At 41.1% G+C, this 72,089-nt stretch overlaps 1 pseudogene across 1 annotated transcript; it reads right to left on the bottom strand.

Annotated features, from left to right (window-relative positions):
- Positions 1–21,307: 21,307 nt before the first annotated feature.
- LOC122545447 (Ig heavy chain C region-like) lies at positions 21,308–40,133 on the bottom strand (annotated as a pseudogene). The gene is made up of 6 exons (XR_015759453.1): positions 39,772–40,133; positions 38,586–38,676; positions 27,824–28,129; positions 24,441–24,752; positions 22,191–22,499; positions 21,308–21,733 (listed from the first exon to the last, which is right to left on the bottom strand). The product of XR_015759453.1 is annotated as an Ig heavy chain C region-like (transcript).
- Positions 40,134–72,089: the final 31,956 nt, after the last annotated feature.

Below are 72,089 nucleotides of genomic sequence, written 5' to 3'. Positions count from 1 at the left end.
AAATAACTTCATTTATCTTAATGATGAATTGCAGGCATGGTAAGTGCGACAATCCAAACTGCGCTGGAAATGAAACCTATCGTCCGTCAGGAACAACTGAAGAAATTAAAGAGTCAGTTTGATCCAAAGTGCAATTTAATTCCTGATTAATATTGTATTTGGAATAAAGGTTATTGCTGGAGAACCAACAATTCCTGTGAAGTTATGTAGATATTTCCTTCTGCATACATCCGAGAACAATGTCAAATACGCTATTCCAGGCCATAGTTAGCACATGACGGAAACTGCTGGGCTCTGCCTCCCAAGTGTGTATTTATTCTAGAAGTTAGATTGTGGTGGTTTTTGCAGTAATAGTGTTGTGAATTGTGGTGGAGCCCTGCTGCTTGGACTGAGAGCTGGACCCAGCGCTGCTGTGAATGATGGTACCACTAATGTTGGCATGCTGCTGATGTGGACTGTTGCTGGGTTACTATCCCAAGAAGGAAACTGCCAAATCTAAAGAGCAGATGGATCAATTGGAGCAATAGCAGAGTGGCAAACCTTTCTGTGGCACTATTAATGTTTGCAATTGCTGAGCCAATACCCATTGATGAGGAAAAGTCAATCCTGTATGTAGAACCAGAATCCAAAGCTCTTAAGTGGAGAAATTGGACAGTTAGTTGCCCTTCTCTAATTGCCTTAAGCTCTTTATTTGAGACTTTTCTAGACTGTGCAACACGTGTAAAGTATTGAAGAAATGGGTTTGTCACATCCTTCATTTCCATGTTCCAGCCTAACTGTCAGTGGCTTGTAATCCTGACACTCCTATTCAAGTTTCTAAAAATGTTTTTAATCTGAACGTTAATGTTTGCTTCAATTGACTTAATGGCACTTGATGACCATTTGCAGCTCTGAAAACATCAACTGCTGAAAGTTCAAGGGAGCTGGTGTTTCTACTTCTCCAGAAACTAAGAAGGTCATTGAAAAGTAAGCTGAACACAATGTGTGACTGTCTACTAACAGCTAGCAGATCTGGCTGCATTTGTGGAGTGAAAGCAGAGTTAATGTTTTTCGTTGAATGACGCATGTTCACAACTTCAGATCTCTCTGAAGAAGGGTCACTTGACTCCAGATGAACTCTGCTTTCTCTCCACAGATGCTGCAAAATATGTTGAGTTTCTCCAGCAACTTCTGCATTTCTTTCAGATTGTCAACTTCCACAGTTTGTTATTTTACATTAAATAAATTATTGACTGGCATGTAATCCTTGCTCTATCGTTAGTCTTGTAAAAAAACATTTTAGGTGAAGCTTGCAGTGAATGCTGCAGACCTGATGCTGGGAATGAAACCTGGAGGTTTTGGCGTATGCTAAGGATGGTATATTGCCAGCAGTGACCAATGAAGAGATTCTTCATTGATGAAGGGCTTTTACCCGAAACGGCGATTTTCCTGCTCCTCAGATGCTGCCTGACCTGCTGTGCTTTTCCAGCACCATTCTAATCTAAAATGAAGAGATTCTTGCCAGGGTTACTCATCAGTTGACAGCGCAGTTTAGTTTCAAGAGTTGCTACTCCAGTAAGAGGGAGGACAGATCAACACATTTCTGAGCCCTACTGTTCATAATGATCATTGCTGAGGCTGCAAAGGTGGGCACAATCAGGGAAATGAGGGAGGCAGGCTTGAGATATCATGGAGAGTCAAGATGTCAAAGAGAACTCGTCTATGTCAGCATGGCTTAGCAATGAGGAGGTGCCAGAGTCCCGACCTGCCATTTTCTAAATCCTACCACCTCCCAGTTAAAAGCCAGTGAATAATTGAGCATGCATTAACACAAAGTCGTTCAATAATCATTTCCAGCCCTTCAATGTTCAGGCCTTCAGTTCTTCACTTCAAAGCACTGGACTGTGCAATGAGGCTAAACATATTGAAAACACATTGACTACCTAACTCTCTGCTTCCCAATACTATTACATCGGCCACCTCCCCTCACCCCATCTCTTCAAAAAGAACTGACCATGGTTCAAGTTGAAAAAAAAGGCAACATATATTGCAGTCATAGCTTTTGAAAGTGGCCTTTTTTAACAGAATGTAATGTGAACAGGAGTTTCTGGAAAGCAGGAATTTCTGTAAGATTCCTCTTGACAACATCTCCCAGTGCTATTGCAAACACCACCATTCCAGACTACAGCCCCTCCCAATATTTGCATTACTCCTGGTGAGTAGAGTGATTCCTCTTTTTTTTAAACAAAATGTTGTATCAGCTCAACAGAGCCTTTTGATCTTCAGGGTTTATTACCAAATGTTTGCAAGTTGTTTATAGGTGTAAGCCTTTTGCTTAATTTGTGCTTCATTTTGACAGACCAGATTGTCAGGAGGATGGGAATCAAAGTTTGCCAGACGTGAGGGCAACCATGAGGAAGCAAGTTTGTTTTGATCTGATTTTGATGTGGTTTAATTATGCTTCATTTGTGAAAAGGGAATGTTGGAGAACCACTGATTCCTTTAAAATGTTTTGTGCAATGCGATAAATGCCAGTTCAGACAACAGCAGCTACATTAAAGAGGCTGCTAGACTGCCTCCCAAGGAATTTAATATTAGTGACAGAGTTGTCTTAAACAGTAGTACCACCACCCTAAATGCTGAGAAGGGAAATTACTTGCTGATCAATATTGAGGTTCTGTTTCTGGCCATTGGAGCTATAGTGAAGATACTGAAGAATTGGGTTCCGCTCCTTCACCCCACCTCATCGCTTCTCTTTGTTTCTCTTTCCTGCTCATCCTCACTCCCCCACCCACCATTCCACATTCCCTCCAAAATCATTGCCATGGCCTCCAGACTTTGGTGACATTAATGAAATATGGCTATGGATTGGGACCAGCTCCTGGTCTCCTCGCCTTGTCTATCTCCCATACAATGTCGCCATTGAATGCTTCGCACTTTTTATAATTTAAGTTGACCAGAGGCCATGTGTATCCACGGAGTGAGGCACATTCCCGAGTAATAGTTATTTGTTTGAATCAAACTTAGAAAGTGCTTTCATGGTGAATTCAATACAGGCAGCATCACATCCACACCGTTTCACTGATGTCATCAATTAATCGAAGCCTAAATACTGAGGTCATTACACTGCTCTGGGTCAGAGACCTGTAATTACTTCTGGGTTTATTATGATCAGATCTTGCAGTAAACTCCGAATGGATGAAGGAGCAGAAAAGGAAAAGGAATAAAATTGTCTTTTCAACAAACAGCCAATACTGACTAATATGACATGAACCTTCAGTGAATTTGAGAAATGAGAAATTACTATATTCGGATTCTGAATCAAACAAATTGTGACTGTAAGGGTTAAATTAGCAATAGTATGTGAAGAGCTTGAGTTTCTTTTTCTAAGATCAGGAAGTTAAACTTAAATCCTTGCATTTGGATGTTTTTCCTCTGTCCTCATGCAGAAAGTCTTTATTTGACCTCTTTACTACCCAACCACCAGCTCCTGCCCTCACAGCCAAAACTCTCGATGATGATAAGAAGTGCCAAATATTAACTTGGTGATCATGCACATATTTAAAATGATCTAACTGGTACTTTATGATGAGTTGCAGCTGTGAAAATGTTGACACCTCATACTGTGAATTAGGTGGAAACCTAAGTTTGTCAGAAACAAAAGGAAACAGATTGGCAAGTAAGTCTGGTATAATGTCAGATTTAAATCTGCAATGTTAGGGATCCAATATTGTGAAAGGGAAGTGCTGGCAGTTGTTGTAAGATTATGTCAGGGTTGACTCACGAAGGCATCCAATGGCAGTGTGGTGAACACTAACAGAGATGAGAACAATCACAGAAAACAACTGCTTGATTGGTTCAGAAATGTTTGGCTTATTTTGAGAGACCAATCTTGAATCAGCATAAAACATCCAAAGTATTTCAATGGTCTGTTGAATTTTGCTTGATTTTTAATATGAAGGTCTTGCATAACCCAGAAATGGCTATAAACAATGGTGACATACTAAATAAATGATTCTCTCTTCTTTTCACCCTGTACTGTCTCTTCCACACCCCAACTCCAGCATTCCCTCAGTGTGGTGTACTGTAGACATCCTGTGGAAGTTAGAAGAACCACTACCAACATGACCATGATGGTTCATGATGCATCTTGAAAACAAATAAAGTCCCAGCAACATTTTCCAGATCATAGGACAGCATTGCCAATACACTCCAGGGGGATGGGTGGTGAACGCAGCAATAACTAATAACATTAGCAAGATTACAAGACTGGGATTCAAGGTATACTGCTTTGTCATTACTCCCCCCCCCCACCCCCATTAACTTCACCATTACAAGGCTAAAATCGGGAGCATTGGAATCTTCACTGCTCACCTGGTGATTGGTTTAATTGCAACAATAGTCAGGAAGCTCAATATCATCAAAGAGAGAGCGGTTTGATTGACTGGCAAAAGAACTAACGTACCTAACTGCCACTCCCTTAACCATCACTGCGCTACAATGTTGGGCTACCTTGCACTTACACTCCACGGAATGGACTACAGCAACTCATTAGACTTACACTGAAAGGATATTTCCTGTCTATAATCTCTATTTCTGAAGAGAACAACGATCAGCTAAAGATCTGTTAGACCTGATTCTCACTTTGCATGGATATCTCTGTTCTTTTATTATCACTGTGGCAAAATAATGTGATTTATTAAAATTGCACAGTCATTGACTAACTTAAGAAAACTAGTCTATCAGGCTTGGAAGATTGAATCTCAAGTCTGCGATTTTTTTTTTGTTAAATTGCTTTGGACTTAATTCTGGATAAGTTTACTGATGTTAAATGACTGAATTTTTGCTCTTTGATGAATTGCTGTTCTGGAAACATTGTCAGTGCAAACAGTGAGGGAAATCGGAATGCAGGTTCTTCAAGATCAAGTGAAGTAATTGCAAATTAATTTTAGTTGCAGGCATGACTAAGTTAGTCATTATATCAGAATATGACAAACCATTAGGAAATAACTGGTGAGCTGGTAGTTTGTGCAATGTTATACAACGATCAATGGTAACAGATCGGACGCAATGTTTTGATCAGCTCTCACAGAGGAAGTTGCCTATGTTCACTCCCAAGTCCTTTTACTATGTGATACTGCAAAACCTCTCCTTATGAAAATTGTAGATTCCTTTTGAAGACCTCAGTTGAATCTGCCTCCTCCACTATACCATTAGGCAGAACATTCCAGTTTCCGAACTATGCTGTTTTTTAAAAAGTATTCCTTGTCACCATTGATTTATTTTGCTGATCATTTTAAATCAGCGTCCTTTTCTTCTCAAGCCTTTTTTAAATAGAATCCGCACAGTATGGAAACAGGCCACTTGGCCCAATAAATCCACACCAATCCTCCACAGAGGAGAACACAAATGCATTCTCCTACCCTTTACTCTACTCTATGCAAATCCCTCATGATTTTGAACACGTGGAAAATGTCTTATTTATCTTCAGTTCTCCAAAAAGAGCAGCCCGAGCTTCTTCAAATTATCCAAATAGTTGTCCAGTTACTCAACTCTGGTACCAATTTTGTGTACCTTTTGTGCACCTTCTCAAATCCCTTCCTGAAGCGTGCTGCATAAATACTAGACATGAGGGAAAAGCAGGACTGTTTATAACCATTTGTCATAATTTCCTTATTTTGCATGCCACGGTCCTATTTATAATGTTCAGAATCCTAATGATATCTTCAATCTGCACTGCCAACTTCATAATTTGTGTGCATACACACAATATGTATAAAATGCATTAAATATTAGACTGGGATCATTTAAGGAAGCATTGATACTTATATCGAAAGAATTTAGCTTGTGTATAAAATGAACAAGGAACAATCCAGAAAAGTTCTGAGTTGGAGGAGGGCTGAATTCAATGGGCCAAGAGGGCATTTGAGCACAAATCTGGGAAATGTTCAGCTTCAGCTGTACAGTACAGCTTAACATTTCCACAAGCAGGAAATGATGGCAAAAACAATACTCTCATTCCCTGCATGATGTTGCAAAGAATATGGATTATTGTTAACCCCAGTGAGAACCATACTAAATATAGACAGTTCAGAGGGGAAATAAAGATTAAGGGAGACTGACAGCTAACTTTAAAACAGAATCTAAAAGTCATCATTAGTCACAAACAGTGAAAGGGTGGCAAAAGAATGAGTGGGGCCAATTATCATGAATCCCCTGTTTAAAATTCACAGATGCAGGGGCCTGGCAGAGGTATTATGAAGAGGAAGTTCATGCCCAGTTCATGGTGAAAAAAAGTAGTTGAGACTTGGATGAGATGAAGTTTGACAGAATTTTAGAAAGGCTAAAATAAATCAAAATTGCAGATGCTGGAAATCTGAAACAAAAATGAAACTGCTGGAGAATCTCAACAGGTTTGGCAGCATCTGTGGCGGGAAAGCAGAGTTAATGTTTTTGAGTCCTGTGACACTTGAGCATCTCCAGCTATTTCTGCTTCAATTAGAAAGGCTGATTGTCATTGAGTGTTGGTAACTGACAACAACTGAATTGGAGACATCTGAGGATACAGAGAAGAGGGGCATTGAAGCTGCAGCGGTAATATCCACAACAACCTAATCCTGTTCAAATAGAGGCATGGAATCAGAGACTGGAGAATCACAACATTTAAAATATTTTTGTTCAAAATTGTCTGGATAAATCCAGCAACCAGATTCATCTTAGTGGTGGGAAAGCTTCTAATGAACTGTAATCTCAGCCTGAAGCAACAATACTGGGAAATCATATGGACTAACTTTATATGTTGACTAGAAAATCTAATGTGTAACCTGTTTACCTAAATCATCTGATGACGGCTTATAATTCTGAATCTTCAGTTTTCTTGGGTATTGAAGCCGGTTTAGAAACGTAGAAAATAGGAGCAGGAGGAGGCCATGCAAACTTTCGAGCTTGCTCTGCCATTCATCACGATCATGGCTGATTGTCCAACTCAATAGCCTAATCATGCTTTCTCCCCATAACATTCGATCCCATTTGCCCCAAGTGCTATATCAAGCTGCCTCTTTATTTGTAGTTGAAAGTGCTTGCTTGAAGTGTCTTAATTTGTCCTTACGTTCAATTGAGGCTGAGAAACAAACATGGAATCCAAACTCTGTCCAAATTCTGAGGAAGTTGACAATATAAGTTCACGAGAAAAGAAAGTGACAGTCAAAAAGTAAGTTTGATCCAATGTACGACCATGTGGAGCAGTATGCCATTCAGCACCTTAAGCATGCGCTGCTGTTCAAAATGATAATGGCTGATTATCCAACTCAGTACTCTGTTCCATCATTCTTTGATCCCATTAGTCAGAAAAAAAATCTATTATGTTTTGGACTCAATCAATTTCTATGATAGTGAATTCCAAAGAGTCACCACTGTCAGGGTGAAGAAAAGTTTCCTCATCTCAGTCCAAACTGCCCGAGCCAGTCTCCTTAGACCGTGAGCCCTGGTTCGGGACTCCCCAGCCGTGGAGAACATCCTTCCTGGTTATCTAACTCTGGGCATAAACACTGACTTGTGCTGCATCTTATGATCTTCGCCTGGGTCATGTATGGGGAGGGTTGTTCTCTGTATTGCCACATTTTGACAGTGCAAGTTAACCTCTTGCTGATGGCAGGCTGGAAGCAAGGTAGCCATTTGTTGCTAAAAAAGAGATAGGACTGAGGGCTCACTGTCCATAATCAAAAGGGAAGAATGACCTACTGAGGAGAGATATTAGAGAACTTTTTGTAGCTTTAACGGTGGACACTGATAGAAAGTACTGACTCCCGTAGAACACACAGGGAATCAGCAAAGGTGACCCAAAGTGCTGATTCTTAATTACACATATTGCACTTTCCAAATGACAACAGCCCATTGGTTGAGAGGTTTTCCTTTTTTTTTAAATTAAAATGTTCAGCGATGTATGACACACCTCTGGAGTAGGTGGGACAGGAATCCAAGTCTACGAAATCTAATTTAGGAACTTAAGCCTACTGACCAAGGGTAGGGAGACTATCATTCTATTATCAGAGGTCTGTTTTGTATCTCATACAGAATTGAGGCAATTGCCCTTAATTGCTTCATTAATTCCTGGGGATGTAAATAATAAGCCACATGTCAGAGCATTATGTGTTGCTCAGGTGCCACTGAGTATAGTGCTGCTCTTTGAGTCGGAGGGTTCAAGATCTACCTTCGGAGTTAGAATACACTAATTGATACTGCCACAGCAGTGCAGTCCTAAGATAATCCTGCACATCAGATGTATATGAGGCATTAAACCAAAGCAACTCTGCCCTCTAAAGGGATCCTTATTATTTTGAATTAAAGTGAGATTATATCTGATGTCCCGGCCAATATTTATCGCTCAATCCTGATGAGCAGACGATCTGGTCATCATCTCCTTCCTGCTTTTCTCCCGGTACACAAATTAGATATTATATTTCTGACATGCGACTACATGATCAAAAGTACTTCGGTTGTTGTATAGAACATCTCTGATTGAAAATTGACTTTGTCAGAACCTGCATGTATTATTACTCAACTTGGCCGTTCATTTTTCACTCTCTTGACTCTCTGCTGTAAGAAAGCACTCCTTTCCAACTTCCACCAAAGGAGAATGAGACAAAGCTCAGTGCTGTAATATTTCACTTCATACTAACATCTGGATCAAACTGAAATACCATTCAATGCAAATATAAAACGAACTGAACCAGTTTTAAAGGATTAAAACAAATTATATTTTTCACCAAACGAGTGTATTGAAATATTTCTATAGTTCTCATTGTGTCAAGTACAAGCAAACAGTGGAGTCTGTTGCAATCTATTTTATCTTGTCTAAAGAATAGGCTGAGGAAAAGCATTGCAGGCTCTTTAAATTCGAAAATGACGAAAGGAGTACAGTGTGGAACAGTGACTAACAGCTGGAAAATTATTCTTCAGATTAGAATAGATGTGTAGTGGAATATACTAAAATGATAGAATGAGAGAAGCTAAAGTGGGATATTGTCAGCTGAATGTTTTATAAACTTGTTACTATCAAGTCAGTCAGGATCTTATTGATTGGTGGAGCAGGCTCGAATGGCCAAGTGACCTATTCTCATTTATTGTTCATACCAAGAAAAAATTTTGTTAGTTACTCAAGCGGAGGTATTAAACACATTTTAAACTGTTACATGGGCACATGCTGATATTTCCGTCTATGATTCCCTGGGTTTGATAGTATGTAGTTGACAGTGGTCCCAGGGGTTCTGCACTTGTTTCAGAGATCTGGAAAGAGCTGCTTAGGATACTCTGAGGTGGCATTAAGATGTTATATAAATGCGCAACTTTTCTACTCTGCTATCAAACCTGTGCATCATTTGACTTCAATCTGCTTTTCTTTGTTGCATTATTGTATGGAGTTTATTCTCTTAAGTCAATAGCCTGGTCTTTGCCCAAAGTTTAATAGGTTTTTACTCACATTGGTGAGTTTCTGTATCCCATGAGGTAGATTCATTGCAGTCAGTAATGGGAAATATAGCAGATCAAATATAATGTTGTTAATCTTTTAACATGGATAACTATGTGCTGTTCTATGAACCTCAAGATTTAAAAGCCTTTTCAGTGGAGCCACTGCTGGTTTACCCAACGCACTATACTGGTGAACTCACTGATACTGAAACCTCTATACTCTGATACAATGATGAAATAGAAACTGACTGGAACTGCAACTTATCGAGAAAACTAGGGATCAGCGAGAGGTTGAGGCCGAAGCTCAGAATACAGAGGCACTGCAAACCCAAACACCCATTGACACAGTTTCTCAAGATGAATTATGATGTGGTTCTGCAGTATTCGGTTCTGATCTCTGTGGTTTATGGAAAAAATGATGTCTGCTAGAAGACAACTACAAAGCTCTCTTGCGATAATGTGACACAGAATCAAGTGAAATTTGGAATTCTCCTTATGGGGCTTCTTTCATCCTTTCAAGTGGCAGGTGAATTTGGTGATCAGGTATCAGTTACTATCGAATTGGATGAAATCTTGATAGTGGTTCCTTTATTTACATTTCCCTATCGCTGAGGTTTGCCCCATTTCTTTATTAAAGGGCCAATGAGTGTGAAATCACTTTAGTGCTGTCCATAGGAGAGCCGTGCTCCTGCCACTGTGCAACTTGATATTGATATCTGCCTTTAAAAACAATCTGAATCTATGGTCAAATACTGGTGTCGGAACTAACCGGGATTCATAATAGAATGACTAATTCTTCAACTGCTGCAAACCAATATGGGCTAGATTTTCAAACTGTCATTATCACAAAGGTGCTTTTGGTGCCACATTCAGTATTCAGAATGAAAATTAGGTTTTCTGTTAGTGCAGAATTTCTCTCTATTACTTTAAATAATAGTGTGCTGTGTGTGTGTGCATGTGGTTTGTTTCTATTTATTTATGTTTCTTCAACGGCATTGAAATTGTTGTTGTATAGGATCAAAGGCAAAGTAATGTCTCCACAAGGACATCGTTGCTGGTTTAACTCTGAGACCAGTGCAGAACTTTACCAGTTCATTGTAGGCCTGATACATTATAGTTAAGTTTCACCTCTGCCAGCTGGTACAACATGGAAATTTGAGTATTGATGAAAATAAAGTTATTTTATTTAAGTCTTTAATATTGTACTTAGCAGGACACTCTCAAGAATTCCAATGGAAAGGGAGAAAGCATTTAATCTGTCTGGGTAATGAGTGCTGATTGGTAAAGGTATGGAGAGTGGACCAGGTGATGGTTGGCAGTTAACTGCCAATGCTTGTTGTGATTCGACTAAATTGGTGATGGCCATTCTCTGCCTCATTTGGCATGACAATACCTTGACCACTCAGGCAACCTGCCAATTGAAAACATAACAAAGTTCAGTTGTCAACTGTCCATCACCAGCTGACCAGTCCATTTTTACATTGGGAACATCTCGATCAATCATTGTGCACTTTCCAACGCATCAGAACTCTTTTCTTGTTCAGTATAAAATGTTGTTTCCCTTTATGTCAAAATATTTCTGTATTTGCAAACAATCGTTTGAATTTGGGAACCTTTTGTAAATGGAGTATCCAACATCCAGTTGATATGATTAAAATGGAATCTAGTTTTCGAATTTGAAATGATTTAACCCCCTGACAAGCCCACTTTGTTCATGAAGATCCTCTTTGAATATTGTATCAGTCTGGCTGTTGAAAGACAGCTTTGGAAAGTTGTTTACTTTGGTCAATTTCTATTTAATGAATTGCTGAAACGGTGCAAAATGCATTCTATTGCATTTACAAAACTAAGATATCTTGTGAAATCAGGAGATGTGCACAGTGCAAATAAAAATCCCATTTACTGCTGGCCTGGACAAGACTGGTAAACTTAAAATTGTGCTTATAGAGAAAGGACTGAGATCTTAACTGGCTCATTATCATCTAATGTATTGAGTTTAAACTTATGTCTATCTCTAAATTCTTCAAGGCCTTGATCCACGCTGACTCTTGTACCCCTTATATACACCCTCTGTTCTTTGGTTCTCTGATTACTTTATATCTTTTTGTCCATGAGTATGGCCAAGCCCCCTTAAATAGCTGTACTTTACTGATAAACTTCCTCAGATGCTCTCTGGTACTCATTCTCTCTTTGAAAGCTTGCTTAAAAGCCGCTTTCATGTTTTTGGTACTGGTCCGAACTCTTCTGATACATGCCAATAAACTTCTCCTGTTTGGCATTTGGTGCATCCTTTTATAGTTTGGAAGGTCGGACTCGAATAAATATAGGGTTAAAGACAGGATTCTTGGCAGTGTGGAGGAACAGAGGGATCTGGGTGTGCACAACATAGATCCCTCAAAGTTACCACCCAAATGGATAGGGTTGTTAAGAAAGCATTTGGTGTTTTGGCTTTCATTAACAGGGGGATCGAGTTTGAGAGCCGCGAGGTTTTGCGACAGCTCTACAAGTCCCTGGTGACACCACACTTGGAATATTGTGTCCAGTTCTGGTCGCCCTACTGTAAGAAAGATGTAGAGGCTTTGGAGAGCATTTAAAGAAGGTTTACCAGGATGCTGCCTGGACTGGAGGGCTTGCCTTATGAAGAAAGGTTGAATAAGCTCAGACGTTTCTCTCTGGAGAGAAGGAGGAAAAGAGGAGACCTGATTGAGGTATACAAGATAATGAGAGAAATAGATAAAGTCAATAGCTAGACACTTTTCCCCAGGGCAGGATTGACTGGTACAAGGGGTCATATTTTTAAGATATTAGTAGAAAGGTATAGAGGAGACGTCAGACGTTGGTTCTTTACATGGAGAGTTGTGAATGCATGGAATGCATTGCCAGTGGTGGTGGTGGAAGCAGAGTCATTAGGGACTTATAAGCGACTGCTGGACATGCACATGCTTAGCAGTGAGTTGAGGGGTGTGTAGGTTGTTATTATATTTTACATTAGGATTAAACCTCGGCACACCATCGTGCGCCAAAGGGCCTGTTCTGTGCTGTACTTTTCTATGTTCTATGTTAAAGCATCTCATAAATGTGAGTATTTAATGTCCACTTTGGCAGATTTAATTGATTCTAATTGGAATGTATCTGCCAAAGCTTTAGCAAAACTGAATCAGCAAACAGCTTCAAACTGTGGACACATCCATCATCTAACATTGCTGCTCCACATTAACTTTTCAAATGCACTACTCCATCCCAAATAGCGGACCACCCGTTCCCATGCATAGAAATTTGTTTCTGATGGATGGAAGTGGTTGTTTCGGTACTTCTGCCATTTTTATTGAACTCATCTCAAGTTACACTTTAGAATTTAACACTCAGGACAAGACTGTTTGTGTTAAGCTTTATCAATTTTGACCAGTCTGCCAGCTCGTCATGTTCTTGAATATTGGAATGGGACTGGGTTCTATCAGCCCTCTAGGGACAGGCTGCAAGGTCATTAGGTGGATAACAATATGGGAAGGAAGGAGTTTCAGTGGCTGTCATATTTCAACCTCCGTAGTATTTTATTGATCCCAAATTAGAGAAAGGATGGCCACTCAGGTGGACAATGTAGAGTCTGTTCCCGCCAATGCTGGCAGTTTGTTAGCAGTAGGTGGGTCCTCCATTGTGTGGGAGACCTCCTCCTGCATCCTAGAGACACGCCTGCAGGATGTCCCTCCGAATGAAGTACCTTATGGCTCATATCAGGGTATCCCATCTGCATACTGGAACAGTCTCCTGTCCATGGTGGCGATCATTACGGGAACTGGAAATCAGAGTAAGTGAGTGAAAAAAGCCGTGAGGGCTAGAGTGTTCACAACATTCCCAGGACCAGGTTAGCAGGTCCTACTGAGACCATTAATAAGTCATTAGGATCCCCCAATTGGTGCATGGACACTGGGTTACTCCTACTCCTAGTAAGAGTACTATGATTACTGCTGTTTCAGTGCTATCAAGCAAATAGTGATTGTGGCCATGTGATAAAATCATTTACATTCAGTGCTGAATACTTGAGACTTTTTTTGTGAGAAACTTGATAATTCTTCTCGTTGTTCTTAATAGACGTTTTGTTTCATACAATGGTGATTTTCTACATAGGATTACAGAGGAAAAACAGACCATTTGGCACAATCAGTTCATGCCAGCGCTTATGTTCCACTTAAGGTGTTTCACATCTTTTCTCATCTAAATCGCCCATTGTAATTCTCTATTCCCATCCCTTCCAAGTGCTCGCCTAGTTTCCTTGAAATACATCTAACTTATTGATTTCTACTATTCCGTCTGGTCACATATTCCCCGTTCTCATCATTCTTTCAGTGAAGAGGTTTCTTCTGAGTTCCCTTTTGGATTTCTTGAGGTACCATCTTGTATTGACAGCCTCTAGTTATGTTCTACCCCGTAGTGAAATGTTTTCTCTGTACCTTCTCTTTTCAAAACCTTTCATAATTTTAGAACTGTCAGCCTTCTTTACAAGCGAGAAGTGAACAGCGCAACAATTCTTCCTTGAGATACACAGCCAGAAACTTGTGTAGCATTCTTATAAATCTTCTCTTCACTCTCTCTCATACATTCTGTAATATGTCAACTCGAACTGCAGGCAATACTCTTAATTATAGTCAACCAAATTTCTAAAGTGACCCTACTTTCAAATCTATCCCTTCAGAGATAAAGCTTAGGGCCTTGTTTGCATTTTTATGGCCTTTGGAACCTGTAGTGAAATTGTTAGTGACTGATGTAATTGTCTGAAATCCCTTTGTTTGTCTCCCTCACTTAGACGTGCATCTTTGAATAAATGACCTGAAAATTATTCCGACCAAGATGTAACACCTTACGTTTATCTGTGTGGATCTTCATTTGCTAATTATTTGAACAATCCGTAAATTAATTAATGATCTCTTGCAACTTCTTGTAGTCCTCAGAATTGGCTACATTTCAACATTCCTTTCCAATTTGGTGTCATTGAATTGCTACTTTTTTTTCTCGTAATTAGATACAATATTAATTTGCAGTTTTACTTTATTTTGTTTTGAATTTTTAGAGAGGTGCAGTAATCCACACGGTAACTATAACAGCTAAATGTCGAATGACAGATAGATGAAAATTATTACACACACAGGACTAATTAATAGACTCTATTAACTTCAAGGTCAAAACAGGGAATTATTTTTTACACGAATGATATGGTGAGATTATCCGTAGTGCAATCACTTTTTGTCCATTTCTTTTTGTTGCAGTTTATTCCCCAGGTCTTTCTGTGCTACTGGTATGAAATTGAAAAGGCACCCATCCTCCATTTTAAACTAAATGATAATAAAAAAAACAGCGTTTATATAAAATGTAACATGATTTATGAAACCATCCCTCTAGGCTTATACATATTCACAGCCATGTAGAGTTATATAGGGAGAGGCTGAATGATCTGGGGCTGATTTCCCTGGAGCGTTGGAGGCTGAGGGGTGACTTTATAAAGGTTTATAAAATCATCAGAGGCATTGATACAGTGAATAGACAAGGTCTTTTTCCCTGGGATGGGTGGAGTCTCATTTAACCTCGTGAGTATAGGTTTAGAGTGAGAGGGGAAAAAGTTGAAAGTACCTAAGGAGTAACTTTTTCATGCAGGGGATGGTATGTATGGAATGAACTGCCACAGGAAGCAGTGGAGGCTGGTGCAATTTCAACATTTAAAAGGCATCTGAGTGTGCAGACGAATAGGAGGGCTTCGAGGGATATGGGCCAAGTACTGGCAAATGAGATTAAATTGGTTTAGGATATTTGGTCAGCATGGGCAAGTGAGACTGAAAGATCTCTTTCCAAGTTGTACATCTCTATGACGCTATGATCTACCCCTTTGCTCTTAATGTCCTAGTCGAATCTCTTTGGATTATCTTTAACATTATCTCCCAAGGTTATCTCATTTTCCTTTCTTGCCCTCCTCATTTCCCTCTTTACAATGTCCCTGCACCTCTTGTACTCTTCGGGATTCACTTGATCTCATTTCTCTATATCTAATATACGATTCATTCTTAATCTGATCCAGAGCCTCAATATCTTTATTCCTCCAGTGTTCCCTCCTCTTACCAGCCTTATCTTCACAGTAACAGGAACATCACGCCGCCGAACTCTCGTTATCTCACTTCTGACAGCCTCACTCTTGCCGGCCGTCCCATGAGCTGCAAACTGTCTACTCCAATCAACCCTTGAAAGTTTTTGTCTCATACTATCAAAATTTGCCTTCGTCCAATTAAGAACTTTAACTTATATATAATGCCAATCCTTTCCATAAATATTTTACAACTAATCGAATTATGACCCCGGCCCCAAAAAGCTCCCCTTCTAATAATTCAGTCACTTGCCCTGCCTTTATCACAAGAGTAGGTCAGGTTTGCTCCTTCTGTGATAGTTACATCTGCATATTAATGAAGAAAATTGACGTTAGCACTTACCAAACTCCTCACCATCCAAGCTCTTAAGACCATGGCTGTCCCACTTTATATTTGGAAGGTTAAAATTTGCTATTATTCCAATCCTATTATTCTCACGTATAAATAAGATCTTTCGACATATTTTCTACACAATTTCACTCTGACTACTGGGGGGATTATTACAATCGCATCAAAATAATCATGCTTTTCTTATTTCTGAGTTCCATCCACATAGCTTCACTAGACCATCCCTCAGAAATACCTTGTGTTAGAACAGTAGTAATGTCTCACCACAAGAAAAATTGACTCCAATCTCCTTCTAGCTCTTCCTACTTCTGCCGTACCTTTGATGATGGGAGGGACTTTGAACATAAATTATACAATTTACTGGTGTTGGTTAGTAGCTGAAAATAAAGATACTATGGGTGACTTGGGTGATGGGAAATAAAAGGTTACATTGTATGGAAGGAAAATTCTGGATAGAAACAAGAATTTTAAAAAACGAACTCCATTCAGTGTTTGGAGTCCTTGTTGGTTCAACCTGTGCTTTGGTCTGTAATACAAAATTACAGAAAAATATTAATAGCAATTTTAAATAAAATGTTAGGATATTGGAAGAACAGCTAAGAGCTTCAAAGCTTGACAGACGGCTTGTGGGAAAGGAAATGGAAAGCAGCAGGGTTTCCAGAACTTCTCATCTCTGCCTTCCCTGATCGAAATCAATCTGTGATTTATAATTGTTGAGGATTGTTATTCATTAATATCGGTGTGTCAGATAGATCTCAGTCTCAGGGAGGTGTGACGTGCTTCTTTGTTTTGCGATGAACTCAGGGGAACATACAATAGTAAGGGGGTAAACCCAAAGGGGTGCAGGAGCAGAGGATCCCCCGTGTGTATGTGCACAAATCAGGGAATGTACCATGACACGTGGACAGAAGAGCAAATAAACCCTACTTCATCACCCTACGCTGTAGAGAACAAACACAAAGCAATTATGTTAAACTGAAATAAAAAGTCTCTTGTCTCACCTGGAATGTTGCATCTAGTTTCAGGTGCCATGTTTTTGAAAAAAATGCAAAGTTATGAGATTGGGTGCGTGACTGATTCACAACACTATTCCCGGGATGATACACCTCACCAACTCTGAGAAATTGAGAATGTTCCCCTCTGCTGATAGTTTCCAGACTCTGTGACCAGTTGCTGTGATTGGTTCTCAATTCCGTCTTGCGTCATATAGATCTCAATGGCTGAATATTTCAAGTACTCATGAGCTGTGCCTTGCCTGATCACAGCGCCCTCTGATTTATTATTTTTGAGGGTTGCTGTTCAGTAATATCCCTGTATCAGACAGATCTCAGTCTCATTCCCTGGGATTTGACAGGTATGGTGTGTCAAGTAGATCCCAGGAATTGCGCTCCATGAGATTTATGTGTGAGAAAAACTCCAGTTCTGAGAATCCGCCCTTGGATTGTGCACGTGTTGTGTCTGAATACCTGACTGAACGTTGACATTTTTGGCTGATGAATGTTTCGTTGGGCGCTTTAGGTGGCGATTTCTGCATTACTAACCCAGGCTGCCCTGACATTGGGAGTACTTTTAGTTTAGACAGTGTAGAGTAAACTTTCAAACTCCGTTGTCTGCCTTTTTTCGGCTTCTGGTGGAACCTATAAAATTATCATGAGGTGACCCGAGGCCGTGACCCTTGGTGCATAAGCGGAAATGTTCTCTCATCATTCTGCCTCTGGAGAGTTCCATCAGGCATATCGTGTGAAAGATGTATTTACATTAGTGGGCTGCGTGGTAGCGCAGCATTAAACTAAATGACTGGATAAAATACAATCAAACAGAACAAGTGAAAGTATTTGGCTGGGAAAGGAGTAGGATGTGGGTAAATGCATTATTACTGACTGGCCTTGAGGAAAGAATTAAGCAAACTCAAGATTAGTGCATATTCATTCGAGATTTATTAACCATTTCAGAAAGCATTTTTATCCAAAAGATTGATGTAATAGCTAACAGAAGTGAATATAATGGCTGGATGCCACATTGAGACGAGAACACATGCGCTGTGAGCTGGGAATTTTCTGTACATCAGTAACAGTCACAAGAAAGGGAATACAAAGGCTCATCAGAAAGGGTAGGCAACCATTCTGAGTAAGGAACATATAAAAACAAAACAAACGGGATTCAAACAACTGGGAAGCTACAAATGCTTCCAACCACAACCATCTCAAAGATATCAAAGTAAAAAGGAAAATCCATCAATAATTGTCTCAGTTACACGCTGATAAACTGAAGTCATCTCACTGTTAGAGTCAGCAACAGGACAGATTGGAGATTGGGAATTCAGAGACCTTGATAAGCAGATCAGGAAAATCAAAGGGGTCCACAACTCATTCACTTAACCTGGAAAAGAGAGAGAAAGCAATGACGCAGATGTTTATGATCAGGGACTTTCAGATTTAATGTTTATTCAATGTCACACTTCGAGATTTCACAAAACATATTGGGCTGCTTGCCGTGAGAAAGATGTGATTATTCTCACCTTCACCAGAGTGACGGCAGCGCTGTAGAAAATACTCAGGAAGAACAAGGTGATGAACGTGGAAGCAATTGTCCAGATGTTGCTGTTATCATCCTCATAGTCTTCAATCCAAGTGCGATCTATTGAATCTATGAATATAAAGCCGAGAGAACGCATTTAGATTGTCTATTGATCCAGATCGATCTATCTGCATCCAAGTCATGTAATTGGAGACCATTACATCTTCGTAAAGCAGTCAGGGATTTCTCAAGTGTGACTCTTATCTGTATCTATTAGTGCATTATTGACTCAGCAAGAAATTACAAATACTAAGTGCACATGTTCTTTCTTCATTGTCCATGTCAGAACGTTTTAACTTATTTTTCTTTTCATCTATTATTTAAGGATATTATTATTTGAGGAATGCTTATTACCAATGATGATTTTAATTATATCATTATATTTTAAATATAGGCTGTGACAGCACTTTAGTTTAAAATTGTGGCCAGCACTGAATAAAAGTTCAAATGTGATTCTCATCTTTTGTATTGGTGACCAATTGCTTGGCAAATCATGCATATAAGTGACATCACAGTCAGGACATTGCTTCATATTTTTGTTTGAAGGATCTGTATATTTAGGAATAAGTTTTTGTACGTGTGTCCCTTAATTTATTTGATCTACTGCTTGGTGTGTTTGGTTTTCCTTTAATATTTGTGTATGTGGTTATAAGAGTCTCTTACTTCACTCTTGCCCATGTTGGAGTCTGTGCATCAATAAACATATTCTTGTTCCTTTACTGCTGGTATGCTCATGTGTTTGTGCACCTTAATTTTGGTCTTTTCCCAGTGTGTAAGCATCATCATGCTAATATGCCACTTCGTTGCTGCCTATGCTTATCTTGTAATGTCTTTGTGAGTGTTCACTTTTCATTAGTGCTATCTAAAATGTATGCTTATGTGCCTGTTTCAGATCCTACCTACACTGGGTTATTTTCATGTTTATGCTTAATAAATGTTAGCATGCAATGTTATGTTTTGATGGATGTTTATATTTAGATGCTGATGTTTGCTGGTGTGGCAATCTTTCCCAAACCATCTCCTGATCAGCTTGTTTGTGCTATTGTTTGTGGATGCTTGCTGATGCTTGTGCCCATTATCCTTATTTAATAAACGCCCCTCTATTTGTTGATCTATGCACTTGTGTGTCTGCATGTGAGACTCTGAATTTGTGTGTGCGTGTGATATTGTATACATGCTGATCAATGTGGTTTAATAATAACTAATTAAGCTGCCTCTGTCATCATATGTTTGTGATTCTGAAAATGGGAAAATAATGATATTAATGTTTATCTCTGTGCACTTACGTGCCTGTGTGAGTTGACATGTGGGAGGACATTTTTCAGATTTTGTATCTGTGTGTTCATGTGTGTATGTCTGTACGCATTGTGCTGTATGAATGTATATGTATTCATGCCCATTTGTGTGTTACCGTGTGTCGATGTTTCTCATGGTTATGTGTGAGTCCTCCTGTTCATTTGTGCAAATGATTTTCTTTTGGTGTATGTGAGTTTTTGTATGAGCTTAGGTGAGTGTTCAAGTACCACTTGTATGTGTGGCTCTGTGCGAGTATGCGTGTGTGACATCTTATCTATATGCACATTTGAATGTGCACATAAATATGTGTCTTTAGGTGAGAGCCCGTATATATGTTATTACGTGTGCATTTGCGATCATCTCTCTGTATCTGTTCTTATACCAGACTGCAATTTTTATTATTCTAATATATTGTTCTAATTTTAATGCATTGCCCATAATTAGATTTTGACCTTGGTGTTGCAGGAAACATTTCCCATCGTTGTGCATAGATAAGCGTTTTATGAGCAACTCCTCTGTTGCAGTGATAGAACTTCTGTCTCTGAGAGAAAAGGCGTGAGTTCAAATCCCCACTGCCCCAGAGATAACATTTCTGAATATGTTTATTAGAAAATGTCTACTTGTGTTCTGTATGTGAAACAAAATGATATCAGGTATTCGAATACCAGAATTGATCCCATGTGTTCCAGAAAACTGAGACAAAACTATGGAATTCAAACTGGGACGATGCAAACACCAGTTTTGGATTATGGGAATCAATGTTAATCATTTGTTAACAGAGCCAAGCGTGTCTAACATGCTTCAAAGGTATTGTTTTGCATGGAAATGTTAAATCTTAGGACAGTAAGCAAGAAGTTGACTGTCCCTGTTAGCAACTGGGTTACATTACAGAGGACATGCACCATGAAAACTCTGCACAGGGAGCAAGAGGACAGACCATTCATCGTTCCCCTCCTCTCTGCTCCACAACAACTTATCTGTTGATTCTCTTTGGTGTGAAAGTGAAGATAACATTCTGTCAACTCATGCGCTGGCGCAAGATCCCTGGCAGTTCCCCAGAAACAAAGGTTACATTCAAACTGTTCTGCACTCTTTACGATTGGTATGTTCCAATCAAATTTAATTTTAAAGTGTCTTAAATTTACATTTCCAATTGGTGCAATTTGGCAGTTTAAACCTGACATGAATTTTGTAAGAATGTCCAATTGGGGGAATCAAAAACACCATGTTCAAAACTCGTGCCCTACCCTTGACATAAAATGGACATTGTCAGATTTTGTCACAGAGGGATTTAGGATGGATAACATCCTTGGCGGAATCCTGCAATGAGTGATCTTTACTCTATCTCTGACCCAGGGTGTATCTGAGCAGAGAACATGAACTGCACAAGACACTCGTTCTAGACCTGTTAATAATCCACTTTAACTACACAGATGCAATGTAAGTCAGAGTGAGAAACAACTAATTCAGTATTTAACTCACAACTGGAGGAAAAAAAAACACTTCATTACTTCTGTTGAATTATTAAATGCAACTTTGAGATTTTTATTGACATGAATTAACAGTGTCCATCAGTGCAAGTGAAATGTTTACAAAACTCGGTTTACCGCTGGATTTATCGACTGTTCTGTTGATGATCTTCAATGGAATCGCTTCATGTCCCACCACACAGGAGTAAGAAGCACCGCTGGCCCATTCCTCCGCTGTAATGGATAACAGGCTGTAGATGAAAAAGGAGGTGTTGTCGCTCTCCGCCATCACCTCGGTGTTCTTGTAGTTACTGGGATTCACCGGCTTGTCATTGTTTGTCCACTTGACGAAGATCTCTCGGGGGGAGAAACCTCTCACTAAACAGGTGAGGGAGAGAAACCTCTGAGCGGAGATTTATTCTGTTGGTGGCAGGAGGACCGACACTGATGGCTCCAGCGGATTAATCACTGCAGAATATTTGAGACAAATATAAATCAACCAAAAAAATCCTGAACCGATATCACAATTTCGCTAAATATTAAAATACGCTATTTTAAATTTGGGATTTATTCACTTTTGTTTTTTAAAGGAGCAGTATGGTACACATACTGTTCAGTAAAAAAAAAAGAAAGTTTAATGTGAAAGTTGTCTCCATGTTTCCAGCCCACAACGTGGACATTCTGTCCATTTGTCATTGCTGATGGTGACATCACAACCCAGGCTTCTTCTCACCTTATCTGACTTAATCAGAATACAATATCCTTTGGTCCATCTTTTTCTGAATCAGCTACTTAGCTATCCTGCCTTCAGATGCATCATTAATGCTCTTAACGGTGTTGGTTCATTTCCAATCAAAGCCTGTCATTGATGGAACTGGATCTGGATTACACATGGGATCCTTTGTGCTTTCATCTCACCGCTCACCTTTCTCCTTGTGGATGGAGTCTCTCAGCGGAGTCGGTAGATTCTGATGGTACACCACACATTCAAAATTAACGGCACTCATCCAGGCTTCAGTAGAAATGTCTAATTTGCTGATCACGCTGTCGGGATTCTGTCCAGGCTGCTCAGCAAACTCTGATTTCAGAGGCTTCTTTTCTTGTTTCCAGGTCACGTTGACTCCAGAAGGAAGATTGGACACAACGCAGGTTAACGTCACCGTCGCCTCCAGTAAGACTTGTTCTACTGGCGGTGGGAGGATTTTAACGGTGTTAGGGTGGCACTCGGTATCTTCTATGAAACAAAAATCAAAGTCAATGAAAAATGCCCCTTTCTGATACAAACAGACAATCTTCAGATTACTCCTTCACAGGGTGAAGACACCACCTTCAAAATGGCAACTCCAACTATTCTGAAACGATGCTTACTATTGTTGATGTATTTTGATCAGTGAAACATTTGTGATTATCTATAACATACCCTGTGTAATTATTCCGAAAGAACACTGGCTTTGTAACAAGTGAAACCTGTGAAAAAAGTAAAATCATCGAAGATACCATCATGTAACCCATGGAATTATCTTTCTTTCGGAGTTTGTCTCTCACTTAAGACCATCCATTGATACTTGTGACAAGAGTAATCTGAATATAATGAGTTCATTTCCATGTTTATAACCTTTAGGTGCAAGTGCTGCTGGTCACACTGACTGCCAAATCACATCCCAAATTTTGGACAGATTATAATAAATAATAATTATTCTCTTTACAGAGTTCTAAAGTGTTACAGGAGCAGTGAACAGCCATGGAAATTCTGTTCATTATACTTAACATGATTAAAAATACTTTGCGTTATTGGTGTGATGTCATTCTCTAATTTATGTCATTGTTCCTCGTGGGCTGTGTTTGGAATAGATCTGAAAACAAGACATTGAGTACAGCATTGGATATCGAGAAGGACACCCATCTCCTTAAGTCTTTCCCTCCATTTAGTTAGTTCATAACTGGTCTGTACTTTCACTTTATTTACCAAGCTGCATTTTTTAATTTCTTCATAGAGCAGGAGAGAAAAAAAACAAACAAAAGCGTCTTAAATTAATCTACAAACGCGATGGAAATGTCACTAATTTTATAGACATCCACTACTCACTGTGTAAACATCGCCACCCCAAACCAGGCTAAATCAGCCTGTCTCGAGTTCCTAGTTCATTCATCCCTATTGTAGCATTCCCACCAGAATTTATTCTCCTGCCTCATCCACTAATTACAGAGAGCATCTTAAAGAAGCTCAGTGAGATCACATTTATCCCAGTTCATCAAATGTGATAGCCACTTGGTCTGTGGTCTGATCCCATAAATGAAGTTAAAGAGCTCAGTACCAGATAACAATCGATGTCGTACAATGTCCAACCAACAGGTCATTCCTGAGCAGGGAATGAAGCATTGAACGCATTTTGATTTATTTTCAAGTAAGGATCACTGCATATGTTAACCACGTCAATTTGATAGAGCATCAGAATAAGGCTGTTCGGCCAATCCAGAGTTTAGATCAGAATGATGCTGGAAAAGCACAGCAGGTCAGGCAGCATCCGACGAGCAGGAAAATCGACATTTCAGGCTAAAGCCATTCTCCTGCCTTCTCCCCGTACTAAACAAGAGCCGATCTATCTCTGGCTTGAATACACACAATGGCCTGGTCTCCACAGTCCTCTGCAGCAACATGTTCCACAGACTCATCACCCTCTGGCTGAAGAAACCCTCCCCATCTCAGTTCTAAACGGTGCCCCTTTGACCCTGAGACTGCCCTTGGGTCCTAGTCTCGCCTACCAGTCAAAGCATCTATTCCACATTCATTCGACCTCAGTCTCTCAGTATTTTCTATGTTTCAATCAGATATCTCTCCAATATCCCCCTCCACCCCAAAGTTATCCTTGTAGCAGCTACCAGGCAAGCATTCAGCACTCTGAATGCCTCTCCCAGCATGGTCAGGCAACAAACTATTTAACAAAGCCCACTGTCTATATATCTATCTTCAACAGAGACGAAACATGCTTTTCTGACTTGCCTAAAGGTTGAATTATGAGCAATGTTAATGTAACACTCAAACTGAAATGAGATACGTGGCATGTTGGGAAACGAGAAGCTGTACCGTGCTGTTTACTACGCCTGATAAATTAATGTGTTTGATTCACATCAGAGTTCAGAGTGATTTGTAGCTCTCTCAGTGTGTGTCTCTTACCCTGGAGTGCGGTGATGTTTTTACTTTGAGTGTTCTCTCCATGAGTGACCTGGCAGGTATAGACCGTACTGTTGTACCATTCACCATAAGGGACCATCAGCCGACTCGTCAACGAGAAGTTCCCGTTCGCCTCACACACGGGAGACGTGAAGAAGCCAGAATCCAAGGGTCGGCCATTTTTCAACCAACTCACGGAGATTGACTTCGGACGGAACTCGATGATTGAACAGACGACGGTTGCAAACTTGCTGCTTGCGATTTCTTCACTGGAGCTCACAGTTAGGAGAAGAGTTGGTTGGAGAATATCTGGACCTTTCATAACAAATACAATCAGTTCTCATATATCAAGGTTTCTTGTGGTTAATGTATACAAGAATCATAATTGTGCAGAGTGCTGGAGAAGCTGGGATCCACATAGAAAGATCAGCAGGAGAATGTGAAAGGCTAAACTTAGAGGACACAGCAAGGGAGTCAAGGAGGCACAGAAACTATAGGCCGGTAACATCAGAAGGGAGATAGCAACGTTGGATGGTATTCGTTTTAATGACAGAGTCTGATGAACAAGGCAGACGAATTACTGGCATAAATTAAGAAATGATGTCGTTGCTATCACGGAAACATATTGAGAGCCGGGCAGGAGTGGCTATTCAATATTCCAGGATTTAGTGCCTTCAGGCAAGACAGGGAAAGATAGAAAATGATGGGGGCGGGGGTGTGCGGTACAGGATGTTGTTTCTGTTGCAATTCTGACAAGAGTATTTTAGGCTGTAAAGAGAAATGAAATCATGGATACCTCCTTGAACAAAGGCAAATGGACAGTACTTCAAAACCAAAACACAGCAAACATAACTATTGGGAGAGCACGATAGACCTTACTATTGGTCCAAAATACCAAGTGCAAATACATGGGCAAATTTCAGAGACATGTAAATTAAATAGGGGAATGAGAAACGAGGTTTTTCACTTCCTCAGCATAGGCTTGGATATTCATTTTGTCAAAAATTTAGAGGGAGCACAATTCTGAAAATGCCTCCAGGAGAATATTTGAACAAAGTATGTGTTTAATACAGAGAATTTTAATCCAGACCTTGCAAGAGAGGGGTGAACCGGAACTTAACTTTAGGAAGTGAAGTCGACCCAGTGGGTAAAACACCAATGGTGGAGCACTTTGCAGACAGTGATCTTAAATCAGTTGGATTTCAGATTGTACTGCAAAGGAATAGAAATTGGCCCAGAGTTCTGAAAAGGGGAAGGACAATTTTAGTAAGATCAGGTAATGACTTGACCAGAGTGGACTGGAAGCTGACACTTATTGGTAAATCTGAGTTAGAGCAGTGTGACACATTTAAGAAAGAGATAGGAAAATCACAGGGAGGGCATTTCCCAGGAAGCCACTGCGTGGGACCAAGAATGCAGTGGGCTCTGGACACCAAAGGGCATGGAGGGGGAGATAAAGAGAAACAAGGGAGGCTTCCGGTCTATACTGAAATCTCAAAACAATAGAAACTAATATGGAGTACAGAACGTGCAAGGGGGAGTTTGAAAGACAAAGGAATTAGAAGAGCAAAAGGGACCATGAGAAAATAATAGCAGTCAACATAAAGGAAAATATTTTTAAAAGTTACAGACTCATTCATAATAAAAGAATTATTCGGGAAACTATAATGCCCATTAAGTGTTATTATTGGAGTAGAGCCGGAGGATTAGTTTGTGGTCAAAACGAATGTGTTGTGTCAGTGTTCACTAGTAAGAGTGACAATGTGGGGACAGAAATCATGGAGGGGTGTTGTGATGTACTTTCAGAAATTAGGACACATGACGTGATGTTCTGTGTTGTCTTGCTGAATGAAAAGTGGTTATATTTCCAGGGCAGATGAGCGGTTGAGCGATGCAAAGCGGTTGAGCGATGCAAAGGATGAAATAGTTGGGTTGCTGACAATAATTGAGAATTCCTGTCTGGCCACAGCAGTTGTGCCAAGTGAGTGTAGATCAGCCAACGTTGCACTGTTATGCAGGACGAAGGAAGGGATAAATAATGAAAACACAGATCTGTCAAGCTAGTCTCAGTGGTAAGGAAACTATTGAGAAGTGAAATTAGTTTTCATTTGGAAGATAAATCAACAATTGTCAGCACGGTTTTATTGAGAGGAAGTCATGTGTAACAACTTGATCTTAGTTTTCATAGAGATAACTCGATGTCCAGATGATAGCAATAATCAGAGCCAATGGGATCCGAGTTAATTTGACAGATTGGATCTAGAACTGGCTGAGTGATGGGAGCAGGGGTTAATAGTCATCGGGTGTCTGCGTAACTGGAAATCTATGTCTCCTGGTGTTCTGTAGGGATTGGTGTTGATTTCCGTGCTATTTCTCTTACATACCAATGATTGAGACTCAAATTTAGGAGGATTAACCAGTGAATTCACAGATTAAATGAAAACTGTCATGTTGGTAAGTCATGAGCTAAATGGCTTTAGATTGCAGGAGGATATAAAAGGGTTGGTTGTATGTGAAGAGAAAAGTTGCAAATGGAAATTAATCTGAATAAATGTAAGGTGATGCAATTCGGCAGAAGAATTTGTGAGGTATGACGTTTTAAATGGTGGAACCCTGGAAAGGCCTGAGGATCTTTGGTGCATGTACCCACCGATCCCTTATAGTACTGTGTCGTCTGGATAAAGGGGCTAAGAAAGTGGGAGGATATTTGCTTTTATTAGCCTAGACATTGACAATGAAGAGTAGTGAGATGATACTGGAACTTAATAAAACACTGGTTAGGCCATACTGAAGCGTTGTGTGCATGTTATCGAAGGAATGTGATTGCACTGAAGGCAGTATTGATGAGATTTCCCAGGGTCTTGCCTGGGTTGGAGTGTTTTAGTTATGAAGCTAGTTTAGATAGACAGGGGTTTTCCTTGGAGCAGAGGAGAATTAGGGAGAGGATTATCATGATATCTAGAATTATTTTAGGCATAGACAGGGTAAACTGGATGAAACATTTCCCCTTGATGGAGAAATCAGTGCCTCAGGGGCACAGGGTGAAGGTAAGGCCAGGAGGTTCTAAGTGGATCTCAGGGGAAAACAAAATCAAACAGAGGGTGGTGTTAGCCTGGAGCTCAGCACCGATAAGTCATGTCGAGACTGAGCCCCTCATTATAAGTATGAAGTATCCTTGCAAGGGCAAGTCACACAAGGCAATGGATCGTGTGCTGGCACATGAGACTGGAATAGTTAGGTGGCTGTTATTGATAGGCGTGAATTGGATGGATCAAAGGGCCTTTTTCCTGTGCTCTATAAGGTGATTCTGTGAAAACAGTTATAAATAATGCCTTCTTCATGTTAATCACAGATGATCTGTTTATCTCAGTTCCCACAACACTTACCTGGACATGGCATTACTTTGCTCTTGTATGTCCCGCTGTGTTGAACCTCACAGTAGATTTTGCTGGGGCAATCTACCACTGACCCGGGCAGGGTTAACTGGCTGCTCAGGGTATAGGTTCCCTTCTTGTTTCTCACTGATGAGTAAGTCTTCAATCCAGTCGTGATTAGCTCCCCACCTTTCTTCCAGGTTACCTTGGTGACGTCAGGGGAATAGTCCATCGCCAAACAACCAAAGATCACAGAACCGGTGCTGTGCTCCTGACAGGAGGAGACCAGGCCATAAAGCGTGGGGGGAGATGGTGTCTCTACAATAGAATGACCAATTGAGCATGTTAGTTTCTGCTAATTTGACCTTATCAGTTACTCAAATGTATCCTCAGCTGTAAACGTTTGCCAGTATGCTCCCGCTGAAGTCTACAGCATAACTGGGGTTTATTTTTGTTTCCTACCAGTTGCTGATCATGATCATTGGTTCCCTCTTTAGAAACATGCCTTCGACCTTGACCATTACCATATAATTTAGGAAGAAGAACATCCTGATCCCACCCCAGTAACTGTTTGAAGATCTCACCAACTGACACATTCACTGGATTGCTGTGAAGAGCAGAGACGTTTTACAAAATGCAAACCAAGGAAATGCAGATTCATCGAAATTCTACAGTGTGTGCAGACCATTTGACCCAACAACTCCACACCCACCCTCTGAAAAGTAACGCATCCAGACCCATTCCCCTACCCTATTATGCTACAGTTAACCCTGACTAATGCACCTAAACTCCCAATCACTGAATACAACATTTGCAATTCCCCCAGCTTGCACATCTTTGGAGTGTGGGAGGAAACGCACACAGACATGGGGAGAAAGTGCCAACTCCACACAGACAGTCACCCGAGGCTGGAATGGAACCCGAGTCCCTAGCACTGTGAGGCAGCAGCACTAACCACGGAACCAGCGTGCTGCCCCACGAGGTGCCGTGCTGCTGGAAATACCCAACAGCTGGCAGTACCCCCGGAGAGAAGTCAGAATCATAGAACATAGAACATTACAGCGCAGTACAGGCTCTTCGACCCTCGATGTTGCGCTGCCCTGTCATATTAATCTGAAGCCCATCCCACCTACACTATCCCATGTACGTCCATATGTTAGCCCAATGACGACTTAAATGTACTTAAACTTGGCGAATCTACTACTGTTGCAGGCAAAGCATTCCATACCCTTATTCCGCAATGAGTAAAGAAACTACCTCTGACATCTGTCTTATACCTATCTCCCCTCACTTTAAAGTTGTGTCCCCCCGTGTTTGCCATCTCCATACTTGGAAATCAGGTCCAGTGAGCCTTCCTCACTTATCAATGCAAGGTAGAATGTTCTCTCTGGGAGGGAGGTCACTGCAGCAGCAGCACAGGCAGGAGCTGAGCACTGGGACGGGGAAGATGGCTGTCACGGCTGAACTCATGCCAATTGGCTGGAAGTTGAAACATCTCATTTACAATTATCTGAATTCTGGAGGCATCTGAAAAATGGAGGACTATTAAGGTTCAGAGACTTTGGAGTGTTACAGCTGAGTATTTACGTAAATATGATTTGAGAAATGAACAAGTAATCTTTAACTTTAATAACTATCAAACTGACACACAGTTCACCACCAGACCTCATGTCTCAGACTAACCACTGCACTTACTCTGTCTAGACCTAAATTCCCACTCACATTGACAAACCCTATCCTGCTATACACCCATTCATGCCCGGAACACACAACCCCTATCACACGAAACACATCCAAGGCAATCCATATTGGTAGTGTAGCTGAGCAGAGAGATCTCGGTGTCCATGTACATAGATCCCTAAAAGTTGCCAGCCAGTTTGATAGAGTTGTTAAGAAGGCATACTTTGTGTTGGCTTTCATCGATAGAGGGAATGAGTTTCAGAACCACGAGGTTAGGCTGCGGCTGTACAAAACTCTGGTGTGGCTGCACTTGGGAGTATTGTGTACTGTTCTGGTCACCACATTATAGAAAGAATGTGGAAGCTTTGGAAGAGTTCAGAGGAGGTTTACCAGGATGTTGCTTGGTATGGTGGGAAGGTTTAATGAGGAAAGGATGAGGGTCTTGAGGCTGTTTTTATTTGAGAGAAGAAGGTTGAGAGGTGACGTAATTGAGACATAAAAGATAAACAGAGGGTGGGCAGTGAAAGTCTTTTTCCTTGAATAGTGATGGCTAGCAGGAGAGGACATAGATGACAGATGTCAGAGGTTGTTTCTTTACTCAGAGAGTAGTAGGGCCATGGAACGCACTGCCTGCAACAATAGTACACTCGCCAACTTTAAGGGCATTTAAAAGGTCATTGGATAAACATATGCATGAAAATGGAATCGTGTAGGATAGATAGGCTTCAGATTGGTTCCACAGGCCAGCGCAACATCGAGGGCTGAAGGGCCTGTACTGCACTGTAATGTTCTATATTCCAGATGGACATATGATCTCAATTCCTTTCACTCCTTTACACTCCTGCCGCCCTGCACCTGGCCCATGGTGAATCTGGCCCTGACTGGACCTAGCACCATCTTTTTCACAACCTCTGACAAAAGCCCACTACCCAAGACATGACCTCAGCCCTTGATCACTGACCTCTCACCTTACCCAAGTCAACCTGTGCACATTGCATCCCAGCTCCTTTCACATCTGTCCTTTACCACCCACCATTTTGCCAGACTCCGAGGTTTGCATTTTGACAACACGTCCCCCTGTCACTTCATTACAGTGACCTTCCACCCCCGAAACATCCTGGCACTCTGCCCACTCTACACTAACCAGCCTGGCACACTGCCCACCTCTACACTAACCAGCCTGGCATCCTGCCCACCTCTGCACTAACCAGCCTGGCACTCTGCCCACCTCTACACTAACCAGCCTGGCACACTGCCCACCTCTACACTAACCAGCCTGGTATCTTGCCCACCTCTGCACTAACCAGCCTGGCACTCTGCCCACCTCTACACTAACCAGCCTGGCACACTGCCCACCTCGACACTAACCAGCCCGGCACACTGCCCACCTCTACACTAACCAGCCTGGCACACTGCCCAACTCTACACTAACCAGCCCGGCACACTGCCCCCCTCTGCACTAACCAGCCGGGCATCCTGCCCACCTCTACACTAACCAGCCCGGCATGCTGCTCACCTCTCCATAAACCAGCCTGGCAAAGACAGACCTCCTGCATTTCAGCTCAAACTACCCCTCACCTACCAAGCACAATTCGACCAAATTATCCTGTGACCATTACCATTTACCTTGATGCCACCTTGCCAGACAGAGTGCATGCAAGCTTACCCAGCAGCCAGCCAACACCTCACAGCCTCCCAGCCCAAACTCTCCCACATGCCCAATCTTGCCCCACACTTGCTCACCACCTTCCAACTTTGAGCCCACTCCACCATAAAGTCAGTGAGTCATAAAGTCATACAGCACAGAAACAGTTCCTTTGGTCCAGCTCATCCATGCTGACCAGAGTTCCCAAATTAAACTAATTCCACTTGCCTGCCTTTGGCCCATATCCATCGAGACCTATCCAGTTCCTGGAGCTGTTCAATGTCTTCTAAATGTTGGACCTATGTCTGCATTTACCACTTCCTCTGGCAGTTCATTTCAATGTTTTGGACAAGTACAACATGAAGCTCCAACTCCTGCACTCAGTGCTCTGACCAATGAAGGTACATTTGCCAAATGCCTTCAACACACTAGCTATTTGAGACAACGCTTTCAAGAATCTGAGTCTGAACCCTCAGGGTCCTCAGTGTTCAATATCACTACCCAGTGCCTTACCATGAACTCTGTAAGTTGTGACCTGATTTGTCTTCTCAAAAAGCAACACGTCGTATTTATTTAAATTACACTCCATCTGCCACTCCTCAGCCCATTGGTCCAGCTAATCAAGATCTCATTGTACGTTTGGATAAGTTTCACTGCCAATTATACCACCAATGTTGGTGTTACGTGCAAACTTACAAACCATGCCCCATTCAATGTTTTCATGGCTTTCAACCAATATTGTACCCTGTTTGCCTTTCTCCCACATATCCAGAGCATTTTTTAAGGATTGAAGGAATCTATCTCGTTATTGAAATCATTTAATGTTTTGTCCTGAATCAATTTCTGTGGTGGAGAATTCCAAAGGTTCACCATTCTTTTGCTGAACAGTAAACAATCAGGTTCAATGTTATCGGTGTGTTGGGAAGACTGGTGAGCAGCAAGATTAATGATGATCCCATGAATGGAATAGCATTCTAGAGGGGCCGCGGGGCCTTCTTCAGCTTCCAGTTTGCATGCTGACATGTCCCTTCAGCAGCATGTTCCAAAACTGTGATCCTTGAGGATAAGGGCGCACATGCGTGTAAATGCTTCACCTGAAAGCTCTCCTCCAAATTAGACTTCAACTTGACTCTCAACTATTTCTCTGCCGTTTCCTCTTCCTCAATCACAGCCATGGGACTCACTTCCTAACAGCGCTGTGAATGTGCTAATACCACACAAACTTCAGCAATTCAAATAGGCTGATGATAACTGGTTTCTCAAGGCGATATAAAAAGTCTGACACTTCCACACCTGTCTAGAGATTCAAACAACCACTGGAAGAATTGAAAATTATTTGAGGCACTTGTGTGTCTACACAAGATGACGTGGTTTCCTTTTGTGTGATTTGACTGCGTTTTCACTCAATGAACAGAGCTATTTCTTAATCATGTAATAGGAATGAAGCTTCCCTCATTTTAGCAAGGCAATCACACATTATATTTCTTTATTCCAGGGAAGTATAGTGTTAAATTAAAGAAATATGATGATTGGGATGTTTCAATTGGAAATTGTCAGAGATTGAAAGTTTACTTTCATGAGCAATTAATTCCAGCCTCATTGTGTCACAGTACTCACAGGAATGTCTTTCAGAAATGGTGTCTCCCTTTGTTTCGGGCAGTCGAATCAGTAAATCTGGGATAGTTTTTGCTTGTTAATCAAAGGTGTTAAAGAGTTTTAGCCAAAGGTAGATCTGTGGATTTAGCTCACAGATGCTCCATGATCTAAGTAAGTGGTGGAACAGCTCGAGGGGCTGAGTGCCCTCCTCTTGCTCCTACCTTCCTATCATTGTGTCATTCATTAAGCTAGCACTGGTGGTGAACACTTTTTATTAAAATATTTCAACAAATTAATTGTTTCACACATGCTGTAAAAAAACCTTCTGTTGATTATTTGGAACGGGATCATTGACATTCTCTATTTGAGTGATCAAAATAACTTCCACCCAATTACAGCAGCCACTGCACTCTGGAGTGTGTTGTTACTTTATTATAGTTTCTTGTGAAACTACAGCTCGAGATCAGGGCGCTCCAATTCAATGATTCTCTGATATTTAATATCTCTGAACATTCACAATTTGTTCAAATGCATCTTTTCTCTGAAGAACGTGTTTCATCGAACAGAACGTTTTTCAATGAAACAACAAACTTTAAATGCTAGAAAACCAAAATAAAGACAGAAATTTCTGAAAAAACTCAGCAGGTCTAGCAGCTCCTGGGGAGAGAAGGCAAGGTTAACCTTTCGCATCCAGAGACCCCCGCCCCCCCTCTTCACCAAATTGTTGTCATGTTTTTGGCACAAGACTTCACACCTGTTGAGATAAACAGTGATTACGTTGGCTTGACTCCTGTTGGAAAAAGAATTCTTAGCAGAGGTACTGGATCGTCTGAGATAGCAATTGAAGACCAACTGAAAAGCTATCACCATCTGCAGCAAGTGTTGGATTTAGCGGAACTCCCAGCGTACTGAACAATCAAATTCAGCTACAGCACTGGTTTAATATAAAGTAAACCAGCCTAAGCCTAATCTCAACAAATATGATTCGAAAATGATTCATTCTGGATTAGTTATAAATGATATTGTTAGAACAGCAAATCAAAAGCTGGGATTTCTTTGAGCACTTACTCCATTAACCCCATCTAGCGATGCCCAAAAGGTTGTGAACAAATATCGATCTGGAAAAAGCTGCTAACCACCAAATTTCTGTTTAATATCTAAGAGACACAAGTCAGGACTACGATTGAATAGATTTCATTGGCCTCTGTGAGTGGAATTCCAACAAACACCCAGGCATGTCAACCTGCTTTCTTGCACTGAAGTAACCTGATAAGAGATTGTGTTACATACCTCTCTAACAGGTTGTAAGTGAACACAGGCCACCTGGCACAGAATCAGGGACTCTAATACAACATCACAACAGACCTGAATACAATGAGCTTGACACTATCACGGAGAACACAGCCCACCTGTTTTGACAATACATAAACCATGTTAGTTATTATCACCTTCCAACAACCAGGGATTGTTCCCGAATTTTTGTACAATGAAAGTAACATTTCAACATTTATCCAAGAATGCTTTGACAGCAGCTCCAAATTGTTCAAACTCTATGGGAACTACAGAGGAATAAATCTAGGAATTGCATTGCCATCAATTCACTGTCACTGGATTCCAACCTAGAACTCCCTTCCTCTTTCCCCTGTGAATGTTGCTGCACCAGACGGTCGACTTAGTTTGGAAAAGATTAAAATGTTTTGAAGTGTAATATGACCGTTGCCAGTGACATTAAAAGCTGATAATAGGTTTTCAAATGATAAGATGCAAAAAATTCTGATTTTACATTGTGCCACGGAATATGTCCTGCAGAACTGAGGCTCAAAGAAAATATACAGCATAGTTCCCTCTGCCTCGCTCAATCAAATATCACTTGTTGCCAATAACCAATTTCAAAACTCTTGCTATCTGCCTTTTGTTCCTGAAACGTTCGTTCTGATTGGAACAACTTAGTCAGGGGTCTCAATTCTGGGGCACCTAATCGAATATTGTATTTCTGGCAGATAAAAGTGGTTTTGAAGCGCGAGATGAAATTGAACTGTCTGAGATTCAGGTATCCGAACTGGACAATTTACAAATGGTCAGGGCCATTGACAAGTTAGTCAGACATAGCACTGAAACAAACTGCACAACAGACTTAATCCTAGAGGATACATTGCTTAACTCCTCACGTCAAATATATTCACTGTAATTGAACATTCATCAGAGGAACTAACCACAGGATTAATGTGAACAAGAATGTGTTCACAATGAACATAAATAACCACTGAGTTAATAAACTTAATAAGTCATTGTATTTAACAAAATTATTGAGGTGGGAAATATCGCCAATTAAAGCACAGATCCTGAGGAAATGGATTATTCTCTAAATTATTTTTACATATTCTTAAAACGTTCCTTGAACTGTGGAGATTTTGCATGCACTGCATAAAGTCAATACTGCATTCCAGTGTGGAAAGCATTTCTGTTGAAGGAATTAGGGCAAGGTCATTTTCTTTTTAACTGCTTTTAATGAACGAAAATGTTTAAAAAGGTATGAATTGAAAACATGCTTCTGTCTGGAGTTGCCCACTTTAGCGGATGTCTAAGTAAATGTGGGTACTGCTGCCTCACAGATCCAGGTACCCAGGCTCGGTTCCAGCCTCGAGTGACTGCCTATGTGGAGTTTACACAATCTCCCCTGTGTCTGTGTGGGTGTCCTCCCACAATCCAAAGATGTGCATGTCAGGTGAACTGGTCATGCTGTATCGTCCATTGTGTTAGGTGCATTAGTCAGGGGTAAATATAGGGTAGAGGAATGGGTCTGGGTGGGTTTCTCTTCAGAGGGTCGGTGTCGACTTGTTGGGCTAAATGGCCCGATACATACTGCAGGAAATCTAATCTAAATGATTGTCACACTTAACTAATGTGAGCAGATTCCTTCCGATCGCTACATTGCAATAAATCGGTCAAGTATATTAATTAAAATAAATATTACTCTCTTTTCAGTGTCTGAATAAACAATGTGCTCTGTTATCCTCTAGTTCATGTTTTCTGCAAATTTGTGAACTCTGCATCCGTCTGAACACATCGATGTAATATGAATTCTCTGCGTTTGCAGCAAGCACTCCCATGGTTTTAAGAGTAGGGTTCCTACAGTATAGAAACAGGCCATTTGGCCCAACAATTCCACACTGACCCTCTGGACAGTAAGTAGCCCACCCAGACCCATTCCCCCTAATGTATATTTACCCCTGACTAATGCACCCTAACCTACACATCCCTGAACACTGTGTGCAGTTTAGCACAGCCAATCACCTGACCTGCACATCTTTTGGACTGTGGGAGGAAACCAGAGAGCCCGAAGGAAACCCACGCAGACACAGGGAGAATGTGCAAACTACACACAGGCAGTCACCCGAGGGTGGAATCGAATTTGGGACCCTGGCACTGAGCCACCATGCTGCCCTGCGAGGTCATGAGTGGATTATTTTAATTCATTCGAAATTTGGCCTTGGTCACATAATTCACTATAGCAGTTGTTTCGAAAGAATGACTCCTCAGTTGATATTTTGTTGGAAAATGTAACTATTTATTTAAAATGCACAGATTGGGAACACCTAAAGCACTGTGCAGATTAAATAATTCAGTTAATGTTTTATTTTAATCCTGTAAATCCAGTTTAATCAGGGACATAACAATTAATTAACTCAAGTTCCGTGTGAAACTGATCAAAGCAGTGAAACTGACCTGTTCTTCATAGAATTGAGCAGAATTTCCAAATGGTCTTTGCCAATGATCTTTTCCAGCCAGAAAAATATGTATGTAGTGTACAGCCGAACTGAAAGATGTTTCTTGATCAATTATAACACAGTCATGCATTTTTGCTCAAGAGCAAGAACTATTAGAACATTAGACTTTTGGAATTCTATTTATATTTCTCTATGACTTGTAAACTGTTTAAAGACAGACCTTGTGATTAAACTAGATAGTGGGGTTCTGAATTTGGATTGTAAAGCATGGATTAGATTAATCCTTAATTATTACTTTTAAGTAAAAATGGCGCCCAAAGGTATCTGTTTTCCCTTCATTTCTAAAACCTTTGCGATTTGTCTTTCACTTAATAATAGGCTTTATGAAATTTCACCTCGCATGCTGATCGCATTGAATGAGGAACCTGGAGCGGTTCACTGTCACCAACCGTGTTAACATTGCAAAACAATGTAGAAAGCAAAAACAGTTTCCCAAATATAACACATTTAATGTTACCCAAGCACAGTCCCTCCTCAACAGATCAATGATCACCAGATCACAACACGGTGTGTTTGCAGCGGAACTAGCTCTGCAAACATTTTCAACAGAACCAAGAACATGATGTAACCTCACAAAAAAAAACAAATTGAAGTCTAACAAACCTGCTTAGAATCCAGCGAACTACTGATTAAATTGAATAGAAATAACAAGTCATAACAGCAGCCTTGTTTGTGAGGGGACTTAAAGCTGTAATGTTTCTGGCAACAGTTCAATTTATTTCCAACCTGTACACCCTTCCTGATCATGACAATCTTGTGCAGCGCACAGTAGAGCGGTTGAAGGCATATATTGATTAATCACTTCATGGTCAAAACAAAATTACTGAATGGACAAATATTACCACATTATAAATTTAAGTTAGTTTCAATTACATAATCTGACCAATTCTGCAGTTTCAGATTTTAGTCCCAAATTTTATTTTGAATGAGGCTACTCAAAACAAAATTCAGTTAGTTTACAATTAGAACTGAGTTTTTTTTAAAAAGTCAATGCATTAAAAACTCGTTTTTTTTCATTTCTCACACTTCCGGGTTTCTGCCTTAAGTTGTTTTTCAGACCGTTACAAATGGATGCAATGTTTTCAATCAAGCAGAGAAAAATGTGTCATATAAGTTTAACAAATGCAGAAATGATTCATGAAAAGCCAAAGAACTTCACAAATATTGGTAATGAAAAGTAATCCAGAGAGTCAATCTCCTCACCAACAAGAAAACACCAATTACAGAAAGCATAAAAACGCTGATCAATTTCACAAACTGAATAAGATCCAATCAACTCAATTCAACAGAATCAAGGAAAATAAAATCAGAATCCAATCAACTCAAAACAACAGATTTGAATGAAACATAATCAGAATCCAAACAATTCAATTCAACAGAATCAAATAAAACAATTTCAAAAGCCAATCAACACAATTCAACAAAACCAAGTAAAAACAAAGTCAGAATCCAATCAACACAGTTCAAACCGAATCAACTAAAACAAAGCCAAAATCCAATCAACTCAATTCAACAGAATCAAGTAAAACAAACTCAGAATCTAATCAACAGAATGCAATATAGCACCGCAAGAAAATTTTATGACAGTTTCTAACCTGCTTGTCATCAACTAATTAACAAAATAAATGAGAAAATATAATCAGGGTAAGAACATATATTCAAGAAATTAATAATGACATTTTAGCATATTTTAATCATGTTTAGTAATGCCTCGAACATTTTTGATTTCTTAGCGTTTGTTGTTGATAATAAAACTCACAGTCAGGGTGTCACTGACATTAAACATTATTTATAGCTGACTGATTAAGAGACATTAGGTGTTTCAAGTAACCCAGCCACACAGAATGCCCATCTGATCAAAAAAAGAGACACACCGAGTAACTGACTCCATCATCCCCACTGTAACTATTTGCTGAGCCTTAACTGAAGTCTGTAATCAGTCTGAACAAAAATCAATCCGAACCAAACCAAACTCAGCACAGAATCTGAGTTTCATTTAATTCAGAAATTAGTCACATGAATAGAAAGTTTTTAAAAAGTCACGAAGAAAGTTCAAGGGTCTTACCTGAAGTCACTGTCACCATGGTCCCTTGGCCCCAGTAATCAAGATAGTCACAGTGTTACATTATCTGGACTGGGTCACACAATAACTAGCTCTGTATAAAACAAATCAAAAATCTGCCATCATTTTAAATTTTCAGAACCACAGACAAAATAAAGTCACGATAAATCTTCATCACATAATTGCGCTAGTGAATTCTGATCATTCTTGATAAATTTTAATACTGTTTTATACTTCACAGAGTAACACATGAGCTGATTCTCAAAATCCCCAACTGGTGTATCAATAATTACCCAACACTTTTACAAATTAAATAGTGATACTGGCATTAAACCGCACAGAACTAATACTGCACTGCAAGTTAAGACGGTTTGTAGAAGTAATCACTGACTAGTTTCAAACAATGGAGGCTGAATAGGTTTTTGTATTGATCATAATTGCAGTGTCACCCCAGTTATATCACTGTGAGACACGTTGTGTCAAATACTATGACAGACTGTAAACTGTAAAATGCAGAGAATTTCTTCACTTCCAAGAAAGCATTGATTCAGACCCCTCTAAAAATGATTTGGTGCATTATTCCAGCTTTTACTATCCATTGTATTTTGAAAGCTTGGAATACTTTTCCAGGTTTGGTCTGCATTTAACTTGACAATCAACACGAAGAAGGTAGAAAAAATTATACATTTGTACAAACTAGCACTACTGGATTGCGTTTAAATTGCATCTCACATTATTTCTCGCTCCTGCCATGGTAGAAATCACCAATTTGAGATAAACACTTGTCAGTGGTTTTTGTATGAGGATGTCGCTGTGCACAACACTGTGACCCACTGTAGTATCACAATGATGTAGACCAGTACACTCGTTCTCTGTTCTTTACTCGAGGTCTCAATTTTCATTTGAAAGAGCCATTTAGTACTGATCATGTTTAGAATGAATGCCATAGTTGACATAACAATTAGCAGTGATTTCCTGAGCTGTCAGATATATTAAAACGAACATTTTGTCCGAGCATTTAATTGATGGAAGTGTTAGCGTACATATGACATGCCCAAAACATTGTCCCATTGTGTCACCAGTTTGCTAGTTTAAATTGTACATTTCCTCTTTGATAGTTTTGTAAGAGGCAGCCTGAGGTCTGCTTCAGATTGCAGTTGGTAGAATTGCATTTAAAACTCGTACTGACCGTCAGTTTATGATGGAATTGACAAAATGTTCCCTCGAGCTGTTTTTGAACGGGTCCAGCCCTGGTTCCTCTCGCTGTGGTCTCTTGCACAGTAATAGATGGCGGTGTCTTCGATCTTCAGGTTCCCCATGTCCAACGCGAAAATGTTGTTTGAAGTGTCTTTGGACGCAGTAAATCGACCCTTAATCGCTGGTGCATAGTTACTGCTGGATGAACTATAGTAGTACAGCAGCCACTCCAGACCCTGTCCGGGAACCTGTCGGACCCAGTTCATGCCGTAGCTGCCAAGATTGAACCCGCTGGTTTTACAGGTCAGTTTCAGGCTGCCTGAGGAACGCCCAGTCTCTGCCTCTGGCTGGGTCAAAACAACCTCCGACTGGACACCTTTAAAAAAGAAAACAAATAAACCATTAGCATTAATGCTGATGAAATGATGGCTGAGTCTTTTATATTCCTGCGGTAGACTAACATTGAGACAGTCACAAAGAGAGACTTGAACAAAAAACACTCACATAATAAGAAAGTCAGTAACAAACTGAGAAAAAGTGTCGACACAATCATTCTGATAACTTGTGGGAAGCGGTTCTGCTAAGATCTTTCTAAACAGATCCGACCCAGGAGTGTTGAATTACGGTCCAGTGCCCAGGATTTATACGGCCATCGGAAGGGGCAGGCTGACAGCTTCCGCATGTTGGTTTCCTGCTGGAGGCTCAGACTGGATCCTGGTATCAGCTTGTACAGCCCGAACACATGGGATCATGTCTTTACATGAGGTTTTGCTTACACACGGACACATACACATCTTGGGATATTTCTTTTGCTGAACAGCTTCTTTGGAAGTAAATTTGAGTAGCTTCAGGTCTGTTTCACATGATAGCTGCATGTATTTTGTTTAAAAAAAACAAATTCAACTGGAAGTTAGCTCCCTTTATTTCTACATTCATTCACAAGCAGATAAAACTAAAATTAAAGTTCAAACATATTACTAGCTAATAAAACAGTTGAGCTTTTCTTCCCTGGATACTGCAAGTCTATGTCGCACTAAAAAATAACATGTAATTCATACTAAACATTTCAAAATTCAATTTAGTCAACTGAATACAGAGCGTGTCCAAAGTGATTATATTTAGAATATTCAATTAGAAGTTAACTCCCTTTAATCCCACATTCCACCACAAGCAGATAAAGCTAAAAAGAACTTCAATAATATTATTAGCCAACGAAATGAATGACTTTATTTTTGCTGTCACTCAAAGTCTCTCTCACATTACAAAATAACATACCATTTCTAATCTGCGTTTCTAAATTTAGTTTCGGCAACCTAATATAGAGCATGTCTAAAGTGATTATGTTCAGAATGTGAGTGTATGTCACTAAACAGTTTGGACCCGGAGACTAGAAGCACCTCCTTACATTGCAGAATATCTCTCCCTGCATTTCTTTTTCAAATTGCTCCCACACTAAAATGCACAGTAAAGGAAAGCTGTGTGCTTGAGAAACAAAATGTGAGTCCGCAGTGACACATAACACCTTGGTAAACTTTTGAAAGAGCATCAAATGAACTAGAACAAGACAGGCCATAACTTTTTTTTAAACCCTCAACGTCTAAACCATTGCATGTAACAGTCTGGGTACATCAGGAATGTTTGGTTAAGTTAGAGAGTATTACAGTAATAATTACCACGAATGTAGGTTATAAACAGTACATTTCTCTGCTCACTGATAGCTCTGACAGGGCAGTTAACTCATAAAAATCAGCAAAAATTCGCTGTTACACTACACCAGTGTTAACCATGTATAAAGGGCCCACTCAGTTTTAATGAGATGCATGAATCAGAGAATGGTGTAACAAGTGATGTGAGTTTGAACCAATTCAAATTTGTTAATTTACTTTGAGATGATAACAAATGTTACTGCAATGTGGGATTTTGGATCCATTAACTTCATTTTCAGGAGCTTTAAAGATACTCAAAAAACAGGCTGAACTAACCAGAACGTCACTGCATTCAATGTCCTGTTTTCTGATAGTCATACAGTGAATGCTGTATTCAGTGACTTTCCTTTTAAAGGGAGAAATGCCAAGTGAAATGTGTCCATTGTGAGTAAATGGGAAAATATAGTTTGTTTGGTAGGATTTTACTTTAGTTGATTCATTTCCCTTTAATCGGCCGGATCCAATAGTTGGCAGCAATTAAGCTGACTACAGAAAAGGTCCTTGAGTTCCCAGTTTCATTTACTGGAAGCAGGTGGAGTTTCTGCAGTGGGTCAAAGATATTTTGTCTCACGGTTGACCAGTTGGTGGAAAGCCAACTGCAAACTATAACCACCGCCTCCGCAGAAACAAAACGACTCAGTAACAATGCTGGAGAAAAGTTTATTTTCAGTTGTGTAACTTGGAGAACTAGTCACTCCTCTCATTGAAGGTAATATTCGCAGAGTCTCAGACACAACTTACCATCAACAGTTCATTCAAGGATCACTGTAGCACTGTTTAGTGTTGAGAAAAATTGATAAATAGTCAGAGAGTCATGGAGTAATGCAGCATGGAAACAGACCCCTCGGTCCAACCAGTCCATGCCAGTCCTCATCCCAAACTAAACAAATCCCACCTGTGTGCACTTGGCCCATATCCTTCCAAACATTTGATATTCATTTACTGATCCAAATGTCTTCTAAAGGTTGTAAGTATCCACCACCCAATCATCCCACACACAAACCATTCTCTGTGTAAAAGGTTGTCTCTGATATCCTGTTTACAATTTTTCTCCTCTCATTGGAAAAACATGTTCCCTATTGTTGAAATCCCCCACCATAGGGAAAATACACCAATGTCTGGGTCAAAGATTGAAAACAATCCCAGCTCCAAACATTTACAAAATATCACTATGGATCTTCCTCGAATCCAAAAAGATTGTCCGCTTTGATCAATGATTTATAAAATTTACTCGCGTATCTACTGTGATAGACGTTTTCAAACAACTTCTTAAGTGCAAATGGTTCACATCAATCGGATTAAAGTAACATTTCGTGCGCTACCCCCCCCCCCCCCCCCACACACACACACACACACAAAAACAAGTTTGTTGACACGAATTGCTCTGAGGAAGTCTCCGATGGGTTCTTTCATCAAACAAAATCATTTCCAATGTTGTGAGAGCTCGTCTATCTTCTGTGCAATGGTCTGAATTTTAAGTTGTGTCTGACTGCAGATGAAATTGGCTGATCTGGGTAAAGGTACAGTTTGTGCCTTTCACATTGTGAATGTATATTGCTGACTTTAGTTGAATAAAGAGATGTTGTCCCAGGCATCGTCTGGCACCATTAATTAGACCATTACTTTCCACATCACTAGCCAGACTATCAGGTGGAGTGTATTGATCTCATTGAAACGAATGCTTGGAATATTTCCGGTATGAATCATGTGAATTAGAGTCTCTGAACGAGACATAGAACATAGAACAATACTGCACAAAACAGGCCCTTCGGCCCACGATGTTTTGCCGACTATTTGTCCTAGCTTAAGCACCTATCCATGTACCTATCCAATTGCCACTTAAAGGTCACCAATGATTCTGACTCTGCCACTCCCACAGGCAGCGCATTACATGCCCCCACCACTCTCTGGGTAAAGAACCTTCCCCTGACATCTCCCTTATACCTTGCACCCTTCACCTTAAATTTATGTTCCCTTGTAACACTCTGTTGTACCGGGGAAAAAGTCTCTGTCTATCTATTCCCCTGATCATCTTATAAACCTCTATCAAGTCACCCCTCTTTTTTCGCCTTTCCAATGAGAAAAGGCCTAGCACTCTCAACCGATCCTCGTACGACCTATTCTCCATTCCAGGCAACATCCTGGAGACAAAGTAGGAAAGATGAATTTCGAGTAGTAGGAAGTTTTCACGACAGAGCGAGATCACTTCGCCCATCGCACCTGTATCACGTGAAGACAGAGCCTTCCAGCCAACACACACTTTATAGCATGTTGTCCATTACCATGCAGGTGATAGCACTGTAAACATTCGGGAAAATTGTGTAGGGCCTAACTCATTATCAACATAGATATGATCTCCAATGCTGTAAATCCTGGCTTATGGGGAAAAAGGAGGGGCAGAACTGTATCAATATTCAAACAGTTGGTACAGCCTGAGGAGCTAATAGGTCCTCAGGATATTTTGACTATTCTTGACTTAATATCATTGTAAACTGACATGAAAAAAATGCAGACATGCTCCCCAGAAATGCTGACATCAACATACCTTTATTCAGCCAAGATCAGCAACATGAATTAAGAAAGTTTTTAAAAAAACTTTCTTTTAACTGATTATTGACAACACGGATTTCACAAAGTGCAAAGTACAGAGGGGAAGGGTGGAGGGGTGGCGGTGGGCGATATTAACTATTCCCTGATGTCTGGTTGCGTTTGTGAGCAACAGATGAACCTGCGAACCAGATTCAGGATGGTACTGCAGGCATTTCAGCAGATACTGTGTACACGGAATTCTCCCATAAATCAGCAATGACATGAAAATTTATTTTTTATGGTGTTTGAAGCCAACTAAAATTGAACAATATGGTGGGAGAAGTTCCTTTCATTTCTTTGAGCTAGTAACAAGGGATGCTCTTTGTGGACCTGGGGTGGCAGGAGGGAATGTGAGGGAACAGAATCAGAATGTGAGGGAACAGAATCATGTTGGAAATCCAGATAGACTGGAACTTGTTTCATTGGAGGGTGAGAGTTCGGTGTGGGGGGGGGGGGGGGGGGGGGGGGGGGGGTGACCTCATACAAGTTTATAAAGTCATGAGTGGAAAGGTGAATGGCTCTAATTGACATGATTCATACTGGAAATGTACGAAGCTTTCGTTTCAAAAATATCATATATCAATAAAATCCACCTCACCCTACAGCTAGTGATGTGGAAATTAATGGTCTAATTAATGGTGCCAGACGATGCCTGGGCCAGCATCACTTTATTCAACTAAAGTCAGCAATATACATTAACAATGTGAAAGGCACAAGCTGTACTTTTACCCAGATCAGCCAGTTTCATCTGCAGTCAGACACAACTTAAGATTCAGACCATTGCACAGAAGATAGATGAGCGCTCACAACATTGGAAATGATTTTGTTTGATAAAACAGTCGATCATAGACTTGCTGAGAGCAACTCGTGAATATTGCTTGATTTCTTTTTGTGTGGGGTAACACATGAAATGTTACTGTATTCCGACTGATGTGAACCATTTGCACTTCAAGTTATTTGAAAACTTCCTTCACAACAGATATGTGAGTAAATTTTAGAAATCATTGATCAAAGGGACAATTTTTTTTGGATTCCGGGAATATCCATAGTGATATTTTGTAAATGTTTGGAGGTGTGATTGCTTTAAATTATTAACTAAGACATTGGCATACAGTGCACAACTTCACAATTTGCTGTAACATGAAACTCGCAACCACTGTGAATCTGGAAGGCGATGGTTCAGAATTTAACAAGGACCTCGCAAGGTTCGTGGAATGGATCAACAAATGATTCATGAAATTTAACAAAGGCATTTCTGAAATGATTAATTTAGCTAGGAAGAATGTCGAGACACAAATTCACATCTCTGTTTGCATTTCAATATACTATAAATTACTTTTCTATTATATCCTAAAATACTTGTGTCTTTGTTCATATTTAATACACTCTATCTTGTTCCGGAGCTAACACAGTTTCTTTATTTATTTCACTCAAGACTGTATGCTGTATTTTTGCCTCAGTATTGACCAAACTCGGTTTGGTGCCAGCTTATACCACTTGAGCTGCTTTTTCAGGAAGTGAATCTCTCCACCTGTTTTGTCAAAATAATCTGTTCATGCTTAGATCAAAATAAATCCTGTTAATATTATCCCAAATTCAGGCTCGGTTATTTTGTATTTATTCATTGGAAATGAACAGAATATGACCAGCCTGTTCTTAGTGGAGTGGGAGAGGGAGTTAAAGTGGTCAGCCACGGGGGCGTGGGGTTGGTTGGCACGGGTGTCCCAGAGATGTTCTCTGAAATGATCCGCAAGTTAGTGTCCTGTCTCCCTGATGTAGAGGAGACCAAAGCAGGTGGAACAGACACAGTGGATGACATTTGTGGAAGTATAGATAAATTGCTCCGGGATGTGGTAGGATCATTTGGGGACTTGTCGGAGGTGAGGGGGGATGTGTGGGCTGGTGGAGGGGCATGGACCTGACGAGGGAGTCGCGGAGGGAATGGTGTCTCCGGAATGCAGATAGGGGTAGGGAGGGAAATATACCCCAAGTGATGGTGTCTGTTTACAGGTGGTGGAAGCAGCGGAGGATGATATGATTTATGCGAGGTTGGTGCGGTGGAAGAGGGCCAGGAGGGCTCGCTGTTGCGATTGGAGGGTTGGGGTTCAAGAGCATCGTCGACCACATGGGAGGGGAAATGCAGTCTTTGAAAAAGGAGGTTATCCGGGATATTTTATGGTGGAACTGGTCCTCCTGGGAGCAGGTGCGGTGGAGGCAGAGGAATTGACAATAAGGGATGGCATTTTTACAGGAAGTTGGGTGGGAGGAGTGTAGCCCAGGTAGCTGTGGGAGTCAGTGGGCTTGCAGTAAATGTTTAGTCGGTCACTGGTGATAGAGGTGGAGAGGTCTAGGAAAGGGAGGGAGGTGTCCGAGATGGTCCCTGTGAAGTTTAGGTCAGGGTGGAAGGCTTTAGTAAAGTTCATGAACTGTTCAATCTCCTTGTGCTAGCATGAGGTGGCGTTGATACAGTCATCAATGTCGCAGTGGTAAAGATGGGCAATGATACCGGTGTAGCTGTGGAAGATTGACTGTTCCACATATCTGACGAAGAGGCAGGCATAGCTGGGGTCCGTACAGGTGTCCATGGCTACCCTTTGGTTTGGAGGAAGTGGGAGGATTTAAAGGAAATGTAGTTGAGGTTGAGCATGTACTGCTTGGGTTGGCGTGACAGGAAGAAACGGAGGGCTTCGAGGCCTACATCATGGCGTTTGGGTGTGTACAGGGCCTGACATTCTGTTCTCTCTGGGGCTTATCAATAGCTTGCAGTTATTATGGAACTGCAAGTGCAATGGCTGGGAACTCGGAGAAACCAATGTTTAAGTCTTCTGCTTGAAGCAAATGTTGACCAGAACATTTAAACACCACAAAGCTCACTGTAGGAAATGCCAGGGCTGCAACTTTTAATAATATTAGAAACTTTGTTAAAAATAGAGATTTTTAGTCATAGTTTGTGAAATAATCAAGAAAATAATTAACAGTTAGAACAAGCTCTTTCAAAGAGAGAGGATTTGCAAAGTTTGAAACCATACAGTGCTGTGCTTTATTTGACTTCAATGTCGGTCAGAGTTAGATACAGCCAAGGTGATCTCTCCATATATTGATTCTGTTAATCTGACACACCGACATACCTGTCTGTACAAAACTGTATTATTTGTTTAGTTGATCAAAATTTAGGAAACAGATCAAACAGAATGTATTCGGCTGGGAAGGTGATGGATACAGAAGACAGAATCAAAAACTGGGAACATTAAATCTGAAGAAAGAGTAACAAGTAGTACAAGATCAAAGACATGACAAGGTGCATGTCGATATGTCCCAGACCTTAGTGAATCGAATGAGCTTGTTAGATGGTCGAGAGACTCGTCCAATGATGTCCTGGAATCAGACCGCGAAACAGCGATCGAAAGGTCGATTTGCAAATGTCACTTCAATGTGATCGCTTCACACTCTGTGTCCTGATATAGGCCACATTGGCAGATGTTTCGGCCAGATTGCATCCCCTGGGTTTATTTTCTGATCAGAAGTGAGATGTGTGGCTTGCTGCTGGCACATACAAACAGGAAGTTGCGCGCCAGCTGAGAATGAGACATCAGGCGCTACTTTCCGTATTATCAGCACAAACAGTCTTCCTGCCTCTGAGGGTGAACACACACTGACAGTGTTAAGAACAAACAGGTTGTTGTTGGTCTCGACATTGTATTCAATTCCATTCCCATTTCCCAGAATGAAACAGAAGAGACACAAGATTATTTCAGCTAGAGTAAATTATCTGTCAGAGAGATAAGAAGAGTTATCATCGGGTGAAAGGAGCTAAATGACAATGTATAGTTTCACTCATAAACCTATGTTTAAAAGTAGAAAGCTTGAGGGAAGTTAATAAGTAAGTCTAAGAGACAACATTCATTAAAAGTTGGAATTGTCAGGTTTAAGCAATAAAATTCCGCATGGCTTTGGTGGAAATGATATCATATCGGAAGTGGTTGATTCTGTTTTCCGGAGAGGCAATGAGATGTGACATCGGGTGTAAAAAGTGGGTGTAATGCTTCTTGACTTCAATCAGGTTTTTGACCAGATCTTGCATCTTTCATATGGTAAGGGTTCATGGTATCTGGTGCAGTTTGGCAAATGCATCGAATGTTTATTTATTGGCAGAAGGTAATGGTCGAAGGTAGTCATTGTGAAGACATCTTGTGTCCAGTGGCTTACTATATGACTTGGTGCTGGATTCTTTGATGTTTGCAGCGTGTATGAACGGTCTAGTCAAGAATGTAGCAATTTTGATCAGTAAGTTCAAAGGTGAGGTGAAAAATGTTTGGTTTTGCAATTAGTGAGGAGGAAAGCCAGTGTGACATCGATGACATTGCCTGTCGGAGAGAAGATTTGAAAACAGAACATTATATCCTAAAGTCTGTGAAGTAAAGCATTTTCGAGACTAACAATTTAAGCGAATATACGATGCATTGTTGGAATCTACACAATACAAAGGATAAGCAATCTTCTGTTGTGAATATCCACATCATGGTGTGGGGGTTGGAGTTATAGTCTGGAGATATTGTGGCTAGACCATTAATTCAGGAAACAGGGGTCTGAGCCCACAGTGCTGCCACATCAAGTCGTGAATTAAAGTTGATAATTAAACAACTCCTTGAAGGAATAAGCTCCACAGATATTCCCTTGCTCTGCTTTTGGAGAGCACAACACATCAGCGCAAAAGTTAAGGCTGAAGCATTCACAGCAATCTTCAGCCAGAAGTGCCAATTGTCTGATCCATCTCAGCATATTCCATAGATCACCAATATCACAGATACACGTCAGCAGGGAATTCGCTTCTCTCCATGTGAAATCAAGGCACTGTTGGGCAGGGGTAGAGGGGTCAGGGGTTACTGCAAATGCTATGGAGCCTGACAAAATTCTGTCAATAATACTGATGAATTGTGCTAGCCAAGCAATCCCGGTACAGCTAAAACACTGGCATGGACAATGTGGAAAATAGGCCAGGCACGTCCTGTGCACAGAAAATAGGTGAAACCACCCTGGCGAATTCCTGCCCCATCAGTCCATGCTCAATCATGAGTTAGATGTCGGAAGGTGCTATCAAGCAGCACTAGCTCAGCAATAACCTGCGTAAATGTGGGTTACTCAAGGCCTACTCAGCTCATGTCTGATTACAGACTTGATTTAAACATGGACAAAGAACTGAATTCCAGAAATGAGGGGAGAGTGAGAGCCCTTGACATTAAGGTCACATTCGACAGAATGTGATATTATGGAGTCGTAGCAAAACTGGATTCAATGGGCATTAGGCGACAAACACATTGCTGCCTGCAGTCATAACTCACACATTCGAAGATGGCTTTGCTTGTTAGAGGTCAGTCGTCTCAGCCAAAGCAAATCTCCAATTGGAGTTCCGAAAGAAAGTGTTCTTGGCCTAATCATGTTCAGCTGCTTCAGCAATGGCCTTCACTCCATCAGAAGGTCAGAAGTGAAATCTGCATTAATCTAGCAATTTTTTGCGACTCCTCAGTCCACATTCAAACGCAACAAAATCTGGACAATATCCAGACTTGAGCTGACAAGTGGCACATAGCATTCACACCACAAAACTGCAAGACAATGACCATTGACAATAAGAGACAATCTAACCAAAACCCCTTGACATTCAATCGTGTTACCATCACTGAATCCCTCACTTTCAACACCCTGGGTTTTATTGTTCATTAGAAATTGAGCTGGACACTCCACATAAATAGAATGATTGTACAAGCAGGCCAGAGGCTAGGAATAGGACAGCGAGTAACTCACCCTCCTGACTCGCAAAGCCAATTGACTGTCTAAGAGACAGAGGTCAGGAGGCTAATAGCACAGCTCGCCCCTTGACTGGATAGGAACAGCTTCAACTGCACTCAAGAAGCTTGGCATTGTCCAGGACAAAGCATCCCACTTGATCAGTAGCACATCCACAAGCGTCCATTGCCTCCAAATCTGATTCTTAGTACCTGCCATATGCACTATCTAAAATCCCACACTGCAGTAACTTAGCCACTTCCTTAGACAGTACCTTCCCACTACCACTTGCATCTCGAAGGACAGGAGCAGCAGATACAAGGGAACAGCACCACTGTAAGCGCCTCTCTAAAACACTCGGCATCCTGACATGGAAATATTCACCGATCCTTTACTGTAATTGGGTCAAAATCTGGAATTCCCTTCCTCAGGCCATTTTGAAACATGTTATTTCAGAAAGGCAGCTTACTGCCATCTGCTGAAGGACATCTACGGACAACTAAAAGCAACCACCATGTTCCATGAGTCAATAAAAACATCGTTGAAGCTAACATGACAGTTTGATAAAGTGGTTGAGGAGGCATTATGAGTATGTAATAAGCAATCAAAAGGTTTGGAGTAAAGTTCCAGAATCAGTCCCTACCATGGTAGCTTCAATGAATAAAAGAGCATGAAATGAAAATGCTGGGATAGTGGCAGACCTACCAAAGGTTTGAAGCATGTTACGTGGTTCAGTATTCTCCTTCAGAGGAGGTCGTCTGACCTTCCGACCTGGCCGGACCTACCCATTCAACAATAAGGCGATGGTCCTTTCCTGTGCCGAACGTGACTAAGAAACCCATCAGGAGAAAGTGAGGACTGCAGGTGCTGGAGATCAGAGTTGACAGTGTAGTGCTGGAAAAGCACAGCAGGTCAGGCAGCATTCGAGGAGCAGGAAAATCAACGTTCCAGGCATAACTCCTTCCTCATGTATCCTAATGAAGGCCTCATGCCCGAAACGTCGATTCTCCTGCTCCTCGGACGCTGCTTGACCTGCTGTACTTTTCCAGCACGACAGTCTCGACTGAGAAGCCATTTGGTTGTAATAACGTTTCTTAAGAAAGATCAACCATAATTAGCCGAGCAAGATGGCAGGCCTTCAAAAAGGTACCACCTTCTTGGGATATGTGACTAACTTTTTCATAAGTCAGTGAAGAATTCAAAAAATGCAAATTATGGTGAGTCAGGCTTTTCAGACAGAGTCCGGTACACAGTTTAGATTGATGATTGGATGCAAAGTCTCCTGTGACGTTGCTGTGAACAGCAGGTGAGTTCTTGCCAGTATTGCACTCCAATATTTGTTCATGATGTAAAGTGTCAGATTGATTGCATTTCTGTTTGTGACCGCTTTCTGTGCATTTCCAATATTAGGATCACAGCGGTGATATCATGACACCAATATTCCCAAACTCCAGTTTGATGCTGAATGGACGGGGTTTGGAATACCATCGTTTGCCCAGGGTGAAATTTGAATTTAAAGAAAGACTGGAATCGGAAAGAAAGCCAAATGGTGACCATGTCACCCGAGTCAATGGAAAAAATACAAAAACAGCTGGTTCACGAATGACAAGGCATCTGTCACCTTCACATGGTCTGGCCGACATGCGATTCCAGACCCATTGGGAAGTAATTGACTGTGTTCTTAGTGGCTTTAGCAAGCTATTCAATGGGCAATTGGGGATAGGGACTCATTGCTGACCCTAACCAGAAAGTAATACATGTAAAAAACACCTCACAACAACTACATCAATTAAATGTAATTGTTGCGGCAGTTCCTGATGTCATTTCAAGTATTTCACGTGAATATTCTAAAATGCACTTTGATGATGTTGCACTGTCTAAACAGAATACAATGTAACTCAGTGGGACATTCAGAGTAGATCCAGTTCAACATTGAAGTTTAATTGCAGAATTTTCAGCACTGAATATTTAACCTAAATAAAAGTTTTAAATTGTGTTTATCGTCCAGAAATAAATAAAATCTGATGCAATTCGTCTTCATAAATTTGTATTCACTTATGAAAAAAGTCAACATTCTTAAAATAAACTTGTTTCGATTTGAATCTTACCAACAAATCATTTCTTTCATCTGGCTTTGCTGTCACCATCACTTCTTTGAAACCAATTAAGCATTTATGTAAATAAACACAGAAATAGAATTCTCAGAATAAATTACAGAACAACAAAACCCCAATTTATATTTCCCCACAAGCACAGCACACGAATTGTGGAAAAAATGCAAATAACTCAATGGATTCCAATAGTAATTGATGTTAGCACTTTTTAATACATAGGTTGTATGATTGTTGAATGACAGAGGTATCAATTGTCATGTTTAGTAAAAAAAAAACTATAATTAAGAGATACATTGGCACAGCTAATATTTCTGTTTCTCTTTTTCTCTCTTCCCCTCCTGCCTTCCCGCCATTTTTCTTTATATCTGATGCCTTGTTTTGCCTCTCCACAATCAGACAATGTTTTCGTTAATAACATGAAGCCAACACCTCACCAACATGTGGTCTCAGCCAAATTCATCCATTTCTTTCGAGAGATTTGAGTCAGTACAGCCAGATTTTCTCATAAATCTGTCTGAGTATTGAGTGATCTGGAAATGCTTGATCGGAATGAGGCTGCAAGACTTTACTGTGATAGTGTTTTCATTGTAACTCAGCAGTATTATTCTTGGCTGAGGAATGTTTAATGGTTCAGTGCAATGCATATTTAGTCTATAATTAACTTTTACTGCACATCTCATGGAATGTTTAATATTGTAGAGGGTGATTTATTCTGTGTCGACTCTGTGTTGTACCTGCTCTGGGAGGGTTTTTTTTTTAGGGAACCCTGGATGCAGCTCTACACTGTGTCTGAACCAAAATGTATTTGACATGTTTGCATTGGACAGCACAATATAGAGGGAGATTTACCCAGCACATTACATGAGCTGTACAATCACAGAAAACATTTGATGTAGCCGTGTAAAGGGGCTTGAACTCCTACCCACTGTCATTCTGATTTTGAAATGCTTGATACCAGAATAAAAAGGGAACAACACTATGCATCGAAACTTTGTTATACAAGTAGATTATCATCTACAGGCACAGACATACATACACACATAAGGAAATCATTTATGAACAACCCTTGCAGTGTTTAATGGATGAGTGCTGAGAGAGCTTTAATATGCAATGTGTGTATTCCATGCAATGCATACCGACAATGTGTTTGATATGGTAGTTGAAATGTAGTTTTGATCTGTCTTTAATCTTTTCTGTGACAGCCGTCGTTGTGTTTGACAAATATTCAACAGAACTGGAGGACTATAAATGCAGTCACTGCATTAGAGGCAGAATGCAATGCCATCAAACAGGGAGAAAGGCGATCCCTGTCTTTTTTCATGATGAGGAGGGATTGAAGCAGCTGGGCTTCAAACATGAAGTGGAGGTTAATTTAAATGAGGCCTATATAATTCTGAAAAGACTAACTTAGTGCAAAGGTCAATGATAGGGAACCAGAAGCAGCCTGTTCAGCCAATGAGGTTTGGTCTTCCAAACAATGACATCGTGGCTGAACTGATAATCCTCACCTACACTTTCCAGCGTTTTAACTGTAAGCACTGATTCAATTACCAAATCAAATTCTGTCCATTTCAGCCTTCAAAGTACTGAATGTCCCACCCTCGACAGTGTTCACAACATTCTGGGAGACAAAATTCTGTTCTGCCTGAAATTTGTGACCTCTAATTCAGAGATTCTACTCCCTGGTCCGAAACTCTCCCACAAGGGGAAACAACATTTCTGCATTTACACCATCACGTTTCCTGAAAATAATACATGTTTCAGAATGTCACCACTGAATCGTCTATGTTCCATTGAGTATAGGCCCAAACGACTCAATCTCTACTTTCAACACAGTCCCTCCATCCTCAGGATCTGTCGATTAAACCTCATGTGGATTGTTTCACATTCCAGTGTACCTTTTCTTTGATATGAGTCCAAATAATAATTCACAATATTCCAGCTGTGGTAAGAACAGAGTTTTTTTTTTCAGTTTTAACAAACATTATAGTCATACAAATATCCAGCACAGAAACAGACCCTTCGGTCCAACTGCACTGACCAGATATCCCAATCTGACTGAGTACCATTTGCCAAACATTTGGCCAATCTTCCTCTAAATGTTACCTGTTCATACACCCGTCCAGGTGCCTTTTAAACGCAGTAATTGAACCCGCCTCCACCACTACCGCTGGCAGCTTTCTCCATACATACACGTGAAAAGGTTACCCCTCAGGTTCTTTTCAAACGTTTCTCCTCTCACCTTAATCCGCTATCCTCTAGTTTTGGACTCTCCCACTTGAGGCAAAAGGCCTTGGCTATTCACCATATCAATGCCCCACATGATTTTATTAGTCTTGTTCAGGCCACTCCTCAGCCTCCTTTCCTCTCACTGCAGGGAAAAGAAAAGCCTCAGCCTATTCAGCCTCACCTTATACCTTTTACACTTCAGGTCGAGCATCATTCTTGGAAATCTTTTCTACACCGTCTCAAGTTTCACAAAATCCCTCATAGAAATGGTCAGCCAGATTTGTCTATAATAATTCTAAATGTGGCCTCACAAATGTTCTGTACAGCTGAGACATGACATCTCGACTCCTACACTTAATGTTATGACCGATGAAGGAAAGCATGCCAAAAACCTTCTTCCCCATCCTGTTTCCCTGGAACTCCACTTTCAAGGAATGATGCATCTGCACCCTTTGGTTTCTTTGCTCAGCAACACTCCCCAAAGCCCAGCCATTAATTGTATAAGTCCTGCCCTGGTTTACCTTACAAAAATGCAACACCTAAATTTATTTAATGAAGCATGGGTTCATGAAAGGCAGGTCATGTTTAACTGATTTATTGGAATTCATTGAGGTTATAACGAGCGTGGTAGACAATGGCGAACTGGTGAACGTGGTGTACCTAGATTTCCAAAAGGCATTCAGCAAGGTGCTGCACTGCTGCATAAGATAAAGATGCACAGTGTTACGGGCAATGCATTAGCATGGACAGAAGAATGGTTAACTAACAGAATGCAAAAATTGGGGATAAATGGGTGTTTTTCTGGTTGACAATCAGTGGCTAGTGATGTGTCCCAGGGATCAGCGTTGAGACAGCATTTATTTACAATTGTTGGGACTACAATAGTTTACAATTCAGACAGATTGTTTCGAGTTAGACACCAAGTGTAGTGTGTTGTAGTTCACAGAAGCCACTTAAATGAGTGATAGAGCAAAGTGTGCAGAAGGATATAGACAGGCTAAGTGAGTGGGCAAGGCTCTGGTAGATGGAGTACAATGTTAGTAAACGTGAGGTCATCCATTTTGGTAGGAATAATAACGAAGTGGTCTACATTAAAATGGTGAAAAGTTACAGAATGCTGCTGTGCAGGGGAACCTGGGTGTTCTTGTGCATGAAACACAAAAGTATGGTTTGCGAGTCCAGTAGCTAATTAGGAAGGCAAATGGAATAATGTTCTTCATTGCCAGTGGGTGGAGTTTAAAATTAGGACTTTCTGCTGCAGCTGTATGGTGCGCTGGTGTGGCCACGCCTGGAGTACTCTGTACACTTTTCATCGCCTTACATGAGATGGCACTGGGGTGGGGTTTGCTGAGGAGGTTGACTACGTTGATTATGGAAATGAGGGGGTGGGTTTATGAGGAGAGATTGAGCAGTCTGGGATTATACTCATTGGAATTCAGAAGAATGGGGGAGGAGGTTTGTAAAATTATAAATGGGATAGATAAGACAGAAGCAGGGAGGCTCAAAGTTTGTGAGAAGATTTATAGCTCGGGTGCTCGTTGTTGTGGTTCTGTTCGCCGACCTGGGAATTTGTGTTGCAAACGTTCCGTCCCCTGTGTTGGTGACATCCTAAGTGATTGGGAGCCTCCTGTGAAGCGCTTCTGTGATGTTTCGTCCGGCATTTATAGTGATTTGTATTTGCCGCTTCCAGTTGTCAGTTCCAGCTGTCTGCTGCAGTGGCCGGTATATCGGGTCCAGGTCGATGTGCTTATTGATTGAATCTGTGGATGAGTACCATGCCTCTAGGAATTCCCTGGCTGTTCTCTGTTTGGCTTGTCCTATACTAGTGTTGTCCCAGTCGAACTCATGTTGCTTGTCATCTGCGTGTGTGGTTACTAAGGATAGCTGGTCAAGCCAACGTCTTCACCCAAAGGGTTGTGAATCTGTGGAATCCCCTGCCCAGTGAAGCAGCTAAGTCTAACCTGTTGAATGTTTTAAAGGTGAAGATAGATTTGTGAACAGTAAAGGAATGAAGGGTTGTAGTGAGGGGTGGGTAAGTGGAGTCTCAGTCCATTGACAGATGATCCACGATATTATTGAAAGCCAGAGCTAACTCATGGAGTCAGATGGCCTACTCCTGATTGTATTTCTTAAGTTCGGATGTTGTTATGTTCCAACAGGCCTCCAATTCAAAAAGTAATGCTCGTTAACTACTAAATAAAAACTGAAAGAACTGTGGATGCTGTGTATCAGAAACAAAAGCAGAAACTGCTGGAAATGCTGAGAAGGTCTGGCAGCATCTCTGGCGTGAAAGGCTCACCAGTTTATGGTTCCCTAGCTTTTCCATACAACTTTCTTCAATAATGCTGCCACATTAGTACTCACCAGTCTTCTGGCATCTCATCTATGATTATCAACAATACAAATATCTCAGCAAGGGGTCCAGGAATCTCTTCCCTAGCTTCCCACAAGGTTCTGGGAAATACCTAATCAGGTCTCCAGGATTTATTTCCATTTTTCTACTTTAAGACCTCCAACACCTCCTTTTCTGTAAAATGAACTCATTTTAAGATCACATTATTTATTTCCCAAGTTTCTTAGCTTCCATGCTCCTGTCTACTGTAAATATTGATACAAAGTATTTGCTTAGTGTCTCTGCCATCTCCTGTGGTTCCATGCATGGAAAGCTATGCTGATCTTTAAGGGCTGTATTCTCTCCTTAGTTATTCATTTAACCTTAAAATAATTTTAGAATCTTTTCGGATTCTCCTTAATTCTATTTGCCAAAGCAATTTGATGTCCCCTTTTTTCCCTCATGATTTCCTGTTTAAGTATACTCCTACTGCCCTTATACCCTTCTCAGGATTCACTCAATCCCAGCTGTCTATATCTGATGAATGCTCCCTTCTTCTTCTGGACAGGATTTGCAATTTTCCTCATCATTGAGCTTTTCCCATGCCTTGCCCTTCACACAAACAGAAACATACCATCACTGAGCTCTCATTGTCTCATTCTTAAAGGCCTCCCACTTATCAGCCGTCCCTTTACCTGTGAATAACCTCCCCCAACCAACTTCTCAAGGTCTAATACCACCGAAATTGGCCACACTCTAATTTGAAACTTTCATTTTTAAATCAATTCTATCCTTTCTCATCATTATTATTAAACCAATAGAATTATGATCACTTTCCCTGAAGCGTGCCCTATGAACACCTCAGTCACTTGCCCTGCCTTGGTTCCAAACAGAAGGTCAAGTATTGCGAACTGTCTAGTAGGTGCATCCACATATTGAATACCAACGTTTTCTTGTACACACTTAACCGATTTCTCCACATTCCAAGATCTTAACACTACCCCAAACTCTGTTTGGAAAGTTAAAATTCGCTACCAATATCCGGTTTTCTTACAGATAGCATAATCGCTTGTAAATTTCCTACTGACTATTAGGAGGCCCATTTTACAAGAGGTCATCACCTCTTTCTTATTTTTAAGTTTCATCCATATAACTTCACTGGGACTGGGCAGTCTCCAAGAAATATCCTCTCTACATCCAGCTGTAATGTTCTTTCTAACCAAAAACACCACTCCATCTCCTCTCTTGCTCCTCTGTCTTTACATTCTATAGCATCTATATCCTGGAACATTAAACTGCCAGTCCTGTTCATCCCTGAGCCACATTTCTGTAATGGTAATGATATCCTTGCCCCACATTCCCATCTCTGCCCCATGGTCATCTGTCTCACATGTCATGCCTCTTACATCAAAGAAAATGCAGTTTAGCAGTCTTCCCTCGGTCTTGCCAAACTGTTGTCTGCCTTGACCCCTAGAATTGCTCACTGCATCTCACCTCAAACATTTCTCTTTTCTCAGTATCTTGTTGGTTCCCACCATCCCCCTTATTAGTTTAAAATCTTCAGCATACTGCTAGCAAATTTCCCCACAAGAATATCGGTACCCTTCCAATTCAGGTCCCTCTTATACAGGTCATTTCTATCCCTGAAGAGATCCCAATGATTGAAAAATGGGAATCCTAACCCCTGCAGCAGCTCCTCAGCCACACATTAGCTGCTCTATCTGACTGTTCCTAATCTCAATATTCCATTAGTTTGTAAACAAACCCCAACATGACATTTGCCATCTTTATTGACAGCTGAAATTAAATTTCTGAATTCAATCTCTATCTTGCCTGTTAAAATGCATAACTTCACTGTTTCTGTCTGATTTCATTTATTTAATCCACATTAAATTATTATGCAAAGCTCCTTGTTCACTCTCTTGTCCTATCTGTATTCCTCCGCAAACTTCTTTTTGTGTCATACTCACCACTTGTCTCCGCTCCAATTTTTGAGTCATTCGCAAACTTGCCTACAGTATATTCACTTTCCTCATCTTCAGTCATCAAAATACTTTGTAATATTTTTTTGTCCCCAGAATAGATTTATGTGGTACTCCACAGATTGACATCCTGTAAAATAAAACACTTAATCAAACTTTTCTGATTGGGATTTCAAAAATCCTCTCTCCATTTTAATACAGTACCTCCAAAGCCAAGTCTCCTTTCTTATTCAGTAATCTTATGCATGGGTGCTATCAAACATCTTCAGAAAATCAAAACATGTTACAATCACGGTTTCCTCCATTTTCTCAAAGAATTCCGATACTTTTTTCAGGCAAGATTTCCATTTTGTAAAGCCATTCTCAGTTTTCTGCTGTAACATCCTTTTTTAAAGACTCCACCGTTTTTTCAATAAATGATGTTCAACTAAATGGCCTTAGTCAATCTTTTTTGTGCCTTGACTTTTTTTGAGTGAAGGTGTTGGTTGAAGGATCTATTATCAGCCGTCACTTCCACTTGCTGGAGAAGCACTGTCTTTGCATCTACTGTGAAAATCTCAACAAAATGTATCTGATGTTCATCTACTGAGAAAGCAACTCCACAAATGTTCTCGCTCATCATCTTCTGCTGGTGGTCCCAGATTTTACGAAGCAAGTCGACAAGGCTAATTAGCATCAAGTCAAGATCAATATTTGAGCAAACATATCTCAATTCCTGGTCACGTATTTTTGTTAATCTCTTTTTAGGATATTAGCTTTGACAATATGGATTCTGTGTGGGTGGAGCTGTGAAATACCAAGAGAGTAAAAACATTAGTGGGTGTCATACAGAGACCCCCAGACTGTAGTGGTCATGTTGGAATAGTATTAAATAGGAAATTAGCCAAGCTAATGATATGGAGACATCTGTGATCATGGGTGATTTTAATCTGCATCCAGATTGGACAAATCAAATTAGCCACAATGTCTCCGGGGGGGGGGGGGGGGGCGGGGGGGGGGAGGAATTCCTGGCCTACATATGGGATGGTTTTCTTAACTAACATGTGGATGAGCCAACTAGAGAGCTTAGACTGGATACTGAGTAATGAGAAGGGAATCATTGCCAATCTAGCTGCATGAGACTCCTTGGAGATGAGTGACCATGACATGATACAACTTTTTTTATCAGGAAGGAAAGTGAGCCAGCTATTTTGGAGACTAGAGTGCTGAATGTTATTCAGGAAACTATGAAGATATATAAGGCATGATTTGGCGTTGATAGATTAGTGAAAGTTACTTAAAGGTGTGACAGTACATAGGCATTGGCAAATACCCAAGGAAATCATGGGGGAACTGCAACAACTACTTATTCCTGTCTGGTACAAAAGCAAAATGGGTCACAGGGCCAATCCATGGCTTATAAAGGAAATTAGATAGTATCCAATTGAAGGAAAAATCATAGAGAATGGCCAAGAAAATAATAGGTCTGATGTTTGAGAGCAGTTTCGATTCAGCAAAGAAGGACCAAGGTTTTGATTAAGATGGGAAAAATACAGTACAAAAGGAAGTAAGCTTGCAGGGAACATGAAGACTGACACTACAAGGTTATACAGTATGTGAAGAGAAAGATATTGATGAAGTCAAATATAGGTCTCTACAGATGGAAATGGGGAAATGTATAACAAAGGACAAAGAAACAGCTGAGCAACTGAATACATACTTTAGTTCTGTCTTCACAAAAAAGGACCGTTGTACAGGAGGTTGGTGAGGCTGCAGTTGGAGCATGTGTTCTGTTTTGGACACCTTGTTCGAGGAAGGATGTTATTAAACTGGAAAGAGTGCGGAAAAAAATTATCAGGATGTTACTAGGACTCAATGATCTGAGTTATAAGGAGAAGCTGAACAAGTTCGAACTTCTTTTCTCGGCAGTCTAGGCAATCATGAGAGACATGCACCTTTTTTTTTTAGCCAGGGTCAAGGAATCGAGGATTAAATGTCATTAGTTTAAGGTTAGAGGGGAAAAGCATAAAAGGGAACCTGAGGGCATTTTTTTTTTACACAGAGGCTGGTACGTGTATGGAACGAGCTGCTAGTGAAATTGGTTCAGGTGGGTACGTTAACAACATTTAAAGGCATTTTGACAAATACATGGATCGGATGTCGACCAAATGCAGGGAAATGGGGTTAGCATGGTTGGACATTTTGGTCAGTATGGACCAGTTTGGACCAAACGACCTGTCTCTGTGCTGTAAGACTCTGACTCGAAGATACAAATCAAGTACCAGAAATCCTGGGGTGTGCAAAATTTAGTGAGAGGGAAGAACTGAGGGAGGTCAATATTAGTAGAGAAATGGCGCTGGGAAATTGAGGCGATTAAACCCAATAAATCCTCAGGACCTGATAAATCTAGATCCCAGAGTACTTAAAGAAGCGGTTCTAGAAATCATGGATGCTTTAGTTGTCAGGATTCTTTAGATTTTGGTACAGTCCTTGCAGATTGGAGGTCAGCTACTACCACTCCAATATTCCGAAAGAGAGGTACAGAGAAACCAGGGAATTATAGACCAGTAAGATTCAGATCGGTTAGTGGGGAACATTCTCAATTTATCAAGTAGTTTATGGCAGAGCATTGAGAAAGCCGCGGCAGGATCAAACAGAGATAGCATGGATTTATGGAGAGGAAATCATGCTTGTCAAATCTATTGGAATTCTGTGAAAATGTAACTATCAGAGTTGACAAAGCGGAACTAGTAAATATGGTATATTTGTACTTGCAGAAAGTGTTTGACAATGCCCCATTTAAGAGATCACTGTACAAGATTAAAGTGCATGGGATTGGCGTAGGTGTACTGAGATAAATAGAAAACTGATTGGCAGAGATAAAACAGAGTAGGTCCTAAGGGGTCCGTTTCAAATTGCCAGACAGTAACGAGTGGGTTGCCACAGGGTCCCCAACTATTAACAATACATATTAATGATTTGGATGAAGGAATAAAATGTAATATCTCAAGGTTTGCAGATGATACCAAGTTGGGTGGGATGGTGAACTGTGACGAGGATGCAGAGATCCTATGGCATGATCTGGACAGATTGGATGAGCGGGCCAATCAATGACAGATGCAGTTTATTTTGGATAAATGTCTAATTATTCACTTTGGAGACAAAAGCAAGGTGGTGAATTACTACCTGACTGGCTGTAAATTGGGAGTGGGGAGTGTGCTGCAGGGCCTACTTGTCCTTGTGCACCAGTCGCTGAAGGTAAGCACGCAGGTGCAGCAGGCAGTAAAGAAGGCAAATGCTATATTGGACTTCATTGTGAGATGTTTCGAGTACAGGAGCAGGGATGTGTTGTTGCAGTTATACAGGGCTTTGGCGAGGCCACACCTCAAACAATGTGTGCAGTTCTGGTCTCCTTTTCTGAGGAAGGATGCTTTTGCTCTGGAGGGAATACAGCGACGGTTTACCTGAATGATTCCGAGGATAGTGGAAGTAACGTATGAGGACAGGTTGTCTAGGTTAGGATTGTTTTTGCTGGAGTTTAAACGAATGTGAGTGGACCTCATTCTAACAGGACAGGGTAGATGCAGGGAGGATGCTCTTGATGGTGGAGGTGTCCAGAATCAGGGGACACAGACTGAAGATTCGGGGTGTATCATGTAGGATGGAGATGAAGAGACATTTCTTCACCCAAAGAGTGATGACCCTGCGGAATTCATTACCACAGGAATTAGTTGATGCCAAAGCATTGAGTGTATTGAAGACGCAGCTAGATGTAGCATGTAGGGCAAATGGGAGCAAAAGTAATGGGAAGTAAACAGGACGAGGCGATTGAGCTGGATGATGAGCTATGATCATGATGAATGGCACAGCAGGCTCCAAGGGCGGAATGGCCTCCCCCTGTTCCTACCTTCAATGTTTAAGAGGATATTGCCCTGAGAAAACCATGGACATTCTTCGTGCTTTCCCATTTACCTCAAAATATCACTCATCACCCCACCCGAAAAATAATGTGGAGACATAACTTCTCAAATTTCAATGACACAGCTCCTCCCAAAGTCAAGATGTGATGGTTGAAGTGCAGCTTTGTTAATTCTTAACACAAGATGTCATTTTCTTCTGTGATTGCTTGTGTATGTCTGTATTTCTATGTGTGTGCGCGCATGTGTATTTGTGCATGCGTGCATGTGTCTGTGTGTGTGTGCATGTGTCTCTGTGTGCGTGTCTGTGTCTGAGTGTCTGTGTGTGGCTGTGTGTGTGTCTGTGTGTGTCTGTGTCTGTGCATATCCATGGCTATGCGTCTGTCTCTGTGAAGATGTAAGTGTGTGTGAGTGTCTGTGTGTGTGTCTGCATCTGTGTGTGTGTGTGTGTATGTGTGTGTGTGTGTGTGTGTCTGTGTCTGTGCATAGCCATGGCTATGTGTCTGTCTCTGTGTAGGTGTAAGTGTATGTGAGTGTCTGTGTCTGCGTCTGTATCTGTGTGTGTGCACGCGCGGGTGTACGTTTCTGTGTCTGTGGCATTTTGAAGCACATCATATTTCGTTGAAACCACTTTCTTTATCAGAGGCCACCAGCATGCTCCAGTTGCTGGAAGGTGCTCGAATGTATTTCAGATTGCGTGCCTCCATGCAATGTAACTTTCCTGCTTGACGAAGAGGCGAATTCATAACAGTTAGTGTTTACCACCAATTTCTCACTAACAATTACAGAGTGCAATTATGAGTTATTGCCTTTAATGTTAGCGTCTAAGGTGATGTCTGGTAATCCGAACAGCTCACATCAAACCAATGGAAATCTCCCATTCATTTCTCTCAGCCAATAGTGACTCTCTCCATGTATAGTCGATGTTCAGGGCTGTCATACCATTCTTCAGCATTTCTGAAGCGGATCCTTTGGTCCATCACTAGCTGCCTGCCTGTAGGAATCTCACCATGCAGGAAGTAAATTCACACTTCACATGCTTCCATTCTGTCGACATGCCCAAGACACACTTGTTAGATGATTTAGGGACTCTCCATTTGAGAAGACACAGAATTCAAGAATTTGTCATGTCACTTCCAAATCTCAGCGTTCCAAAGGGGATACCCACGCCCACCTCTCAATCAACCCAACAACTCCTCCAAGTCTCCATACAACAGCCTTTTCACTCCTCCCTCTTCATGTTTCAGGTCCACAAGGGCATCTGTACCTCTCAGATTATTCCAGACAAGACCATCGAGGAAAAAGGAGAAAGAGAGGACTGCAGATCAGAGTCAAAAAGTGTGGTTCTGGAAAAGCACAGCGGGTCAGACAGCATATTGAAGGAGAAGAGTCAGTGTTTAGGGCATAAGGCTTTCATGGAGATTCCTGCCCAAAACACAGACTTGTCGGTCAGAAGTGAAGACTATTGTTGTGACAAGGTCTGCTGTTGGAATTGCACAGTGAAAATCAATAACTTCATCATCATTCTAATAGAGGGCAATAATTCAACATACTTGTGGATGGATTATCTCATGTTAGAAATAAATACAATGATAATCATTGTTATATGAATCGTGAAGGGATTGGACAACATTAACAGATTATTAACAGGGTCTTAAAGCCCCCCCCCCCCCCCCCCCCAGTTAACACAGGCGAAGAAAATAAAGAGGACAGATAAGCAAATTAAAACAAAATTATCAGAGACCACATTTGATTGAACGGCTCAGACAAAACAAGAACAGATTGAGAACTAATGGATATTTTTTAGTTCAGAGAAATTAACTCAGTTACAACAGAAAGATGAAAAACTGAAGGAATAGCATTTAGGAGCAAACACAGAAGAAGCATCTGAGTGCATTCCCAACTGTTACTAACTTGAAAAGGATGTCTTGATGAGACATTCAGGCAGATGGGAAAGTGGGAGAAATTCATTACCAGGGGTTTATAGAAAGGAGGTTTGGCAGGTAGCACATGAGTCACCTGTGGGTCATTGTGGGAGTGAGAAGAACTCCCACCAAAATACAAAAACATTTTTACTGGCCTGGGCTGCATAAAGATGGAGTTGAAAATTGCCAGAAATGTCATACTTGTCATGCAACTGGAAAACCTTAGGCAGAAATAAAATCAGCACCTTTAAAACCCATCCCTGCATTTGAGGAATCTTCTACAAGGGTCTTACCTGATTGAGTAGGACCCCTACAAAAACAAAACGTGGGAATTAGTATTTGTTAACTATAATTGATGAGTCCATTCGATATCCAGAAGCCATTCTATGTGTGCAATACCACTGCTAGAAGGTTTGTGGAAGAATTATACCAATGTTTAACTCGATAAAGAACACGCACAGAGATACAATACAATGGTCAAATTTTACATCAGATTTATGCATGGCAGTTATGGGTAGCTTACCCACTGCTCAACAACAAGGATGGCAAGGGAGTGTAAGAAAGGTGTGGTCAAACTTCAAACACCATTAGTGAGCATAGAGAAGACCATGTTGAGAGCTTATCGTCAAGAGTATCCAAACGACTGGATAAAGGTATTCCATTTGTACATCTTACCAGTCGGGATGCACCAAATGAACCTACCACATTCAGTCCATTTGAATGAGTGTTGGGGCATGAGCTGAAAGGATCACTGAAATTAAATAAGGAGCAATTACTGAGTCAGAGTTCAGCGACCACATACTTAAACTGTGTGTCAAATTGTAGGGAATGATAAATTGAGTAGGGGAGTTGACTCCAATTAAGCAATATCCTTATAGACTTACGCCAAAGAAAGTTGACGTATGTTCTAAGACAGACTGAACACATGTTCCAAAAACAACAGCATCAAAGTGAGTTGCAGCAACTGGAGTTCAGCCATAGTAATGGTGCCAAAGCCAGATGGTACCCATGGTTGTGTGCAGACTGTTGCAAAGTTAATGCGGTTGCAGAGTCTGATTCATATCCGAGTCCAAATTGGGAAGACTGTATTGAAAAGGTAGGACAAGCAACTTAGATTTGTAATTTGGACTTGCTCAGAGGTTACAGGCAGGGACCTTTATCCGAAGGAGTGAAGACTATTTCGGCTTTTGTAACACTGAACGGACTTTACCAATTTAAAGTCATGCCAGTTGGTATGGAAAATATGCCAGCCACATTTCAAAGGATAACCAATAAAGTCATTTCTGGGTTATCCAATTGCATGGTGTACATCAACAATCTTGTGATCTTTTAGTCACACACGGGTAGAACATTTGCAGCATTTGTTGAAACTATTCAATTGACTTTGGGAGGCAGGCTGGTGAGAAACCTGGCTAAGTGTGAATTCGCCAAAGTTTGAGTCATGTCCCTCGGCCAACTTGTCAGGCATGGAACAGATGGCCCGGACCATAACTTTGATAAAGACAGCAGGACTATGACTCCTGGCAGGGAACAGGTTTAACAAAAGTTTGTACCAAATTGTCGTTGTGTGGTTGCTCCACTGACTAACTAATTGAAGAAGTGCGGATATTTTAGTGGACAGTAGAATGTCAGAAGGCATTTGCCAGCCTGAAAGCTATGTTAGCCACTGCCCCAGTCTCCCCTTTAATTGTACGATATTCCCCAAGGGTAATGAACCTGGAGAGCGCATCCATTAGAAATTTAAGGCGGTGTGCTGGGGGCAATATTATACAAGGTCCCATATTCCTCTCCATGTATTAAAGACTTAAGGATCTGAAACCACTCACATTCGCCCTTAATTTGGTCAAACAACTGAAGTAGAAGGTTTGTATGAAAGAGTGAAGCTACTCCTCTACTTTTCCAAATAAAGGATTAAATAAACAGCGGGCCGAATCTTACCTGCTGTAACTTGAAGTGCTCCTTATCAGTTAGATGTGTTTCTTGCAGCAAGGCTACATCGACCCCTTCCTTTCTGAGGCTTGAAAGTATCTTTTTCTCTTAATTGGTGAGTGACTCTCCTTAACGTTCCACGTGCACCATTTGAACGAGTGGTTAGACATCGCAATCTGAAGCAGCCCATGACCCACTGGGAGAAGAACCCCACTTTTAGTGCGTCAAGTGGAAGCAGTAAACAGTTCATACAAACTTGAACATATAACTACAATAACAACCAAGTCAAAACTTCTAACAACTATTTCTACAACGAACCAACATCTAACATAAATAAGTGGAGACTTTCCGCCTTCCGGCAGAGGGTGTTCATATTACCCACTAATCCCCCATGGCTCCTCCTAGCTGAAGCCGCTCCCCAAACCCAGGCAAAACAAAGTTTTAAAAAGTTGCACGCGTCTTACAATAAGAAAATTAAAAGTGGGCATTCAATCCGTCCCATCCATACTTTGATCCGAGGCAGTCCTGGTGAAACAAAATGTAACCAACCCCACCATCCCCAAACCCCCTTTCGCATTCCGAGCTAAGTGAGAGAAACGAAAAGCAAATGATAGAAAAACAAAGGATAATGGGAGTTTAGGACGAAAGGAGAAGAAAGAGAAAAGAAAAAAAAGGACTTGCACATACTAAAAAAAAAGCGTGGTAAACCAGGCAAACGCCAGAGAACATAATTGTCCATATTATTTCAACCAGCCAGTCTATTTTTAGATATACAGGAAGTCCTTTGAGTTTTCTGGTGAGTAAAAATTAAACACAGACCCTCCATGGCTGAAACAGAATATTGCCGGATATCCTACCAGAATATTCACATCCCTCAGCCTCCGTTTTATCTTACCAAAGGAATGCCTCTTGCGGATCACAGCCAGAGAAAGATCTTTGAAAAACATAATTCCTAATCCTTTATAGATCAGAACCTACGGATCCTTCCCAGAAGCTCGAGAAGCTTACAGCACTTTTTTTTCTCTATCGTGCTGGAGTTGCACGAGGATCGAGTGGGGGCGCTGCTCTGATCCCAATGGGCCCACTCGACCCGCACCCATTCGGCCCTGACTTCCAGCTTCAAAAATTTTATGAGCCATTTCTCCAAGAAGCTGACGAGCTGGCCTCCTTCTTCCTGTTCCGGAAGCCCGACCAGACTGATGTTCTTCTGATGGCTCCGATTTTTGAGGTCGTCGACCTACTCTACTAAGGCCCTTACCTAACATTCCAGGACTTGGACACGACCCGCCGAGGATTCTGCCATGGTTTCCGAAGCTGCGGTCCGCTGTTTCACCTAGATGATGCGCGGCCCTAGACGCTGGGTCTCCTGCTCCTGCTTCTGCAGCTTGGTTGAAATCAGTTCCAGCCTGGTTCGGGTCTCCTCCATCGCTGAATCAATCTTCTTTTACAGGCTCTGAACTCCGAGACCAGGCTCTACTCCACATATAAGTCCACTGGGGCGTTCGCAGAGTCCGTCTTCACAGCCGCGGGCGTATCCATCGCTGCAGTGCCCTGCTGGTTGTGATCCTCATGGTTCTTTTCCCTTAGTCATTTTCCTTTCTCACTTAAAATGGCCTAGAGCAACACTGGGGATCAAAAACGACCGATTTTACCTCAAGAGGGAAGAAAGAGAGGGTGAATACATCACTTTGTCTGGGTACTAGTGCAGAGCTCAGCACGGCAGACCAACTTGATCGCCGCCATCGTGGATCTCACCCGTATAATCACTGTTAACAAACTTTTTTTGAAATGGTTTGAAGATGTTTCTTGTAGGGGGAGACAATGGAGAACTATTGGATGTGATATAGTTAGATATTCAGGTGGATGTTTAAGAGTTCAGAAAGTGAATAGTAAATAAAATTGAACCAACGTGGTTCAGGGGAGACTTTTGGAAATTGAAAGGTAAAAGTGAAGTTGGCCTTCAGTTAAGGGAAATTGGAAAATCAAAGTAAAAGCGTTGGCACAGACTGCATGCAGTGTGGATGAGATTACATCTGTGTTTTGTACTGTTTCAAAGAATGAGAGGTGATCTCAGGGAAACTTAAAAAAAAATCACCCACAGCAGACTGACGAATACAGGGGCATGGAGAAGTGCAGCAGGCAAAGTTAGGGGGAACCCAAGATTTTCTACAAAAATATCAAGCTGAACAGAATAACCAGATAAAAATTAGGACCAATTTCGAAACAAAGGGGGTAATCAGTATGTGAAACTGGGGAACATTGATAGACTGTAACATGAGAGCTTCACATCTGTTTTAGTTGGGAGAAGGAAGATGCATGTCCAGAATTCAAGAAGATGGACTGGGAAGCTCTCGAACAGATTCATATAAGATGCAAGTTGGGATTGTTGGTTTTGGATGATGTAAAGTCCAGATGAGTTGTATCGCAGGATGCTGTTGGAGACAAGAGAGGAAATATCCTGTCCTAAATGTTTAAGTCGAATTTGACCACATAAGGGAGGTGTTAGAGGACTGGAGAACAGCTATGTGGTCCCAAGTTACTGGAAAGGTGGTAGAGATAGACCAGTGTCTGGTGGTGTACCACAGCGAGCAGTGCAGTTGTATTATTTGTGGTATTCATAAATGATGTAAATATGAATGTGGAGGGGGTGGTGGGGGTGGGTGCTAAGCGTAATAAGTAATTTTGTGTTTGACACAAAGATTGGCCAGGTGGTTGGCAGTGAGGAGGAAGGCCTTATGTTACAGGAAGATACAGGTGGAATGGTCAGATGGTCATATCACTGGCAGATGGAATGGAACCCTGGTACATATGAGGTGATGCACTTTGGAAGAAGGAGCAGACAGGGGAGAATTCAATGAATAGCAGAACACTAGTGACGTCAGAAGGTGTTTCTCCACACATCCCTGAATGTGATTGGACAGTGTAATAGCCAGTTCAGAAATCACACGGGGCTGTAGGCATAGTGTTCATTCATCGAGGCGATATAATATAAGTTAAACATACCATTGGTTAGGCCATAGATAGAATACTGTGTACAGTTTTGGCAGACACATTACAGAAAGTGTTTTGCTTTCTCAATAACATCAGAAGCTATTGGGGTCTCCACAGAGTTGGAAGCTTCAGGGCAAGTCTCCTGGCTGCAACTCACTCTAAGTTTTCACTTGATTTGTTTTTCCTCCTAGATTAGAGAACTGTACCTGAGAATCTGTGTCTGATCTTTCCTTTTTGCCAAGTACATGTATCAGAACACTTAATTATTAATAGATTCTAGGCCAACGCCTTCAAATATTTTTGAGGAGCTCTGCTGTCGTCGATAACACGTGACTCCTTCTCTTCCTGTGTAATTGGTAGGAGGCACTAAATGAGCTATCTCTACACTTCTCCAATAATTTCATTGAGCTGAATGCCTTCCTCATATTCCTGTGAAGCTACCGTGAGGAGCTGAATAATCTCCTCCTTTTAACTGTGGAAATGTGCAGTGTCCAGCAGCACTGTTACATGAATGTTACCAATACTTACAACAGCACAAGCCTGAATGTTGTCCAGGTCTTGATGCACATGGACACAGACTAGTTCAGGAGCTGAAGGGGGACGTTTTTCCTGAATATTGTATGATCTTCAGTGAATACCCCCACTTCTAATCATATGGTGTGGGCAAGACATTTATGAAGCAGCTGAAGATGTTTGTGCTGAGGAAGCTACGTTGAGGATGTTTTGCAGACATGTCCAGGACTGAATGGAGTTTTGTACACAAACCACAGTCATTGTGCGTTATGCTTTCTATCACTCTAACCAGGGAAGTTTACAACTCATTCGCATTAAGTGCAATCCTGTTCAGGCTCTTTGAGACCGTCCTTAGTTAAAATATGCCTTGATGTCAGGGCCAGTCACTCTTCCCTGAGCCCTTGTATTCACGTCTTTTGCTCATATCAATAGGCCACAGTGGTGGGGGGGGGGGGGGGGCAGGGAGTGCTTTTTGACCAGTCAGAGTTGAGGGCTGTGAAGAATTGGACATGAAAGAGGATATTAGACCTTATGATCTTGTTGTGGGTGAAGACATGCTTGCGGGGGCGGGGGCGGAGCATGTGGATGACTGACATACTCCTGTTTGTGGGATCCTCACATTCTATTATTGGAACGTAGAGGGTGTTATTTTCCTGGAAGCTATGTTATTGAATGTTGCCAGATTGTCTGGACATCTCTGGTTGAGGTATACGGGCTGTATTCACAGTGCATTTGGGTCTACAAAATGACCAACAAATGAAGCACAAGTTGCAGACAGGGGAAGCTCTGTAAAGAGAGATGAGGGGCCTCTTTCATACCTAGCCTGGGCTTTCCAATTACAATTTCCAAACAAGCCCAAACTTGTTTGACAGTTTTGAGGGGCTGAATGGTCTCCTCTATTTCTGTGCACCAGTTTACAGCAGTAGCCTCCAACTGCTCCTATCTAGCAGGTTTGAGGGACTGAATGGAACATAGAAACATGGGACTGAGGAGCAGGAGTGGGCCATTAGACACTTTGAGCCTTCTCCACCAGGCACTAAGATTGTGGCTGTTCAGGTTATGGTCACAGCCGCACTTTCCTGCCTGTATCCCATTATCCATGACTCACTTCTCTGTCAAATATTTAACTAACTCAGCTTTGAATCAATGTAAACAAAGAAGCATCTCAAACTTGTGGGGAAGAGAATTCCCACTTAAAATGTCTGTTTGGAATGTCTCCTCATCCCTTTTATAGAGTCATATCGCATGCAGATTTGTACGTGCTGACCAGACATCCCAATCTGATCGAGTCTGATTTGCCAGCATTTGGCTCATATTCCTCTAAGCCTCCTTATTAAGACACCCATGAAGATGCCAGACTCTACCACTTCCTCTGGCATATAATCCCATATGCACACCTACCTCTATATGAAAACATTGCCTCTAAGTTCCATGTAAAATATTTCCCCTCGAACCTTAAATCTATACCTTCTATTTTTGAATCCCCTATTCTGGGAAACAGCCCTTGTCTATTTAAACATCCATGCCCCTTATGATTTTATAAACCTCTATAAGGTCAGCCCTAAGCCCGTGATTCTACAGGGAAAACTGCTTTAGCCTATTCAGCCTCTGCTTATAGCTCAAACTCTCCAAACCTGGCAACATCCATATAAATCTTTTCTGAACCCTTTCAAGTTTCACAGCAACCTTCGTACAGCACGGTGCCAGAACTGTACACAGTATTCCAAAATGTGGCCTCACTGACATCCTGTACAGTTGTAACATGACATCCCAACTCCGAAACTCAATGCTCTGACCAATGAAGGAAAACATGCCAAACACCTTGTTCAGTATCCTATTCACTTTGAAAGAGCGTTGCACCTACATCTCTCTCTCTTGTTACAAAGCAACATCCTGCAAGAAATTTCCATTAAGTACCCCGATTTGCTTCCCAAAATGCAGCACTTCACAATTATCTGAATTAAACGCCATCTGCCACTCGTCAGCCCATTGGCTCATCTGATCGGGATCTCATTGCACTCTGAGATAGTTTTCTTTATTTGGTGTAATCTACAAACTTGCTACCCTTACCACCTATGGTCACATCCACATCATTTATATAAATGTCGAAAAGCAGTGGGCTCAGCACTGATCCTTGTGGCACACGACTGTTCACATGCCTCCAGTCTGAAAATCAATCCTCTACCAACCTCTGTCGCCCACCTTCAATCTAAGTTTGTATTCAATTGGCTTGGGTGAGCTGGTTCCCATGTGACCTAACCTTACTAACTTGCCTAATATGCAGACTCTTGTCAAAGAACTTGCTCCTGTCTATATGGAA

Source organism: Chiloscyllium plagiosum, unplaced genomic scaffold (genome assembly GCF_037043375.1).
Source record: "Chiloscyllium plagiosum isolate Xiang-an unplaced genomic scaffold, Cpla_swu_hap1 HiC_scaffold_14, whole genome shotgun sequence".
Classification (NCBI taxonomy): Eukaryota; Metazoa; Chordata; class Chondrichthyes; order Orectolobiformes; family Hemiscylliidae; genus Chiloscyllium; species Chiloscyllium plagiosum.
The sequence above is the reverse complement of the archived record's forward strand: the minus strand, read 5'-3'. Positions and strand labels throughout refer to the sequence as shown.